We start from the raw sequence: 70468 nt of genomic DNA on the forward strand, positions 1-70468 counted from the left end.
GCCTCTGATTCCCCGCCTCTGATTCCCCGCCTCTGATTCCCTGCCTCTGATTCCCTGCCTCTGATTCCCTGCCTCTGATTCCCTGCCTCTGATTCCGCGCCTCTGATTCCACGCCTCTCTTTCCATAGCTCTGATTCCCCGCCTCTAATTCCCTGCCTCTGATACCCTGCCTCTCTTTGCCTTCCTCAATTTCGGTGCCTCTTCTCTGCATCTAGTTTCCCACATCTCATTTGCCCCCTCTGATAACCCGCCTCTGATTCCATGCCTCTGATTCCCTTCCTCTGATACGCCGCCTCTGATTCCCTGCCTCAGATTCCCTGCCTCAGATTCCCTGCCTCAGATTCCCTGCCTCTGATTCCTCGCCTCTGATTCCCCGCCTCTTATTCCCCGCCTCTGATTCCCCGCATCTGATTCCCCGCATCTGATTCCCTGCCTCAGATTCCCCGGGTCTGATTCCCTGCATTAGATTCCCTGCCTCAGATTCCCTGCCTCTGATTCCCCGCCTCTGATTCCCTGCCTCTGATTCCCCGCCTCTGATTCCTGCCTCAGATTCCCTGCCTCAGATTCCCTGCCTCAGATTCCCTGCCTCTGATTCCCTGCCTTTGATTCCACGCCTCTTATTCCCCGCCTCTGATTCCCAGCCTCTGATTCCCCGCCTCTGATTCCCTGCCTCTGTTTCCCCGCCTCTGATTCCCCGCCTCTGATTCCCCGCCTCAGATTCCCCGCCTCAGATTCCCCGCCTCAGATTCCCCACCTCAGATTCCCCGCCTCAGATTCCCCGCCTCAGATTCCCCGCCTCAGATTCCCCGCCTCAGATTCCCCACCTCAGATTCCCCGCCTCAGATTCTCTGCCTCTGATTGCCTGCCTCTGATTCCCTGCCTCTGATTCCCTGCCTCTGATTCTCTGCCTCTGATTCCCTGCCTCTGATTCCCTGCCTCTGATTCCCTGCCTCTGTTTCCCCGCCTCTGATTCCCCACGTCTGATTCCCCACCTCTGATTCCCCGCCTCTGATTCCCTGCCTCAGATTCCCTGCCTCAGATTCCTTGCCTCAGATTCCCTGCCTCTGTTTCCCCGCCTCTGATTCCCCACGTCTGATTCCCCGCCTCAGATTCACCGGCTCTGATTCCCTGCCTGTGATTCCATGCCTCAGATTCCCCGCCTCAGATTCCCTGCCTCAGATTCCCCGCCTCAGATTCCCCGCCTCAGATTCCCCGCCTCAGATTCCCCGCCTCAGATTCCCCGCCTCAGATTCCCCGCCTCAGATTCCCCGCCTCAGATTCCCCGCCTCAGATTCCCTGCCTCAGTTTCCCTGCCTCAGATTCCCTGCCTCAGATTCCCTTCATCTGATTCCATTCATCTGATTCCCTGCCTCTGATTCCCTGCCTCTGATTCCCCACCTCTGATTCCCCGCCTCAGATTCCCTGGCTCTGATTCTCTGGCTCAGATTCCCTGGCTCTGATTCCCTGCCTCTGATTCCCTGCATCTGATTCCAGGCCTCTTATTCCCCACCTCTGATTCCCCGCCTCTGATTGCCTGCCACTGATTGCCCACCTCTGATTCCCCACCTCTGATTCCCCGCCTCTGATTCCCCACCTCTGTCTGTATGCCTCTCTTTCGCCTCCGCTTTTTCCCCTCCACTCTTTCCGCGCCTCTCTTTCCCTCCCTCAATTTCAACAACTCTGTTTGATCTGTTCTGTGTACCTCATTTTCAACACACAAATTCCAACCACTATGTTTCTCCCATCTCTTTCCACGCCTCTATTTATCCGCCTATGTTTACCCGCCTCTGTTTACCCACCTGTTTCACCACCTCTGATTCCCCGCCTCTGATTCCCCACCTTTCATTCCCCGCCTCTCTTTCCCTGCCTCTATTTCCGCACCTCTTTCTCTGCCTCTCTTTCCCCACATCACTTTTCCTCCAGCTGATTCCCCGCCTCTGATTCCCCGCCTCTGATTCCCTGCCTCTGATTCCCCGCCTCTGATTCTCTGCCTCAGATTCCCTGCCTCAGATTCCCTGCCTCAGATTAGCTGCCTCTGATTCCCTGACTCTGATTCCCCGCCTCTTATTCCCTGCCTCTGATTCCCCGCCTCTGATTCCCCGCCTCTGATTCCCTGCCTCTGTTTCCCCACCTCTGATTCCCCTCCTCTGATTCCCTGCCTCAGATTCCCTGCCTCTGATTCCCTGCCTCTGATTCCGCGCATCTGATTCCACGCCTCTCTTTCCGTATCTCTGATTCCCCGCCTCTAATTCCCTGCCTCTGATACCCTGCCTCTCTTTGCCTTCCTCAATTTCGGTGCCTCTTTCTCTGCATCTAGTTTCCCACATCTCATTTGCCCCCTCTGATAACCCGACTCTGATTCCATGCCTCTGATTCCCTGCCTCTGATTCCCCGCCTCTGATTCCCTGCCTCAGATTCCCTGCCTCAGATTCCCTGCCTCAGATTCCCTGCCTCTGATTCCCCGCCTCTGAATCCCCGCCTCTTATTCCCCGCCTCTGATTCCCCGCCTCTGATTCCCCGCATCTGATTCCCTGCCTCAGATTCCCCGGGCCTGATTCCCTGCATTAGATTCCCTGCCTCAGATTCCCTGCCTCTGATTCCCCGCCTCTGATTCACTGCCTCTGATTTCCCGCCTCTGATTCCTGCCTCAGATTCCCTGCCTCAGATTCCCTGCCTCAGATTCCCTGCCTCTGATTCCCTGCCTTTGATTCCCCGCCTCTTATTCCCCGCCTCTGATTCCCAGCCTCTGATTCCCCGCCTCTGATTCCCTGCCTCTGTTTCCCCGCCTCTGATTCCATGCCTCTGATTCCCCGCCTCACATTCCCCACCTCAGATTCCCTGCCTCAGATTCCCCGCCTGAGATTGCCCGCCTGAGATTCCCCGCCTCAGATTCCCCGCCTCAGATTCCCCGCCTCAGATTCCCCGCCTCAGATTCCCCGCCTCAGATTCCCCGCCTCAGATTCCCCGCCTCAGATTCCCCGCCTCAGATTCCCCGCCTCAGATTCTCCGCCTCTGATTCCCCGCCTCTGAATCCCCGCCTCTTATTCCCCGCCTCTGATTCCCCGCCTCTGATTCCCCGCATCTGATTCCCTGCCTCAGATTCCCCGGGCCTGATTCCCTGCATTAGATTCCCTGCCTCAGATTCCCTGCCTCTGATTCCCCGCCTCTGATTCCCTGCCTCTGATATCCCGCCTCTGATTCCTGCCTCAGATTCCCTGCCTCAGATTCCCTGCCTCAGATTCCCTGCCTCTGATTCCCTGCCTCTGATTCCCTGCCTCTGATTCCCTGCCTCTGATTCCATGCCTCTGATTCCCTGCCTCTGATTCCGCGCCTCTGATTCCACGCCTCTCTTTCCGTATCTCTGATTCCCTGCCTCTGATTCCCTGCCTCTGATACCCTGCCTCTCTTTGCCTGCCTCTATTTCGGTGCCTCTTTCTCTGCATCTAGTTTCCCACATCTCATTTGCCCCTTCTGATAACCCGCCTCTGATTCCATGCCTCTGACTCCCCGCCTCTGATTCCCCGCCTCTGATTCCCCGCCTCTGATTCCCCGCCTCTGATTCCCTGCCTCAGATTCCCTGCCTCAGATTCCCTGCCTCAGATTCCCTGCATCTGATTCCCCGCCTCTGATTCCCCGCCTCTTATTCCACGCCTCTGATTCCCCGCCTCTGATTCCCTGCCTCTGATTCCCTGCCTCTGCTTCCCCGCCTCTGATTCCCCTCCTCTGATTCCCCGCCTCAGATTCCCCGGCTCTGATTCCCTGCCTGAGATTCCCTGCCTCAGATTCCCTGTCTATGATTCCCTGCCTCTGAGTCCCCGCGTCAGATTCCCCGGCTCTGATTCCCTGCCTGAGATTCCCTGCCTCAGATTCCCCGCCTCAGATTCCCTGCCTCAGATTCCCCGCCTCATATTCCCTGCCTCAGATACCCTGCCTCCCTTTGACTGCCTCTATTTCCGTGCCTCTTTCTCTGCATCTAGTTTCCCACATCTCTTTTCCTCCCGCCTGTTTCCCCGCCTCTGATTGCCCACCTTTCATTCCCCGCCTCTCTTTCCCTGCCTTTATTTCCGCACCTCTTTCTCTGCCTCTCTTTCCCCACATCTCTTTTCCTCCCGCTGATTCCCCGCCTCTGATTCCCCGCCTCTGATTCCCTTCCTCTGATTCCCCGCCTCTGATTCCCTGCCTCAGATTCCCTGCCTCAGATTCCCTGCCTCTGATTCCCCGACTCTGATTCCCCGCCTCTTATTCCCCGCCTCTGATTCCCCGCCTCTGATTCCCCGCCTCTGATTCCCTGCCTCTGTTTCCCCACCTCTGATTCCCCGCCTCTGATTCCCCGCCTCAGATTCCCCGGCTCTGAATCCCCGCCTCAGATTCCCTGCCTCAGATTCACCGCCTCAGATTCCCCGCCTCAGATTCCCCGCCTCAGATTCCCCTCCTCAGATTCCCCACCTCAGATTCCCTGCCTCAGATTCCCCGGCTCTGATTCCCCGCCTCTGATTCCCCGCCTCTGATTCCCTGCCTCTGTTTCCCCACCTCTGATTCCCCGCCTCTGATTCCCCGCCTCAGATTCCCCGGCTCTGATTCCCCGCCTCAGATTCCCTGCCTCAGATTCACCGCCTCAGATTCCCCGCCTCAGATTCCCCGCCTCAGATTCCCCTCCTCAGATTCCCCACCTCAGATTCCCCGCCTCAGATTCCCCGGCTCTGATTCCCCGCCTCAGATTCCCTGCCTCAGATTCACCGCCTCAGATTCCCCGCCTCAGATTCCCCGCCTCAGATTCCCCTCCTCAGATTCCCCACCTCAGATTCCCTGCCTCAGATTCCCCGCCTCAGTTTCCCCGCCTCAGATTCCCCGCCTCAGATTCCCCGCCTCGGATTCCCCGCCTCAGATTCCCCGCCTCAGATTCCCCGCCTCTGATTCCCCGCCTCTGATTCCCCGCCTCTGATTCCCTGCCTCTGATTCCCTGCCTCTGATTCCCTGCCTCTGATTCCCTGCCTCTGATTCCCTGCCTCTGATTCCGCGCCTCTGATTCCACGCCTCTCTTTCCGTATCTTTGATTCTCCACCTCTAATTCCCTGCCTCTGATACCCTGCCTCTCTTTGCCTTCCTCAATTTCGGTGCCTCTTTGTCTGCATCTAGTTTCCCACATCTCATTTGCCCCCTCTGATAACCCGCCTCTGATTCCATGCCTCTGATTCCCTGCCTCTGATTCCCCGCCTCTGATTCCCTGCCTCAGATTCCCTGCCTCAGATTCCCTGCCTCAGATTCCCTGACTCTGATTCCCCGCCTCTGAATCCCCGCCTCTTATTCCCCGCCTCTGATTCCCCGCCTCTGATTCCCCGCATCTGATTCCCTGCCTCAGATTCCCCGGGTCTGATTCCCTGCATTAGATTCCCTGCCTCAGATTCCCTGCCTCTGATTCCCCGCCTCTGATTCCCTGCCTCTGATTCCCCGCCTCTGATTCCTGCCTCAGATTCCCTGCCTCAGATTCCCTGCCTCAGATTCCCTGCCTCTGATTCCCTGCCTTTGATTCCACGCCTCTTATTCCCCGCCTCTGATTCCCAGCCTCTGATTCCCCGCCTCTGATTCCCTGCCTCTGTTTCCCCGCCTCTGATTCCCCGCCTCTGATTCCCCGCCTCAGATTCCCCGCCACAGATTCCCCGCCTCAGATTCCCCGCCTCAGATTCCCCGCCTCAGATTCCCCGCCTCAGATTCCCCGCCTCAGATTCCCCGCCTCAGATTCCCCGCCTCAGATTCCCCGCCTCAGATTCTCTGCCTCTGATTGCCTGCCTCTGATTCCCTGCCTCTGATTCCCTGCCTCTGATTCCCTGCCTCTGATTCCCTGCCTCTGATTCCCTGCCTCTGATTCCGCACCTCTGATTCCACGCCTCTCTTTCCGTATCTCTGATTCCCCGCCTCTGATTCCCTGCCTCTGATACCCTGCCTCTCTTTGCCTGCCTCTATTTCGGTGCCTCTTTCTCTGCATCTAGTTTCCCACATCTCATTTGCCCCCTCTGATAACCCGCCTCTGATTCCATGCCTCTGATTCCCCGCCTCTGATTCCCCACCTCTGATTCCCCGCCTCTGATTCCCTGCCTCAGATTCCCTGCCTCAGATTCCTTGCCTCAGATTCCCTGCCTCTGTTTCCCCGCCTCTGATTCCCCACGTCTGATTCCCCGCCTCAGATTCCCCGGCTCTGATTCCCTGCCTGAGATTCCATGCCTCAGATTCCCCGCCTCAGATTCCCTGCCTCAGATTCCCCGCCTCAGATTCCCCGCCTCAGATTCCCCGCCTCTGATTCCCCACCTCTGTCTGTATGCCTCTCTTTCGCCTCCGCTTTTTCCCCTCCACTCTTTCCGCGCCTCTCTTTCCCTCCCTCAATTTCAACAACTCTGTTTGATCTGTTCTGTGTACCTCATTTTCAACACACAAATTCCAACCACTATGTTTCTCCCATCTCTTTCCACGCCTCTATTTATCCGCCTATGTTTACCCGCCTCTGTTTACCCACCTGTTTCACCGCCTCTGATTCCCCGCCTCTGATTCCCCACCTTTCATTCCCCGCCTCTCTTTCCCTGCCTCTATTTCCGCACCTCTTTCTCTGCCTCTCTTTCCCCACATCACTTTTCCTCCAGCTGATTCCCCGCCTCTGATTCCCCGCCTCTGATTCCCTGCCTCTGATTCCCCGCCTCTGATTCTCTGCCTCAGATTCCCTGCCTCAGATTCCCTGCCTCAGATTAGCTGCCTCTGATTCCCTGACTCTGATTCCCCGCCTCTTATTCCCTGCCTCTGATTCCCCGCCTCTGATTCCCCGCCTCTGATTCCCTGCCTCTGTTTCCCCACCTCTGATTCCCCTCCTCTGATTCCCTGCCTCAGATTCCCTGCCTCTGATTCCCTGCCTCTGATTCCGCGCATCTGATTCCACGCCTCTCTTTCCGTATCTCTGATTCCCCGCCTCTAATTCCCTGCCTCTGATACCCTGCCTCTCTTTGCCTTCCTCAATTTCGGTGCCTCTTTCTCTGCATCTAGTTTCCCACATCTCATTTGCCCCCTCTGATAACCCGACTCTGATTCCATGCCTCTGATTCCCTGCCTCTGATTCCCCGCCTCTGATTCCCTGCCTCAGATTCCCTGCCTCAGATTCCCTGCCTCAGATTCCCTGCCTCTGATTCCCCGCCTCTGAATCCCCGCCTCTTATTCCCCGCCTCTGATTCCCCGCCTCTGATTCCCCGCATCTGATTCCCTGCCTCAGATTCCCCGGGCCTGATTCCCTGCATTAGATTCCCTGCCTCAGATTCCCTGCCTCTGATTCCCCGCCTCTGATTCACTGCCTCTGATTTCCCGCCTCTGATTCCTGCCTCAGATTCCCTGCCTCAGATTCCCTGCCTCAGATTCCCTGCCTCTGATTCCCTGCCTTTGATTCCCCGCCTCTTATTCCCCGCCTCTGATTCCCAGCCTCTGATTCCCCGCCTCTGATTCCCTGCCTCTGTTTCCCCGCCTCTGATTCCATGCCTCTGATTCCCCGCCTCACATTCCCCGCCTCAGATTCCCTGCCTCAGATTCCCCGCCTGAGATTGCCCGCCTGAGATTCCCCGCCTCAGATTCCCCGCCTCAGATTCCCCGCCTCAGATTCCCCGCCTCAGATTCCCCGCCTCAGATTCCCCGCCTCAGATTCCCCGCCTCAGATTCCCCGCCTCAGATTCCCCGCCTCAGATTCCCCGCCTCAGATTCTCCGCCTCTGATTCCCCGCCTCTGAATCCCCGCCTCTTATTCCCCGCCTCTGATTCCCCGCCTCTGATTCCCCGCATCTGATTCCCTGCCTCAGATTCCCCGGGCCTGATTCCCTGCATTAGATTCCCTGCCTCAGATTCCCTGCCTCTGATTCCCCGCCTCTGATTCCCTGCCTCTGATATCCCGCCTCTGATTCCTGCCTCAGATTCCCTGCCTCAGATTCCCTGCCTCAGATTCCCTGCCTCTGATTCCCTGCCTCTGATTCCCTGCCTCTGATTCCCTGCCTCTGATTCCATGCCTCTGATTCCCTGCCTCTGATTCCGCGCCTCTGATTCCACGCCTCTCTTTCCGTATCTCTGATTCCCTGCCTCTGATTCCCTGCCTCTGATACCCTGCCTCTCTTTGCCTGCCTCTATTTCGGTGCCTCTTTCTCTGCATCTAGTTTCCCACATCTCATTTGCCCCCTCTGATAACCCGCCTCTGATTCCATGCCTCTGACTCCCCGCCTCTGATTCCCCGCCTCTGATTCCCCGCCTCTGATTCCCCGCCTCTGATTCCCTGCCTCAGATTCCCTGCCTCAGATTCCCTGCCTCAGATTCCCTGCATCTGATTCCCCGCCTCTGATTCCCCGCCTCTTATTCCACGCCTCTGATTCCCCGCCTCTGATTCCCTGCCTCTGATTCCCTGCCTCTGCTTCCCCGCCTCTGATTCCCCTCCTCTGATTCCCCGCCTCAGATTCCCCGGCTCTGATTCCCTGCCTGAGATTCCCTGCCTCAGATTCCCTGTCTATGATTCCCTGCCTCTGAGTCCCCGCGTCAGATTCCCCGGCTCTGATTCCCTGCCTGAGATTCCCTGCCTCAGATTCCCCGCCTCAGATTCCCTGCCTCAGATTCCCCGCCTCATATTCCCTGCCTCAGATACCCTGCCTCCCTTTGACTGCCTCTATTTCCGTGCCTCTTTCTCTGCATCTAGTTTCCCACATCTCTTTTCCTCCCGCCTGTTTCCCCGCCTCTGATTGCCCACCTTTCATTCCCCGCCTCTCTTTCCCTGCCTTTATTTCCGCACCTCTTTCTCTGCCTCTCTTTCCCCACATCTCTTTTCCTCCCGCTGATTCCCCGCCTCTGATTCCCCGCCTCTGATTCCCTTCCTCTGATTCCCCGCCTCTGATTCCCTGCCTCAGATTCCCTGCCTCAGATTCCCTGCCTCTGATTCCCCGACTCTGATTCCCCGCCTCTTATTCCCCGCCTCTGATTCCCCGCCTCTGATTCCCCGCCTCTGATTCCCTGCCTCTGTTTCCCCACCTCTGATTCCCCGCCTCTGATTCCCCGCCTCAGATTCCCCGGCTCTGATTCCCCGCCTCAGATTCCCTGCCTCAGATTCACCGCCTCAGATTCCCCGCCTCAGATTCCCCGCCTCAGATTCCCCTCCTCAGATTCCCCACCTCAGATTCCCTGCCTCAGATTCCCCGCCTCAGTTTCCCCGCCTCAGATTCCCCGCCTCAGATTCCCCGCCTCGGATTCCCCGCCTCAGATTCCCCGCCTCAGATTCCCCGCCTCTGATTCCCCGCCTCTGATTCCCCGCCTCTGATTCCCTGCCTCTGATTCCCTGCCTCTGATTCCCTGCCTCTGATTCCCTGCCTCTGATTCCCTGCCTCTGATTCCGCGCCTCTGATTCCACGCCTCTCTTTCCGTATCTTTGATTCTCCACCTCTAATTCCCTGCCTCTGATACACTGCCTCTCTTTGCCTTCCTCAATTTCGGTGCCTCTTTGTCTGCATCTAGTTTCCCACATCTCATTTGCCCCCTCTGATAACCCGCCTCTGATTCCATGCCTCTGATTCCCTGCCTCTGATTCCCCGCCTCTGATTCCCTGCCTCAGATTCCCTGCCTCAGATTCCCTGCCTCAGATTCCCTGACTCTGATTCCCCGCCTCTGAATCCCCGCCTCTTATTCCCCGCCTCTTATTCCCCGCCTCTGATTCCCCGCATCTGATTCCCTGCCTCAGATTCCCCGGGTCTGATTCCCTGCATTAGATTCCCTGCCTCAGATTCCCTGCCTCTGATTCCCCGCCTCTGATTCCCTGCCTCTGATTCCCCGCCTCTGATTCCTGCCTCAGATTCCCTGCCTCAGATTCCCTGCCTCAGATTCCCTGCCTCTGATTCCCTGCCTTTGATTCCACGCCTCTTATTCCCCGCCTCTGATTCCCAGCCTCTGATTCCCCGCCTCTGATTCCCTGCCTCTGTTTCCCCGCCTCTGATTCCCCGCCTCTGATTCCCCGCCTCAGATTCCCCGCCACAGATTCCCCGCCTCAGATTCCCCGCCTCAGATTCCCCGCCTCAGATTCCCCGCCTCAGATTCCCCGCCTCAGATTCCCCGCCTCAGATTCCCCGCCTCAGATTCCCCGCCTCAGATTCTCTGCCTCTGATTGCCTGCCTCTGATTCCCTGCCTCTGATTCCCTGCCTCTGATTCCCTGCCTCTGATTCCCTGCCTCTGATTCCCTGCCTCTGATTCCCTGCCTCTGATTCCGCACCTCTGATTCCACGCCTCTCTTTCCGTATCTCTGATTCCCCGCCTCTGATTCCCTGCCTCTGATACCCTGCCTCTCTTTGCCTGCCTCTATTTCGGTGCCTCTTTCTCTGCATCTAGTTTCCCACATCTCATTTGCCCCCTCTGATAACCCGCCTCTGATTCCATGCCTCTGATTCCCCGCCTCTGATTCCCCACCTCTGATTCCCCGCCTCTGATTCCCTGCCTCAGATTCCCTGCCTCAGATTCCTTGCCTCAGATTCCCTGCCTCTGTTTCCCCGCCTCTGATTCCCCACGTCTGATTCCCCGCCTCAGATTCCCCGGCTCTGATTCCCTGCCTGAGATTCCATGCCTCAGATTCCCCGCCTCAGATTCCCCGCCTCTGATTCCCTGCCTCTGTTTCCCCGCCTCTGATTCCCCGCCTCTGATTCCCCGCCTCAGATTCCCCGCCTCTGATTCCCCGCCTCAGATTCCCCGCCACAGATTCCCCGCCTCAGATTCCCCGCCTCAGATTCCCCGCCTCTGATTCCCAGCCTCTGATTCCCCGCCTCTGATTCCCTGCCTCTGTTTCCCCGCCTCTGATTCCCCACCTCTGATTCCCCGCCTCAGATTCCCCGCCACAGATTCCCCGCCTCAGATTCCCCGCCTCAGATTCCCCGCCTCAGATTCCCCGCCTCAGATTCCCCGCCTCAGATTCCCCGCCTCAGATTCCCCGCCTCAGATTCCCCGCCTCAGATTCTCTGCCTCTGATTGCCTGCCTCTGATTCCCTGCCTCTGATTCCCTGTCTCTGATTCCCTGCCTCTGATTCCCTGCCTCTGATTCCCTGCCTCTGATTCCCTGCCTCTGATTCCGCACCTCTGATTCCACGCCTCTCTTTCCGTATCTCTGATTCCCCGCCTCTGATTCCCTGCCTCTGATACCCTGCCTCTCTTTGCCTGCCTCTATTTCGGTGCCTCTTTCTCTGCATCTAGTTTCCCACATCTCATTTGCCCCCTCTGATAACCCGCCTCTGATTCCATGCCTCTGATTCCCCGCCTCTGATTCCCCACCTCTGATTCCCCGCCTCTGATTCCCTGCCTCAGATTCCCTGCCTCAGATTCCTTGCCTCAGATTCCCTGCCTCTGTTTCCCCGCCTCTGATTCCCCACGTCTGATACCCCGCCTCAGATTCCCCGGCTCTGATTCCCTGCCTGAGATTCCATGCCTCAGATTCCCCGCCTCAGATTCCCTGCCTCAGATTCCCCGCCTCAGATTCCCCGCCTCAGATTCCCCGCCTCAGATTCCCCGCCTCAGATTCCCCGCCTCAGATTCCCCGCCTCAGATTCCCCGCCTCAGATTCCCCGCCTCAGATTCCCCGCCTCAGTTTCCCTGCCTCAGATTCCCTGCCTCAGATTCCCTTCATCTGATTCCCTTCATCTGATTCCCTGCCTCTGATTCCCTGCCTCTGATTCCCCACCTCTGATTCCCCGCCACAGATTCCCTGGCTCTGATTCTCTGGCTCAGATTCCCTGCCTTAGATTCCCTGCCTCTGATTCCCTGCATCTGATTCCAGGCCTCTTATTCCCCACCTCTGATTCCCCGCCTCTGATTGCCTGCCACTGATTGCCCGCCTCTGATTCCCCACCTCTGATTCCCCGCCTCTGATTCCCCACCTCTGTCTGTATGCCTCTCTTTGGCCTCCGCTTTTTCCCCTCCACTCTTTCCGCGCATCTCTTTCCCTCCCTCAATTTCAACAACTCTGTTTGATCTGTTCTGTGTACCTCATTTTCAACACACAAGTTCCAACCACTATGTTTCACCCATCTCTTTCCCCGCCTCTATTTACCCGCCTATGTTTACCCGCCTCTGTTTACCCACCTGTTTCACCGCCTCTGATTCCCCGCCTCTGATTCCCCACCTCTGTCTCTACGCCTCTCCTTCGCCTCCACTCTTTCCCCTCCACTCATTCCGTGCCTGTCTTTCCCTCCCTCAATTTCAACAACACTGTTTGATCTGTTTTGTGTACCTCATTTTAAACACACAAGTTCCAACCACTATGTTTTGCCCGCCTCTTTCCCCGCCTCTATTTATCCACCTATGTTTACCTGCCACTGTTTACCCGCCTGTTTCCCCGCCTCTGATTCCCCACCTTTCATTCCCCGCCTCTCTTTCCCTGCCCCTATTTCCGCACCTCTTTCTCTGCCTCTCTTTCCCCACATCTCTTTTCCTCCAGCTGATTCCCCGCCTCTGATTCCCCGCCTCTGATTCCCTGCCTCTGATTCCCCGCCTCTGATTCCCTGCCTCAGATTCCCTGCCTCAGATTCCCTGCCTCAGATTCCCTGACTCTGATTCCCCGCCTCTGAATCCCCGCCTCTTATTCCCCGCCTCTGATTCCCCGCCTCTGATTCCCCGCATCTGATTCCCTGCCTCAGATTCCCCGGGTCTGATTCCCTGCATTAGATTCCCTGCCTCAGATTCCCTGCCTCTGATTCCCCGCCTCTGATTCCCTGCCTCTGATTCCCCACCTCTGATTCCTGCCTCAGATTCCCTGCCTCAGATTCCCTGCCTCAGATTCCCTGCCTCTGATTCCCTGCCTTTGATTCCCCGCCTCTTATTCCCCGCCTCTGATTCCCAGCCTCTGATTCCCCGCCTCTGATTCCCTGCCTCTGTTTCCCCGCCTCTGATTCCCCGCCTCTGATCCCCACCTCAGATTCCCCGCCTCAGATTCCCCGCCTCAGATTCCCCGCCTCAGATTCCCCGCCTCAGATTCCCCGCCTCAGATTCCCCGCCTCAGAATCCCCGCCTCAGATTCCCCGCCTCAGATTCTCCGCCTCAGATTACCCGCCTCAGATTCCCCGCCTCAGATACCCCGCCTCAGATTCCCCGCCTCAGATTCCCTGCCTCAGATTCCCCGCCTCAGATTCCCTGCCTCTGATTCCCTGCCTCTGATTCCCGGCCTCTGATTCCCTGCCTCTGATTCCCTGCCTCTGATTCCCTGCCTCTGATTCCGCGCCTCTGATTCCACGCCTCTCTTTCCATATCTCTGATTCCCCGCCTCTGATTCCCTGCCTCTGATACCCTGCCTCTGATTCCCTGCCTCTGATTCCCTGCCTCTGATTCCGCGCCTCTGATTCCACGCCTCTCTTTCCGTATCTTTGATTCCCCACCTCTAATTCCCTGCCTCTGATACCCTGCCTCTCTTTGCCTGCCTCTATTTCGGTGCCTCTTTCTCTGCATCTAGTTTCCCACATCTCATTTGCCCCCTCTGACTCCCCGCCTCTGATTCCCCGCCTCTGATTCCCCGCCTCTGATTCCCCGCCTCTGATTCCCTGCCTCAGATTCCCTGCCTCAGATTCCCTGCCTCAGATTCCCTGCATCTGATTCCCCGCCTCTGATTCCCCACCTCTTATTCCCCGCCTCTGATCCCCCGCCTCTGATTCCCTGCCTCTGATTCCCTGCCTCTGTTTCCCCGCCTCTGATTCCCCGCCTCTGATTCCCCGCCTCAGATTCCCCGCCTCTGATTCCCTGCCTGAGATTCCCTGCCTCAGATTCCCTGCCTATGATTCCCTGCCTCTGAGTCCCCGCATCAGATTCCCCGGCTCTGATTCCGTGCCTGAGATTCCCTGCCTCAGATTCCCCGCCTCAGATTCCCTGCCTCAGATTCCCCGCCTCATATTCCCTGCCTCAGATACCCTGCCTCCCTTTGACTGCCTCTATTTCCGTGCCTCTTTCTCTGCATCTAGTTTCCCACATCTCTTTTCCTCCCGCCTGTTTCCCCGCCTCTGATTGCCCACCTTTCATTCCCCGCCTCTCTTTCCCTGCCTTTATTTCCGCACCTCTTTCTCTGCCTCTCTTTCCCCACATCTCTTTTCCTCCCGCTGATTCCCCGCCTCTGATTCCCCGCCTCTGATTCCCTGCCTCTGATTCCCCACCTCTGATTCCCTGCCTCAGATTCCCTGCCTCAGATTCCCTGCCTCAGATTCCCTGCCTCTGATTCCCCGACTCTGATTCCCCGCCTCTTATTCCCCGCCTCTGTTTCCCCGCCTCTGATTCCCCGCCTCTGATTCCCTGCCTCTGTTTCCCGACCTCTGATTCCCCGCCTCTGATTCCCCGCCTCAGATTCCCCGGCTCTGATTCCCTGCCTCCGATTCCCCGCCTCAGATTCCCTGCCTCCGATTCCCCGCCTCAGATTCCCTGCCTCCGATTCCCCGCCTCAGATTCCCCGCCTCAGATTCCCCGCCTCAGATTCCCCGCCTCAGATTCCCCGCCTAAGTTTCCCCGCCTCAGATTCCCCGCCTCAGATTCCCCGCCTCAGATTCCCCGCCTCAGATTCCCCGCCTCAGATTCCCCGCCTCTGATTCCCCGCCTCTGATTCCACGCCTCTCTTTCCGTATCTCTGATTCCCCGCCTCTGATTCCCTGCCTCTGATACCCTGCCTCTCTTTGCCTGCCTCTATTTCGGTGCCTCTTTCTCTGCATCTAGTTTCCCACATCTCATTTGCCCCCTCTGTTAACCCGCCTCTGACTCCATGCCTCTGATTCCCCGCCTCTGATTCCCCACCTCTGATTCCCCGCCTCTGATTCCCTGCCTCAGATTCCCTGCCTCAGATTCCTTGCCTCAGATTCCCTGCCTCTGTTTCCCCGCCTCTGATTCCCCACGTCTGATTCCCCGCCTCAGATTCCCCGGCTCTGATTCCCTGCCTGAGATTCCATTCCTCAGATTCCCCACCTCAGATTCCCTGCCTCAGATTCCCCGCCTCAGATTCTCCGCCTCAGATTCCCCGCCTCAGATTCCCCGCCTCAGATTCCCAGCCTCAGATTCCCCGCCTCAGATTCCCCGCCTCAGATTCCCCGCCTCAGATTCCCCGCCTCAGTTTCCCTGCCTCAGATTCCCTGCCTCAGATTCCCTTCATCTGATTCCCTTCATCTGATTCCCTGCCTCTGATTCCCTACCTCTGATTCCCCGCCACAGATTCCCTGGCTCTGATTCTCTGGCTCAGATTCCCTGCCTTAGATTCCCTGCCTCTGATTCCCTGCATCTGATTCCAGGCCTCTTATTCCCCACCTCTGATTCCCCGCCTCTGATTGCCTGCCACTGATTGCCCGCCTCTGATTCCCCACCTCTGATTCCCCGCCTCTGATTCCCCACCTCTGTCTGTATGCCTCTCTTTGGCCTCCGCTTTTTCCCCTCAACTCTTTCCGCGCATCTCTTTCCCTCCCTCAATTTCAACAACTCTGTTTGATCTGTTCTGTGTACCTCATTTTCAACACACAAGTTCCAACCACTATGTTTCACCCATCTCTTTCCCCGCCTCTATTTACCCGCCTATGTTTACCCGCCTCTGTTTACCCACCTGTTTCACCGCCTCTGATTCCCCGCCTCTGATTCCCCACCTCTGTCTCTACGCCTCTCTTTCGCCTCCACTCTTTCCCCTCCACTCATTCCGTGCCTGTCTTTCCCTCCCTCAATTTCAACAACACTGTTTGATCTGTTTTGTGTACCTCATTTTAAACACACAAGTTCCAACCACTATGTTTTGCCCGCCTCTTTCCCCGCCTCTATTTATCCACCTATGTTTACCTGCCACTGTTTACCCGCCTGTTTCCCCGCCTCTGATTCCCCACCTTTCATTCCCCGCCTCTCTTTCCCTGCCTCTATTTCCGCACCTCTTTCTCTGCCTCTCTTTCCCCACATCTCTTTTCCTCCAGCTGATTCCCCGCCTCTGATTCCCCGCCTCTGATTCCCTGCCTCTGATTCCCCGCCTCTGATTCTCTGCCTCAGATTCCCTGCCTCAGATTCCCTGCCTCAGATTCCCTGCCTCTGATTCCCCGACTCTGATTCCCCGCCTCTTATTCCCCGCCTCTGATTCCCCGCCTCTGATTCCCCGCCTCTGATTCCCTGCCTCTGTTTCCCCACCTCTGATTCCCCGCCTCTGATTCCCCACCTCAGATTCCCTGCCTCTGATTCCCTGCCTCTGATTCCGCGCCTCTGATTCCACGCCTCTCTTTCCGTATCTCTGATTCCCCAACTCTAATTCCCTGCCTCTGATACCCTGCCTCTCTTTGCCTTCCTCAATTTCGGTGCCTCTTTCTCTGCATCTAGTTTCCCACATCTCATTTGCCCCCTCTGATAACCCGCCTCTGATTCCATGCCTCTGATTCCCTGCCTCTGATTCCCCGCCTCTGATTCCCTGCCTCAGATTCCCTGCCTCAGATTCCCTGCCTCAGATTCCCTGACTCTGATTCCCCGCCTCTGAATCCCCGCCTCTTATTCCCCGCCTCTGATTCCCCGCCTCTGATTCCCCGCATCTGATTCCCTGCCTCAGATTCCCCGGGTCTGATTCCCTGCATTAGATTCCCTGCCTCAGATTCCCTGCCTCTGATTCCCCGCCTCTGATTCCCTGCCTCTGATTCCCCACCTCTGATTCCTGCCTCAGATTCCCTGCCTCAGATTCCCTGCCTCAGATTCCCTGCCTCTGATTCCCTGCCTTTGATTCCCCGCCTCTTATTCCCCGCCTCTGATTCCCAGCCTCTGATTCCCCGCCTCTGATTCCCTGCCTCTGTTTCCCCGCCTCTGATTCCCCGCCTCTGATCCCCGCCTCAGATTCCCCGCCTCAGATTCCCCGCCTCAGATTCCCCGCCTCAGATTCCCCGCCTCAGATTCCCCGCCTCAGATTCCCCGCCTCAGATTCCCCGCCTCAGATTCTCCGCCTCAGATTACCCGCCTCAGATTCCCCGCCTCAGATACCCCGCCTCAGATTCCCCGCCTCAGAATCCCTGCCTCAGATTCCCCGCCTCAGATTCCCTGCCTCTGATTCCCTGCCTCTGATTCCCGGCCTCTGATTCCCTGCCTCTGATTCCCTTCCTCTGATTCCCTGCCTCTGATTCCGCGCCTCTGATTCCACGCCTCTCTTTCCGTATCTCTGATTCCCCGCCTCTGATTCCCTGCCTCTGATACCCTGCCTCTGATTCCCTGCCTCTGATTCCCTGCCTCTGATTCCGCGCCTCTGATTCCACACCTCTCTTTCCGTATCTCTGATTCCCCGCCTCTGATTCCCTGCCTCTGATACCCTGCCTCTCTTTGCCTGCCTCTATTTCGGTGCCTCTTTCTCTGCATCTAGTTTCCCACATCTCATTTGCCCCCTCTGACTCCCCGCCTCTGATTCCCCGCCTCTGATTCCCCGCCTCTGATTCCCCACCTCTGATTCCCTGCCTCAGATTCCCTGCCTCAGATTCCCTGCCTCAGATTCCCTGCATCTGATTCCCCGCCTCTGATTCCCCACCTCTTATTCCCCGCCTCTGATTCCCCGCCTCTGATTCCCTGCCTCTGATTCCCTGCCTCTGTTTCCCCGCCTCTGATTCCCCACCTCTGATTCCCCGCCTCATATTCCCCGCCTCTGATTCCGTGCCTGAGATTCCCTGCCTCAGATTCCCTGCCTATGATTCCCTGCCTCTGAGTCCCCGCGTCAGATTCCCCGGCTCTGATTCCCTGCCTGAGATTCCCTGCCTCAGATTCCCTGCCTCAGATTCCCCGCCTCATATTCCCTGCCTCAGATACCCTGCCTACCTTTGACTGCCTCTATTTCCGTGCCTCTTTCTCTGCATCTAGTTTCCCACATCTCTTTTCCTCCCGCCTGTTTCCCCGCCTCTGATTGCCCACCTTTCATTCCCCGCCTCTCTTTCCCTGCCTTTATTTCCGCACCTCTTTCTCTGCCTCTCTTTCCCCACATCTCTTTTCCTCCCGCTGATTCCCCGCCTCTGATTCCCCGCCTCTGTTTCCCTGCCTCTGATTCCCCGCCTCTGATTCCCTGCCTCAGATTCCCTGCCTCAGATTCCCTGCCTCAGATTCCCTGCCTCTGATTCCCCGACTCTGATTCCCCGCCTCTTATTCCCCGCCTCTGTTTCCCCACCTCTGATTCCCCGCCTCTGATTCCCTGCCTCTGTTTCCCGACCTCTGATTCCCCGCCTCTGATTCCCCGCCTCAGATTCCCCGGCTCTGATTCCCTGCCTCCGATTCCCCGCCTCAGATTCCCTGCCTCCGATTCCCCACCTCAGATTCCCTGCCTCCGATTCCCCGCCTCAGATTCCCCGCCTCAGATTCCCCGCCTCAGATTGCCCGCCTCAGATTCCCCGCCTAAGTTTCCCCGCCTCAGATTCCCCGCCTCAGCTTCCCCGCCTCAGATTCCCCGCCTCAGATTCCCCGCCTCAGATTCCCCGCCTCTGATTCCCCGCCTCTAATTCCCTGCCTCTGATTCCCTGCCTCTGATTCCCTGCCTCTGATTCCCTGCCTCTGATTCCCTGTCTCTGATTCCCTGCCTCTGATTCCGCGCCTCTGATTCCACGCCTCTCTTTCCATAGCTCTGATTCCCCGCCTCTAATTCCCTGCCTCTGATACCCTGCCTCTCTTTGCCTTCCTCAATTTCGGTGCCTCTTCTCTGCATCTAGTTTCCCACATCTCATTTGCCCCCTCTGATACGCCGCCTCTGATTCCCCGCCTCTTATTCCCCGCCTCTGATTCCCAGCCTCTGATTCCCCGCCTCTGATTCCCTGCCTCTGTTTCCCCGCCTCTGATTCCCCGCCTCTGATCCCCGCCTCAGATTCCCCGCCTCAGATTCCCCGCCTCAGATTCCCCGCCTCAGATTCCCCGCCTCAGATTCCCCGCCTCAGATTCCCCGCCTCAGATTCCCCGCCTCAGATTCCCCGCCTCAGATTCCCCGCCTCAGATTCTCCGCCTCAGATTACCCACCTCAGATTCCCCGCCTCAGATACCCCGCCTCAGATTCCCCGCCTCAGATTCCCTGCCTCAGATTCCCCGCCTCAGATTCCCTGCCTCTGATTCCCTGCCTCTGATTCCCGGCCTCTGATTCCCTGCCTCTGATTCCCTGCCTCTGATTCCCTGCCTCTGATTCCGCGCCTCTGATTCCACGCCTCTCTTTCCGTATCTCTGATTCCCCGCATCTGATTCCCTGCCTCTGATACCCTGCCTCTGATTCCCTGCCTCTGATTCCCTGCCTCTGATTCCGCGCCTCTGATTCCACACCTCTCTTTCCGTATCTCTGATTCCCCGCCTCTGATTCCCTGCCTCTGATACCCTGCCTCTCTTTGCCTGCCTCTATTTCGGTGCCTCTTTCTCTGCATCTAGTTTCCCACATCTCATTTGCCCCCTCTGACTCCCCGCCTCTGATTCCCTGCCTCTGTCTCCCCGCCTCTGATTCCCCGCCTCTGATTCCCCGCCTCAGATTCCCCGCCTCTGATTCCCTGCCTGAGATTCCCTGCCTCAGATTCCCTGCCTCAGATTCCCTGCCTCAGATTCCCCGCCTCATATTCCCTGCCTCAGATACCCTGCCTCCCTTTGACTGCCTCTATTTCCGTGCCTCTTTCTCTGCATCTAGTTTCCCACATCTCTTTTCCTCCCGCCTGTTTCCCCGCCTCTGATTGCCCACCTTTCATTCCCCGCCTCTCTTTCTCTGCCTTTATTTCCGCACCTCTTTCTCTGCCTCTCTTTCCCCACATCTCTTTTCCTCCCGCTGATTCCCCGCCTCTGATTCCCCGCCTCTGATTCCCTGCCTCTGATTCCCCGCCTCTGATTCCCTGCCTCAGATTCCCTGCCTCAGATTCCCTGCCTCAGATTCCCTGCCTCTGATTCCCCGACTCTGATTCCCCGCCTCTTATTCCCCGCCTCTGTTTCCCCGCCTCTGATTCCCCGCCTCTGATTCCCTGCCTCTGTTTCCCGACCTCTGATTCCCCGGCTCTGATTCCCTGCCTCCGATTCCCCGCCTCAGATTCCCTGCCTCCGATTCCCCGCCTCAGATTCCCTGCCTCCGATTCCCCGCCTCAGATTCCCCGCCTCAGATTCCCCGCCTCAGATTGCCCGCCTCAGATTCCCCGCCTAAGTTTCCCCACCTCAGATTCCCCGCCTCAGATTCCCCGCCTCAGATTCCCCGCCTCAGATTCCCCGCCTCAGATTCCCCGCCTCTGATTCCCCGCCTCTGATTCCCCGCCTCTGATTCCCTGCCTCTGATTCCCTGCCTCTGATTCCCTGCCTCTGATTCCCTGCCTCCGATTCCGCGCCTCTGATTCCACGCCTCTCTTTCCATAGCTCTGATTCCCCGCCTCTAATTCCCTGCCTCTGATACCCTGCCTCTCTTTGCCTTCCTCAATTTCGGTGCCTCTTCTCTGCATCTAGTTTCCCACATCTCATTTGCCCCCTCTGATAACCCGCCTCTGATTCCCTGCCTCAGATTCCCTGCCTCAGATTCCCTGCCTCAGATTCCCTGCCTCTGATTCCTCGCCTCTGATTCCCCGCCTCTTATTCCCCGCCTCTGATTCCCCGCATCTGATTCCCCGCATCTGATTCCCTGCCTCAGATTCCCCGGGTCTGATTCCCTGCATTAGATTCCCTGCCTCAGATTCCCTGCCTCTGACTCCCCGCCTCTGATTCCTGCCTCAGATTCCCTGCCTCAGATTCCCTGCCTCAGATTCCCTGCCTCTGATTCCCTGCCTTTGATTCCACGCCTCTTATTCCCCGCCTCTGATTCCCAGCCTCTGAGTCCCCGCGTCAGATTCCCCGGGTCTGATTCCCTGCATTAGATTCCCTGCCTCAGATTCCCTGCCTCTGATTCCCCGCCTCTGATTCCCTGCCTGAGATTCCCTGCCTCTGATTCCCTGCCTCAGATTCCCCGCCTCATATTCCCTGCCTCAGATACCCTGCCTCCCTTTGACTGCCTCTATTTCCGTGCCTCTTTCTCTGCATCTAGTTTCCCACATCTCTTTTCCTCCCGCCTGTTTCCCCGCCTCTGATTGCCCACCTTTCATTCCCCGCCTCTCTTTCCCTGCCTTTATTTCCGCACCTCTTTCTCTGCCTCTCTTTCCCCACATCTCTTTTCCTCCCGCTGATTCCCCGCCTCTGATTCCCCGCCTCTGATTCCCTGCCTCTGATTCCCCGCCTCTGATTCCCTGCCTCAGATTCCCTGCCTCAGATTCCCTGCCTCAGATTCCCTGCCTCTGATTCCCCGACTCTGATTCCCCGCCTCTTATTCCCCGCCTCTGTTTCCCCGCCTCAGATTGCCCGCCTCAGATTCCCCGCCTAAGTTTCCCCGCCTCAGATTCCCCGCCTCAGATTCCCCGCCTCAGATTCCCCGCCTCAGATTCCCCGCCTCAGATTCCCCGCCTCTGATTCCCCGCCTCTGATTCCCTGCCTCTGATTCCCTGCCTCTGATTCCCTGCCTCTGATTCCCCGCCTCTAATTCCCCGCCTCTGATTCCCTGCCTCTGATTCCCTGCCTCTGATTCCCTGCCTCTGATTCCCTGCCTCTGATTCCGCGCCTCTGATTCCACGCCTCTCTTTCCATAGCTCTGATTCCCCGCCTCTAATTCCCTGCCTCTGATACCCTGCCTCTCTTTGCCTTCCTCAATTTCGGTGCCTCTTCTCTGCATCTAGTTTCCCACATCTCATTTGCCCCCTCTGATAACCCGCCTCTGATTCCATGCCTCTGATTCCCTTCCTCTGATACGCCGCCTCTGATTCCCTGCCTCAGATTCCCTGCCTCAGATTCCCTGCCTCAGATTCCCTGCCTCTGATTCCTCGCCTCTGATTCCCCGCCTCTTATTCCCCGCCTCTGATTCCCCGCATCTGATTCCCCGCATCTGATTCCCTGCCTCAGATTCCCCGGGTCTGATTCCCTGCATTAGATTCCCTGCCTCAGATTCCCTGCCTCTGATTCCCCGCCTCTGATTCCCTGCCTCTGATTCCCCGCCTCTGATTCCTGCCTCAGATTCCCTGCCTCAGATTCCCTGCCTCAGATTCCCTGCCTCTGATTCCCTGCCTTTGATTCCACGCCTCTTATTCCCCGCCTCTGATTCCCAGCCTCTGATTCCCCGCCTCTGATTCCCTGCCTCTGTTTCCCCGCCTCTGATTCCCCGCCTCTGATTCCCCGCCTCAGATTCCCCGCCTCAGATTCCCCGCCTCAGATTCCCCGCCTCAGATTCCCCGCCTCAGATTCCCCGCCTCAGATTCCCCGCCTCAGATTCCCCGCCTCAGATTCCCCGCCTCAGATTCCCCGCCTCAGATTCTCTGCCTCTGATTGCCTGCCTCTGATTCCCTGCCTCTGATTCCCTGCCTCTGATTCTCTGCCTCTGATTCCCTGCCTCTGATTCCCTGCCTCTGATTCCCTGCCTCTGATTCGGTGCCTCTGATTCCACGCCTCTCTTTCCGTATCTCTGATTCCCCGCCTCTGATTCCCTGCCTCTGATACCCTGCCTCTCTTTGCCTGCCTCTATTTCGGTGCCTCTTTCTCTGCATCTAGTTTCCCACATCTCATTTGCCCCCTCTGATAACCCGCCTCTGATTCCATGCCTCTGATTCCCCGCCTCTGATTCCCCACCTCTGATTCCCCGCCTCTGATTCCCTGCCTCAGATTCCCTGCCTCAGATTCCTTGCCTCAGATTCCCTGCCTCTGTTTCCCCGCCTCTGATTCCCCACGTCTGATTCCCCGCCTCAGAATCCCCGGCTCTGATTCCCTGCCTGAGATTCCATGCCTCAGATTCCCCGCCTCAGATTCCCTGCGTCAGATTCCCCGCCTCAGATTCCCCGCCTCAGATTCCCCGCCTCAGATTCCCCGCCTCAGATTCCCCGCCTCAGATTCCCCGCCTCAGATTCCCCGCCTCAGATTCCCCGCCTCAGTTTCCCTGCCTCAGATTCCCTGCCTCAGATTCCCTTCATCTGATTCCCTTCATCTGATTCCCTGCCTCTGATTCCCTGCCTCTGATTCCCCACCTCCGATACCCCGCCTCAGATTCCCTGGCTCTGATTCTCTGGCTCAGATTCCCTGCCTTAGATTCCCTGCCTCTGATTCCTTGCATCTGATTCCAGGCCTCTTATTCCCCACCTCTGATTCCCCGCCTCTGATTGCCTGCCACTGATTGCCCGCCTCTGATTCCCCACCTCTGATTCCCCGCCTCTGATTCCCCACCTCTGTCTGTATGCCTCTTTTTCGCCTCCGCTTTTTCCCCTCCACTCTTTCTGCGCCTCTCTTTCCCTCCCTCAATTTCAACAACTCTGTTTGATCTGTTCTGTGTACCTCATTTTCAACACACAAGTTCCAACCACTATGTTTCACCCATCTCTTTCCCCGCCTCTATTTATCCGCCTATGTTTACCCGCCTCTGTTTACCCACCTGTTTCACCGCCTCTGATTCCCCGCCTCTGATTCCCCACCTCTGTCTCTACGCCTCTCTTTCGCCTCCACTCTTTCCCCTCCACTCATTCCGTGCCTGTCTTTCCCTCCCTCAATTTCAACAACACTGTTTGATCTGTTTTGTGTACCTCATTTTAAACACACAAGTTCCAACCACTATGTTTTGCCCGCCTCTTTCCCCGCCTCTATTTATCCACCTATGTTTACCTGCCACTGTTTACCCGCCTGTTTCCCCGCCTCTGATTCCCCACCTTTCATTCCCCGCCTCTCTTTCCCTGCCTCTATTTCCGCACCTCTTTCTCTGCCTCTCTTTCCCCACATCTCTTTTCCTCCAGCTGATTCCCCGCCTCTGATTCCCCGCCTCTGATTCCCTGCCTCTGATTCCCCGCCTCTGATTCTCTGCCTCAGATTCCCTGCCTCAGATTCCCTGCCTCAGATTCCCTGCCTCTGATTCCCCGACTCTGATTCCCCGCCTCTTATTCCCCGCCTCTGATTCCCCGCCTCTGATTCCCCACCTCTGATTCCCTGCCTCTGTTTCCCCTCCTCTGATTCCCCGCCTCAGATTCCCTGCCTCTGATTCCCTGCCTCTGATTCCGCGCCTCTGATTCCACGCCTCTCTTTCCGTATCTCTGATTCCCCGCCTCAATTTCCCTGCCTCTGATACCCTGCCTCTCTTTGCCTTCCTCAATTTCGGTGCCTCTTTCTCTGCATCTAGTTTCCCACATCTCATTTGCCCCCTCTGATATCCCGCCTCTGATTCCATGCCTCTGATTCCCTGCCTCTGATTCCCCGCCTCTGATTCCCTGCCTCAGATTCCCTGCCTCAGATTCCCTGCCTGAGATTCCCTGACTCTGACTCCCCGCCTCTGAATCCCTGCCTCTTATTCCCCGCCTCTGAATCCCCGCCTCTGATTCCCCGCATCTGATTCCCTGCCTCAGATTCCCCGGGTCTGATTCCCTGCATTGGATTCCCTGCCTCAGATTCCCTGCCTCTGATTCCCCGCCTCTGATTCCCTGCCTCTGATTCCCCGCCTCTGATCCCTGCCTCAGATTCCCTGCCTCAGATTCCCTGCCTCAGATTCCCTGCCTCTGATTCCCTGCCTTTGATTCCCCGCCTCTTATTCCCCGCCTCTGATTCCCAGCCTCTGATTCCCCGCCTCTGATTCCCTGCCTCTGTTTCCCCGCCTCTGATTCCCCGCCTCTGATTCCCTGCCTCAGATTCCCCGCCTCAGATTCCCCGCCTCAGATTCCCCGCCTCAGATTCCCCGCCTCAGATTCCCCGCCTCAGATTCCCCGCCTCAGATTCCCCGCCTCAGATTCCCCGCCTCAGATTCCCCGCCTCAGATTCCCCGCCTCAGATTATCCGCCTCAGATTCCCCGCCTCAGATTTCCAGCCTCAGATTCCCCGCCTCAGATTCCCCACCTCAGATTCCCTGCCTCAGATTCCCCGCCTCAGATTCCCTGCCTCTGATTCCCTGCCTCTGATTCCCTGCCTCTGATTCCCTGCCTCTGATTCCCTGCCTCTGATTCCCTGCCTCTGATTCCGTGCCTCTGATTCCACGCCTTTCTTTCCGTATCTCTGATTCCCCGCCTCAATTTCCCTGCCTCTGATACCCTGCCTCTCTTTGCCTTCCTCAATTTCGGTGCCTCTTTCTCTGCATCTAGTTTCCCACATCTCATTTGCCCCCTCTGATATCCCGCCTCTGATTCCATGCCTCTGATTCCCTGCCTCTGATTCCCCGCCTCTGATTCCCTGCCTCAGATTCCCTGCCTCAGATTCCCTGCCTGAGATTACCTGACTCTGATTCCCCGCCTCTGAATCCCTGCCTCTTATTCCCCGCCTCTGAATCCCCGCCTCTGATTCCCCGCATCTGATTCCCTGCCTCAGATTCCCCGGGTCTGATTCCCTGCATTGGATTCCCTGCCTCAGATTCCCTGCCTCTGATTCCCCGCCTCTGATTCCCTGCCTCTGATTCCCCGCCTCTGATCCCTGCCTCAGATTCCCTGCCTCAGATTCCCTGCCTCAGATTCCCTGCCTCTGATTCCCTGCCTTTGATTCCCCGCCTCTTATTCCCCGCCTCTGATTCCCAGCCTCTGATTCCCCGCCTCTGATTCCCTGCCTCTGTTTCCCCGCCTCTGATTCCCCGCCTCTGATTCCCTGCCTCAGATTCCCCGCCTCAGATTCCCCGCCTCAGATTCCCCGCCTCAGATTCCCCGCCTCAGATTCCCCGCCTCAGATTCCCCGCCTCAGATTCCCCGCCTCAGATTCCCCGCCTCAGATTCCCCGCCTCAGATTCCCCGCCTCAGATTATCCGCCTCAGATTCCCCGCCTCAGATTTCCAGCCTCAGATTCCCCGCCTCAGATTCCCCACCTCAGATTCCCTTCCTCAGATTCCCCGCCTCAGATTCCCTGCCTCTGATTCCCTGCCTCTGATTCCCTGCCTCTGATTCCCTGCCTCTGATTCCCTGCCTCTGATTCCCTGCCTCTGATTCCGTGCCTCTGATTCCACGCCTTTCTTTCCGTATCTCTGATTCCCCGCCTCTGATTCCCTGCCTCTGATACCCTGCCTCTATTTCGGTGCCTCTTTCTCTGCATCTAGTTTCCCACATCTCATTTGCCCCCTCTGATAACCCGCCTCTGATTCCATGCCTCTGACTCCCCGCCTCTGATTCCCCACCTCTGATTCCCCGCCTCTGATTACCCGCCTCAGATTCCCCGCCTCAGATTCCCCGCCTCAGATTCCCCGCCTCAGATTCCCCGCCTCAGATTCCCCGCCTCAGATTCCCCGCCTCTGATTCCCCGCCTCTGATTCCCCGCCTCTGATTCCCTGCCTCTGATTCCCTGCCTCTGATTCCCTGCCTCTGATTCCCTGCCTCTGATTCCCTCCCTCTGATTCCGCACCTCTGATTCCACGCCTCTCTTTCCGTATCTCTGATTCCCCGCCGCTAATTCCCTGCCTCTGATACCCTGCCTCTCTTTGCCTTCCTCAATTTCGGTGCCTCTTTCTCTGCATCTAGTTTCCCACATCTCATTTGCCCCCTCTGATAACCCGCCTCTGATTCCATGCCTCTGATTCCCTGCCTCTGATTCCCCGCCTCTGATTCCCTGCCTCAGATTCCCTGCCTCAGATTCCCTGCCTCAGATTCCTTGCCTCAGATTCCCTGCCTCTGTTTCCCCGCCTGTGATTCCCCACGTCTGATTCCCCGCCTCAGAATCCCCGCCTCAGAATCCCCGGCTCTGATTCCCTGCCTGAGATTCCCCGCCTCAGATTCCCCGCCTCAGATTCCCCGCCTCTGATTCCCCGCCTCTTATTCCCCGCCTCTGATTCCCCGCATCTGATTCCCCGCATCTGATTCCCTGCCTCAGATTCCCCGGGTCTGATTCCCTGCATTAGATTCCCTGCCTCAGATTCCCTGCCTCTGATTCCCCGCCTCTGATTCCCTGCCTCTGATTCCCCGCCTCTGATTCCTGCCTCAGATTCCCTGCCTCAGATTCCCTGCCTCAGATTCCCTGCCTCTGATTCCTCGCCTCTGATTCCCCGCCTCTTATTCCCCGCCTCTGATTCCCCGCATCTGATTCCCCGCATCTGATTCCCTGCCTCAGATTCCCCGGGTCTGATTCCCTGCATTAGATTCCCTGCCTCAGATTCCCTGCCTCTGATTCCCCGCCTCTGATTCCCTGCCTCTGATTCCCTGCCTCTGATTCCTGCCTCAGATTCCCTGCCTCAGATTCCCTGCCTCAGATTCCCTGCCTCTGATTCCCTGCCTTTGATACCACGCCTCTTATTCCCCGCCTCTGATTCCCAGCCTCTGATTCCCCGCCTCTGATTCCCTGCCTCTGTTTCCCCGCCTCAGATTCCCCGCCTCAGATTCCCCGCCTCAGATTCCCCGCCTCAGATTCCCCGCCTCAGATTCCCCGCCTCAGATTCCCCGCCTCAGATTCCCCGCCTCAGATTCCCCGCCTCAGATTCCCCGCCTCAGATTCCCCGCCTCAGATTCTCTGCCTCTGATTGCCTGCCTCTGATTCCCTGCCTCTGATTCCCTGCCTCTGATTCCCTGCCTCTGATTCCCTGCCTCCGATTCCCCGCCTCAGATTCCCTGCCTCCGATTCCCCGCCTCAGATTCCCCGCCTCAGATTCCCCGCCTCAGATTGCCCGCTTAGATTCCCCGCCTAAGTTTCCCCGCCTCAGATTCCCCGCCTCAGATTCCCCGCCTCAGATTCCCCGCCTCAGATTCCCCGCCTCAGATTCCCCGCCTCTGATTCCCCGCCTCTGATTCCCTGCCTCTGATTCCCTGCCTCTGATTCCCTGCCTCTGATTCCCTGCCTCTGATTCCGCGCCTCTGATTCCACGCCTCTCTTTCCATAGCTCTGATTCCCCGCCTCTAATTCCCTGCCTCTGATACCCTGCCTCTCTTTGCCTTCCTCAATTTCGGTGCCTCTTCTCTGCATCTAGTTTCCCACATCTCATTTGCCCCCTCTGATAACCCGCCTCTGATTCCATGCCTCTGATTCCCTTCCTCTGATACGCCGCCTCTGATTCCCTGCCTCAGATTCCCTGCCTCAGATTCCCTGCCTCAGATTCCCTGCCTCTGATTCCTCGCCTCTGATTCCCCGCCTCTTATTCCCCGCCTCTGATTCCCCGCATCTGATTCCCCGCATCTGATTCCCTGCCTCAGATTCCCCGGGTCTGATTCCCTGCATTAGATTCCCTGCCTCAGATTCCCTGCCTCTGATTCCCCGCCTCTGATTCCCTGCCTCTGATTCCCCGCCTCTGATTCCTGCCTCAGATTCCATGCCTCAGATTCCCTGCCTCAGATTCCCTGCCTCTGATTCCCTGCCTTTGATTCCACGCCTCTTATTCCCCGCCTCTGATTCCCAGCCTCTGATTCCCCGCCTCTGATTCCCTGCCTCTGTTTCCCCGCCTCTGATTCCCCGCCTCAGATTCCCCGCCTCAGATTCCCCGCCTCAGATTCCCCGCCTCAGATTCCCCGCCTCAGATTCCCCGCCTCAGATTCCCCGCCTCAGATTCCCCGCCTCAGATTCTCTGCCTCTGATTGCCTGCCTCTGATTCCCTGCCTCTGATTCCCTGCCTCTGATTCCCTGCCTCTGATTCCCTGCCTCTGATTCCCTGCCTCTGATTCCCTGCCTCTGATTCGGCGCCTCTGATTCCACGCCTCTCTTTCCGTATCTCTGATTCCCCGCCTCTGATTCCCTGCCTCTGATACCCTGCCTCTCTTTGCCTGCCTCTATTTCGGTGCCTCTTTCTCTGCATCTAGTTTCCCACATCTCATTTGCCCCCTCTGATAACCCGCCTCTGATTCCATGCCTCTGATTCCCCGCCTCTGATTCCCCACCTCTGATTCCCCGCCTCTGATTCCCTGCCTCAGATTCCCTGCCTCAGATTCCTTGCCTCAGATTCCCTGCCTCTGTTTCCCCGCCTCTGATTCCCCACGTCTGATTCCCCGCCTCAGAATCCCCGGCTCTGATTCCCTGCCTGAGATTCCATGCCTCAGATTCCCCGCCTCAGATTCCCTGCCTCAGATTCCCCGCCTCAGATTCCCCGCCTCAGATTCCCCGCCTCAGGTTCCCCGCCTCAGATTCCCCGCCTCAGATTCCCCGCCTCAGATTCCCCGCCTCAGATTCCCCGCCTCAGTTTCCCTGCCTCAGATTCCCTGCCTCAGATTCCCTTCATCTGATTCCCTTCATCTGATTCCCCGCCTCAGATTCCCTGGCTCTGATTCTCTGGCTCAGATTCCCTGCCTTAGATTCCCTGCCTCTGATTCCCTGCATCTGATTCCAGGCCTCTTATTCCCCACCTCTGATTCCCCGCCTCTGATTGCCTGCCACTGATTGCCCGCCTCTGATTCCCCACCTCTGATTCCCCGCCTCTGATTCCCCACCTCTGTCTGTATGCCTCTTTTTCGCCTCCGCTTTTTCCCCTCCACTCTTTCTGCGCCTCTCTTTCCCTCCCTCAATTTCAACAACTCTGTTTGATCTGTTCTGTGTACCTCATTTTCAACACACAAGTTCCAACCACTATGTTCCACCCATCTCTTTCCCCGCCTCTATTTATCCGCCTATGTTTACCCGCCTCTGTTTACCCACCTGTTTCACCGCCTCTGATTCCCCGCCTCTGATTCCCCACCTCTGTCTCTACGCCTCTCTTTCGCCTCCACTCTTTCCCCTCCACTCATTCCGTGCCTGTCTTTCCCTCCCTCAATTTCAACAACACTGTTTGATCTGTTTTGTGTACCTCATTTTAAACACACAAGTTCCAACCACTATGTTTTGCCCGCCTCTTTCCCCGCCTCTATTTATCCACCTATGTTTACCTGCCACTGTTTACCCGCCTGTTTCCCCGCCTCTGATTCCCCACCTTTCATTCCCCGCCTCTCTTTCCCTGCCTCTATTTCCGCACCTCTTTCTCTGCCTCTCTTTCCCCACATCTCTTTTCCTCCAGCTGATTCCCCGCCTCTGATTCCCCGCCTCTGATTCCCTGCCTCTGATTCCCCGCCTCTGATTCTCTGCCTCAGATTCCCTGCCTCAGATTCCCTGCCTCAGATTCCCTGCCTCTGATTCCCCGACTCTGATTCCCCGCCTCTTATTCCCCGCCTCTGATTCCCCGCCTCTGATTCCCCACCTCTGATTCCCTGCCTCTGTTTCCCCTCCTCTGATTCCCCGCCTCTGATTCCCCGCCTCAGATTCCCTGCCTCTGACTCCCTGCCTCTGATTCCGCGCCTCTGATTCCACGCCTCTCTTTCCGTATCTCTGATTCCCCGCCTCTAATTCCCTGCCTCTGATACCCTGCCTCTCTTTGCCTTCCTCAATTTCGGTGCCTCTTTCTCTGCATCTAGTTTCCCACATCTCATTTGCCCCCTCTGATATCCCGCCTCTGATTCCATGCCTCTGATTCCCTGCCTCTGATTCCCCGCCTCTGATTCCCTGCCTCAGATTCCCTGCCTCAGATTCCCTGCCTGAGATTCCCTGACTCTGATTCCCCGCCTCTGAATCCCTGCCTCTTGTTCCCCGCCTCTGAATCCCCGCCTCTGATTCCCCGCATCTGATTCCCTGCCTCAGATTCCCCGGGTCTGATTCCCTGCATTGGATTCCCTGCCTCAGATTCCCTGCCTCTGATTCCCCGCCTCTGATTCCCTGCCTCTGATTCCCCGCCTCTGATCCCTGCCTCAGATTCCCCGCCTCAGATTTCCAGCCTCAGATTCCCCGCCTCAGATTCCCCACCTCAGATTCCCTGCCTCAGATTCCCCGCCTCAGATTCCCCGCCTCTGATTCCGTGCCTCTGATTCCACGCCTTTCTTTCCGTATCTCTGATTCCCCGCCTCTGATTTCCTGCCTCTGATTCCCTGCCTCTGATTCCCTGCCTCTGATTCCGTGCCTCTGATTCCACGCCTTTCTTTCCGTATCTCTGATTCCCCGCCTCTGATTCCCTGCCTCTGATACCCTGCCTCTATTTCGGTGCCTCTTTCTCTGCATCTAGTTTCCCACATCTCATTTGCCCCCTCTGATAACCCGCCTCTGATTCCATGCCTCTGACTCCCCGCCTCTGATTCCCCACCTCTGATTCCCCGCCTCTGATTACCCGCCTCAGATTCCCCGCCTCAGATTCCCCGCCTCAGATTCCCCGCCTCAGATTCCCCGCCTCAGATTCCCCGCCTCAGATTCCCCGCCTCTGATTCCCCGCCTCTGATTCCCCGCCTCTGATTCCCTGCCTCTGATTCCCTGCCTCTGATTCCCTGCCTCTGATTCCCTGCCTCTGATTCCCTCCCTCTGATTCCGCGCCTCTGATTCCACACCTCTCTTTCCGTATCTCTGATTCCCCGCCTCTAATTCCCTGCCTCTGATACCCTGCCTCTCTTTGCCTTCCTCAATTTCGGTGCCTCTTTCTCTGCATCTAGTTTCCCACATCTCATTTGCCCCCTCTGATAACCCGCCTCTGATTCCATGCCTCTGATTCCCTGCCTCTGATTCCCCGCCTCTGATTCCCTGCCTCAGATTCCCTGCCTCAGATTCCCTGCCTCAGATTCCTTGCCTCAGATTCCCTGCCTCTGTTTCCCCGCCTCTGATTCCCCACGTCTGATTCCCCGCCTCAGAATCCCCGGCTCTGATACCCTGCCTGAGATTCCATGCCTCAGATTCCCCGCCTCAGATTCCCCGCCTCAGATTCCCCGCCTCTGATTCCCCGCCTCTTATTCCCCGCCTCTGATTCCCCGCATCTGATTCCCCGCATCTGATTCCCTGCCTCAGATTCCCCGGGTCTGATTCCCTGCATTAGATTCCCTGCCTCAGATTCCCTGCCTCTGATTCCCCGCCTCTGATTCCCTGCCTCTGATTCCCCGCCTCTGATTCCTGCCTCAGATTCCCTGCCTCAGATTCCCTGCCTCAGATTCCCTGCCTCTGATTCCTCGCCTCTGATTCCCCGCCTCTTATTCCCCGCCTCTGATTCCCCGCATCTGATTCCCCGCATCTGATTCCCTGCCTCAGATTCCCCGGGTCTGATTCCCTGCATTAGATTCCCTGCCTCAGATTCCCTGCCTCTGATTCCCCGCCTCTGATTCCCTGCCTCTGATTCCCCGCTTCTGATTCCTGCCTCAGATTCCCTGCCTCAGATTCCCTGCCTCAGATTCCCTGCCTCTGATTCCCTGCCTCTGTTTCCCCGCCTCTGATTCCCCGCCTCTGATTCCCCGCCTCAGATACCCCGCCTCAGATTCCCCGCCTCAGATTCCCCGCCTCAGATTCCCCGCCTCAGATTCCCCGCCTCAGATTCCCCGCCTCAGATTCCCCGCCTCAGATTCCCCGCCTCAGATTCCCCGCCTCAGATTCTCTGCCTCTGATTGCCTGCCTCTGATTCCCTGCCTCTGATTCCCTGCCTCTGATTCCCTGCCTCTGATTCCCTACCTCTGATTCCCTGCCTCTGATTCCCTGCCTCTGATTCGGCACCTCTGATTCCACGCCTCTCTTTCCGTATCTCTGATTCCCCGCCTCTGATTCCCTGCCTCTGATACCCTGCCTCTCTTTGCCTGCCTCTATTTCGGTGCCTCTTTCTCTGCATCTAGTTTCCCACATCTCATTTGCCCCCTCTGATAACCCGCCTCTGATTCCATGCCTCTGATTCCCCGCCTCTGATTCCCCACCTCTGATTCCCCGCCTCTGATTCCCTGCCTCAGATTCCCTGCCTCAGATTCCTTGCTTCAGATTCCCTGCCTCTGTTTCCCCGCCTCTGATTCCCCACGTCTGATTCCCCGCCTCAGAATCCCCGGCTCTGATTCCCTGCCTGAGATTCCATGCCTCAGATTCCCCGCCTCAGATTCCCTGCCTCAGATTCCCCGCCTCAGATTCCCCGCCTCAGATTCCCCGCCTCAGATTCCCCGCCTCAGATGCCCCGCCTCAGATTTCCCGCCTCAGATTCCCCGCCTCAGATTCCCCGCCTCAGATTCCCCGCCTCAGTTTCCCTGCCTCAGATTCCCTGCCTCAGATTCCCTTCATCTGATTCCCTTCATCTGATTCCCTGCCTCTGATTCCCTGCCTCTGATTCCCCACCTCTGATTCCCCGCCTCAGATTCCCTGGCTCTGATTCTCTGGCTCAGATTCCCTGCCTTAGATTCCCTGCCTCTGATTCCCTGCATCTGATTCCAGGCCTCTTATTCCCCACCTCTGATTCCCCGCCTCTGATTGCCTGCCACTGATTGCCCGCCTCTGATTCCCCACCTCTGATTCCCCGCCTCTGATTCCCCACCTCTGTCTGTATGCCTCTTTTTCGCCTCCGCTTTTTCCCCTCCACTCTTTCTGCGCCTCTCTTTCCCTCCCTCAATTTCAACAACTCTGTTTGATCTGTTCTGTGTACCTCATTTTCAACACACAAGTTCCAACCACTATGTTTCACCCATCTCTTTCCCCGCCTCTATTTATCCGCCTATGTTTACCCGCCTCTGTTTACCCACCTGTTTCACCGCCTCTGATTCCCCGCCTCTGATTCCCCACCTCTGTCTCTACGCCTCTCTTTCGCCTCCACTCTTTCCCCTCCACTCATTCCGTGCCTGTCTTTCCCTCCCTCAATTTCAACAACACTGTTTGATCTGTTTTGTGTACCTCATTTTAAACACACAAGTTCCAACCACTATGTTTTGCCCGCCTCTTTCCCCACCTCTATTTATCCACCTATGTTTACCTGCCACTGTTTACCCGCCTGTTTTCCCGCCTCTGATTCCCCACCTTTCATTCCCCGCCTCTCTTTCCCTGCCTCTATTTCTGCACCTCTTTCTCTGCCTCTCTTTCCCCACATCTCTTTTCCTCCAGCTGATTCCCCGCCTCTGATTCCCCGCCTCTGATTCCCTGCCTCTGATTCCCCGCCTCTGATTCTCTGCCTCAGATTCCCTGCCTCAGATTCCCTGCCTCAGATTCCCTGCCTCTGATTCCCCGACTCTGATTCCCCGCCTCTTATTCCCCGCCTCTGATTCCCCGCCTCTGATTCCCCGCCTCTGATTCCCTGCCTCTGTTTCCCCTCCTCTGATTCCCCGCCTCTGATTCCCCGCCTCAGATTCCCTGCCTCTGATTCCCTGCCTCTGATTCCGCGCCTCTGATTCCACGCCTCTCTTTCCGTATCTCTGATTCCCCGCCTCAATTTCCCTGCCTCTGATACCCTGCCTCTCTTTGCCTTCCTCAATTTCGGTGCCTCTTTCTCTGCATCTAGTTTCCCACATCTCATTTGCCCCCTCTGATAACCCGCCTCTGATTCCATGCCTCTGATTCCCTGCCTCTGATTCCCCGCCTCTGATTCCCTGCCTCAGATTCCCCGCCTCAGATTTCCAGCCTCAGATTCCCCGCCTCAGATTCCCCACCTCAGATTCCCTGCCTCAGATTCCCCGCCTCAGATTCCCTGCCTCTGATTCCCTGCCTCTGATTCCCTGCCTCTGATTCCCTGCCTCTATTTCAGTGCCTCTTTCTCTGCATCTAGTTTCCCACATCTCATTTGCCCCCTCTGATAACCCGCCTCTGATTCCATGCCTCTGACTCCCCGCCTCTGATTCCCCACCTCTGATTCCCCGCCTCTGATTACCCGCCTCAGATTCCCCGCCTCAGATTCCCCGCCTCAGATTCCCCGCCTCAGATTCCCCGCCTCAGATTCCCCGCCTCAGATTCCCCGCCTCTGATTCCCCGCCTCTGATTCCCCGCCTCTGATTCCCTGCCTCTGATTCCCTGCCTCTGATTCCCTGCCTCTGATTCCCCGCCTCTGATTCCCCGCCTCTGATTCCCTGCCTCAGATTCCTTGCCTCAGATTCCCTGCCTCTGTTTCCCCGCCTCTGATTCCCCACGTCTGATTCCCCGCCTCAGAATCCCCGGCTCTGATTCCCTGCCTGAGATTCCATGCCTCAGATTCCCCGCCTCAGATTCCCCGCCTCAGATTCCCCGCCTCTGATTCCCCGCCTCTTATTCCCCGCCTCTGATTCCCCGCATCTGATTCCCCGCATCTGATTCCCTGCCTCAGATTCCCCGGGTCTGATTCCCTGCATTAGATTCCCTGCCTCAGATTCCCTGCCTCTGATTCCCCGCCTCTGATTCCCCGCATCTGATTCCCCGCATCTGATTCCCTGCCTCAGATTCCCCGGGTCTGATTCCCTGCATTAGATTCCCTGCCTCAGATTCCCTGCCGCTGATTCCCCGCCTCTGATTCCCTGCCTCTGATTCCCCGCCTCTGATTCCTGCCTCAGATTCCCTGCCTCAGATTCCCTGCCTCAGATTCCCTGCCTCTGATTCCCTGCCTTTGATTCCACGCCTCTTATTCCCCGCCTCTGATTCCCAGTCTCTGATTCCCCGCCTCTGATTCCCTGCCTCTGTTTCCCCGCCTCTGATTCCCCGCCTCTGATTCCCCGCCTCAGATTCCCCGCCTCAGATTCCCCGCCTCAGATTCCCCGCCTCAGATTCCCCGCCTCAGATTCCCCGCCTCAGATTCCCCGCCTCAGATTCCCCGCCTCAGATTCCCCGCCTCAGATTCCCCGCCTCAGATTCTCTGCCTCTGATTGCCTGCCTCTGATTCCCTGCCTCTGATTCCCTGCCTCTGATTCCCTGCCTCTGATTCCCTGCCTCTGATTCCCTGCCTCTGATTCCCTGCCTCTGATTCGGCGCCTCAGATTCCACGCCTCTCTTTCCGTATCTCTGATTCCCCGCCTCTGATTCCCTGCCTCTGATACCCTGCCTCTCTTTGCCTGCCTCTATTTCGGTGCCTCTTTCTCTGCATCTAGTTTCCCACATCTCATTTGCCCCCTCTGATAACCCGCCTCTGATTCCATGCCTCTGATTCCCCGCCTCTGATTCCCCACCTCTGATTCCCCGCCTCTGATTCCCTGCCTCAGATTCCCTGCCTCAGATTCCTTGCCTCAGATTCCCTGCCTCTGTTTCCCCGCCTCTGATTCCCCACGTCTGATTCCCCGCCTCAGAATCCCCGGCTCTGATTCCCTGCCTGAGATTCCATGCCTCAGATTCCCCGCCTCAGATTGCCTGCCTCAGATTCCCCGCCTCAGATTCCCCGCCTCAGATTCCCCGCCTCAGATTCCCCGCCTCAGATTCCACGCCTCAGATTCCCCGCCTCAGATTCCCCGCCTCAGATTCCCCACCTCAGATTCCCCGCCTCAGTTTCCCTGCCTCAGATTCCCTGCCTCAGATTCCCTTCATCTGATTCCCTTCATCTGATTCCCTGCCTCTGATTCCCTGCCTCTGATTCCCCACCTCTGATTCCCCGCCTCAGATTCCCTGGCTCTGATTCTCTGGCTCAGATTCCCTGCCTTAGATTCCCTGCCTCTGATTCCCTGCATCTGATTCCAGGCCTCTTATTCCCCACCTCTGATTCCCCGCCTCTGATTGCCTGCCACTGATTGCCCGCCTCTGATTCCCCACCTCTGATTCCCCGCCTCTGATTCCCCACCTCTGTCTGTATGCCTCTTTTTCGCCTCCGCTTTTTCCCCTCCACTCTTTCTGCGCCTCTCTTTCCCTCCCTCAATTTCAACAACTCTGTTTGATCTGTTCTGTGTACCTCATTTTCAACACACAAGTTCCAACCACTATGTTTCACCCATCTCTTTCCCCGCCTCTATTTATCCGCCTATGTTTACCCGCCTCTGTTTACCCACCTGTTTCACCGCCTCTGATTCCCCGCCTCTGATTCCCCACCTCTGTATCTACGCCTCTCTTTCGCCTCCACTCTTTCCCCTCCACTCATTCCGTGCCTGTCTTTCCCTCCCTCAATTTCAACAACACTGTTTGATCTGTTTTGTGTACCTCATTTTAAACACACAAGTTCCAACCACTATGTTTTGCCCGCCTCTTTCCCCGCCTCTATTTATCCACCTATGTTTACCTGCCACTGTTTACCCGCCTGTTTCCCCGCCTCTGATTCCCCACCTTTCATTCCCCGCCTCTCTTTCCCTGCCTCTATTTCCGCACCTCTTTCTCTGCCTCTCTTTCCCCACATCTCTTTTCCTCCAGCTGATTCCCCGCCTCTGATTCCCCGCCTCTGATTCCCTGCCTCTGATTCCCCGCCTCTGATTCTCTGCCTCAGATTCCCTGCCTCAGATTCCCTGCCTCAGATTCCCTGCCTCTGATTCCCCGACTCTGATTCCCCGCCTCTTATTCCCCGCCTCTGATTCCCCGCCTCTGATTCCCCGCCTCTGATTCCCTGCCTCTGTTTCCCCTCCTCTGATTCCCCGCCTCTGATTCCCCGCCTCAGATTCCCTGCCTCTGATTCCCTGCCTCTGATTCCGCGCCTCTGATTCCACGCCTCTCTTTCCGTATCTCTGATTCCCCGCCTCAATTTCCCTGCCTCTGATACCCTGCCTCTCTTTGCCTTCCTCAATTTCGGTGCCTCTTTCTCTGCATCTAGTTTCCCACATCTCATTTGCCCCCTCTGATAACCCGCCTCTGATTCCATGCCTCTGATTCCCTGCCTCTGATTCCCCGCCTCTGATTCCCTGCCTCAGATTCCCTGCCTGAGATTCCCTGCCTCTGATTCCCCGCCTCTGAATCCCTGCCTCTTATTCCCCGCCTCTGAATCCCTGCCTCTGATTCCCCGCATCTGATTCCCTGCCTCAGATTCCCCGGGTCTGTTTCCCTGCATTGGATTCCCTGCCTCAGATTCCCTGCCTCTGATTCCCCGCCTCTGATTCCCTGCCTCTGATTCCCCGCCTCTGATCCCTGCCTCAGATTCCCTGCCTCAGATTCCCTGCCTCAGATTCCCTGCCTCTGATTCCCTGCCTTTGATTCCCCGCCTCTTATTCCCCGCCTCTGATTCCCAGCCTCTGATTCCCCGCCTCTGATTCCCTGCCTCTGTTTCCCCGCCTCTGATTCCCCGCCTCTGATTCCCCGCCTCAGATTCCCCGCCTCAGATTCCCCGCCTCAGATTCCCCGCCTCAGATTCCCCGCCTCAGATTCCCCGCCTCAGATTCCCCGCCTCAGATTCCCCGCCTCAGATTCCCCGCCTCAGATTCCCCGCCTCAGATTCCCCGCCTCAGATTATCCGCCTCAGATTCCCTGCCTCAGATTTCCAGCCTCAGATTCCCCGACTCAGATTCCCCGCCTCAGATTCCCTGCCTCAGATTCCCCGCCTCAGATTCCCTGCCTCTGATTCCCTGCCTCTGATTCCCTGCCTCTGATTCCCTGCCTCTGATTCCCTGCCTCTGATTCCCTGCCTCTGATTCCGCGCCTCTGATTCCACGCCTTTCTTTCCGTATCTCTGATTCCCCGCCTCTGATTCCCTGCCTCTGATACCCTGCCTCTATTTCGGTGCCTCTTTCTCTGCATCTAGTTTCCCACATCTCATTTGCCCCCTCTGATAACCCGCCTCTGATTCCATGCCTCTGACTCCCCGCCTCTGATTCCCCGCCTCTGATTCCCCGCCTCTGATTACCCGCCTCAGATTCCCCGCCTCAGATTCCCCGCCTCAGATTCCCCGCCTCAGATTCCCCGCCTCAGATTCCCCGCCTCAGATTCCCCGCCTCTGATTCCCCGCCTCTGATTCCCTGCCTCTGATTCCCTGCCTCTGATTCCCTCCCTCTGATTCCGCGCCTCTGATTCCACGCCTCTCTTTCCGTATCTCTGATTCCCCGCCTCTAATTCCCTGCCTCTGATACCCTGCCTCAGATTCCATGCCTCAGATTCCTTGCCTCAGATTCCCTGCCTCTGCTTCCCCGCCTCTGATTCCCTACGTCTGATTCCCCGCCTCAGAATCCCCGGCTCTGATTCCCTGCCTGAGATTCCATGCCTCAGATTCCCCGCCTCAGATTCCCCGCCTCAGATTCCCCGCCTCAGATTCCCCGCCTCAGATTCCCCACCTCAGATTCCCTGCCTCAGATTCCCCGCCTCAGATTCTCCGCCTCAGATTCCCCGCCTCAGATTCCCCGCCTCAGTTTCCCTGCCTCAGATTCCCTGCCTCAGATTCCCTTCATCTGATTCCCTTCATCTGATTCCCTGCCTCTGATTCCCTGCCTCTGATTCCCCACCTCTGATTCCCCGCCTCAGATTCCCTGGCTCTGATTCTCTGGCTCAGATTCCCTGCCTTAGATTCCCTGCCTCTGATTCCCTGCATCTGATTCCAGGCCTCTTATTCCCCACCTCTGATTCCCCGCCTCTGATTGCCTGACACTGATTGCCCGCCTCTGATTCCCCACCTCTGATTCCCTGCCTCTGATTCCATGACTCTGATTCCGCGCCTCTGATTCCACGCCTCTTTTTCCGTATCTCTGATTCCCCGCCTCTAATTCCCTGCCTCTGATACCCTGCCTCTCTTTGCCTTCCTCAATTTCGGTGCCTCTTTCTCTGCATCTAGTTTCCCACATCTCATTTGCCCCCTCTGATAACCCGCCTCTGATTCCATGCCTCTGATTCCCTGCCTCTGATTCCCCGCCTCTGATTCCCTGCCTCAGATTCCCTGCCTCAGATTCCCTGCCTGAGATTCCCTGCCTCTGATTCCCCGCCTCTGAATCCCTGCCTCTTATTCCCCGCCTCTGAATCCCCGCCTCTGATTCCCCGCATCTGATTCCCTGCCTCAGATTCCCCGGGTCTGATTCCCTGCATTGGATTCCCTGCCTCAGATTCCTCGCCTCTGTTTCCCCGCCTCTGATTCCCCGCCTCTGATTCCCCATATCTGACTCCCCGCCTCTGATTCCCCAACTCTGATACCCCGCCTCTGATTCCACATCTCTGATTCCCAGTCCTCTTATTCCCGGCATCTGATTCCCGGCCACTGATTCCCAGCCTCTGATTCCCTGCCACTGATTCCCTGCCCCTGATTCCCCACCTCTGATTCCCCATATCTGATTCCCCGCCTCTGTTTCCCCGCCCCTATTTGGTCGCCTCTGATACCCCGGCTCTGATTCCCCATCTCTAATTCACTGCCTCTGATTCGCCTCCTCTGATTCCCCATATCTGATTCCCCGCGTCTGATTCCCCGCCTCTGATTCCCCGCCTCTGATTCCCCACCTCTGATTCCCCGCCTCTGATTCCCTGCCTCAGATTCCCTGCCTCAGATTCCTTGCCTCAGATTCCCTGCCTCTGATTCCCCACCTCTGATTCCCCGCCTCTGATTCCCCGCCTCAGAATCCCCGGCTCTGATTCCCTGCCTGAGATTCCATGCCTCAGATTCCCCGCCTCAGATTCCCTGCCTCAGATTCCCCGCCTCAGATTCCCCGCCTCAGATTCCCCGCCTCAGATTCCCCGCCTCAGATGCCCCGCCTCAGATTCCCCGCCTCAGATTCCCCGCCTCAGATTCCCCGCCTCAGATTCCCCGCCTCAGTTTCCCTGCCTCAGATTCCCTGCCTCAGATTCCCTTCATCTGATTCCCTTCATCTGATTCCCTGCCTCTGATTCCCTGCCTCTGATTCCCCACCTCTGATTCCCCGCCTCAGATTCCCTGGCTCTGATTCTCTGGCTCAGATTCCCTGCCTTAGATTCCCTGCCTTTGATTCCCTGCATCTGATTCCAGGCCTCTTATTCCCAACCTCTGATTCCCCGCCTCTGATTGCCTGCCACTGATTGCCCGCCTCTGATTCCCCACCTCTGATTCCCCGCCTCTGATTCCCCACCTCTGTCTGTATGCCTCTTTTTCGCCTCCGCTTTTTCCCCTCCACTCTTTCTGCGCCTCTCTTTCCCTCCCTCAATTTCAACAACTCTGTTTGATCTGTTCTGTGTACCTCATTTTCAACACACAAGTTCCAACCACTATGTTTCACCCATCTCTTTCCCCGCCTCTATTTATCCGCCTATGTTTACCCGCCTCTGTTTACCCACCTGTTTCACCGCCTCTGATTCCCCGCCTCTGATTCCCCACCTCTGTCTCTACGCCTCTCTTTCGCCTCCACTCTTTCCCCTCCACTCATTCCGTGCCTGTCTTTCCCTCCCTCAATTTCAACAACACTGTTTGATGTGTTTTGTGTACCTCATTTTAAACACACAAGTTCCAACCACTATGTTTTGCCCGCCTCTTTCCCCACCTCTATTTATCCACCTATGTTTACCTGCCACTGTTTACCCGCCTGTTTTCCCGCCTCTGATTCCCCACCTTTCATTCCCCGCCTCTCTTTCCCTGCCTCTATTTCCGCACCTCTTTCTCTGCCTCTCTTTCCCCACATCTCTTTCCCTCCAGCTGATTCCCCGCCTCTGATTCCCCGCCTCTGATTCCCTGCCTCTGATTCCCCGCCTCTGATTCTCTGCCTCAGATTCCCTGCCTCAGATTCCCTGCCTCAGATTCCCTGCCTCTGATTCCCCGACTCTGATTCCCCGCCTCTTATTCCCCGCCTCTGATTCCCCGCCTCTGATTCCCCGCCTCTGATTCCCTGCCTCTGTTTCCCCTCCTCTGATTCCCCGCCTCTGATTCCCCGCCTCAGATTCCCTGCCTCTGATTCCCTGCCTCTGATTCCCCGCCTCTGATTCCCCGCCTCAATTTCCCTGCCTCTGATACCCTGCCTCTCTTTGCCTTCCTCAATTTCGGTGCCTCTTTCTCTGCATCTAGTTTCCCACATCTCATTTGCCCCCTCTGATAACCCGCCTCTGATTCCATGCCTCTGATTCCCTGCCTCTGATTCCCCGCCTCTGATTCCCTGCCTCAGATTCCCCGCCTCAGATTTCCAGCCTCAGATTCCCCGCCTCAGATTCCCCACCTCAGATTCCCTGCCTCAGATTCCCCGCCTCAGATTCCCTGCCTCTGATTCCCTGCCTCTGATTCCCTGCCTCTGATTCCCTGCCTCTGATTCCCTGCCTCTGATTCCCTGCCTCTGATTCCGTGCCTCTGATTCCACGCCTTTCTTTCCGTATCTCTGATTCCCTGCCTCTGATACCCTGCCTCTATTTCGGTGCCTCTTTCTCTGCATCTAGTTTCCCACATCTCATTTGCCCCCTCTGATAACCCGCCTCTGATTCCATGCCTCTGACTCCCCGCCTCTGATTCCCCACCTCTGATTCCCCGCCTCTGATTACCCGCCTCAGATTCCCCGCCCCTATTTGGTCGCCTCTGATACCCCGGCTCTGATTCCCCATCTCTAATTCACTGCCTCTGATTCGCCTCCTCTGATTCCCCATATCTGATTCCCCGCCTCTGATTCCCCGCCTCTGATTCCCCGCCTCTGATTCCCCACCTCTGATTCCCCGCCTCTGATTCCCTGCCTCAGATTCCCTGCCTCAGATTCCTTGCCTCAGATTCCCTGCCTCTGTTTCCCCGCCTCTGATTCCCCACGTCTGATTCCCCGCCTCAGAATCCCCGGCTCTGATTCCCCGCCTCAGTTTCCCCACCTCTGATTCCCCGCCTCAGATTCCCTGGCTCTGATTCTCTGGCTCAGATTCCCTGCCTTAGATTCCCTGCCTTTGATTCCCTGCATCTGATTCCCCGCCTCTGATTGCCTGCCACTGATTGCCCGCCTCTGATTCCCCACCTCTGATTCCCCGCCTCTGATTCCCCACCTCTGTCTGTATGCCTCTTTTTCGCCTCCGCTTTTTCCCCTCCACTCTTTCTGCGCCTCTCTTTCCCTCCCTCAATTTCAACAACTCTGTTTGATCTGTTCTGTGTACCTCATTTTCAACACACAAGTTCCAACCACTATGTTTCACCCATCTCTTTCCCCGCCTCTATTTATCCGCCTATGTTTACCCGCCTCTGTTTACCCACCTGTTTCACCGCCTCTGATTCCCCGCCTCTGATTCCCCACCTCTGTCTCTACGCCTCTCTTTCGCCTCCACTCTTTCCCCTCCACTCATTCCGTGCCTGTCTTTCCCTCCCTCAATTTCAACAACACTGTTTGATCTGTTTTGTGTACCTCATTTTAAACACACAAGTTCCAACCACTATGTTTTGCCCGCCTCTTTCCCCACCTATATTTATCCACCTATGTTTACCTGCCACTGTTTACCCGCCTGTTTTCCCGCCTCTGATTCCCCACCTTTCATTCCCCGCCTCTCTTTCCCTGCCTCTATTTCCGCACCTCTTTCTCTGCCTCTCTTTCCCCACATCTCTTTTCCTCCAGCTGATTCCCCGCCTCTGATTCCCCGCCTCTGATTCCCTGCCTCTGATTCCCCGCCTCTGATTCTCTGCCTCAGATTCCCTGCCTCAGATTCCCTGCCTCAGATTCCCTGCCTCTGATTCCCCGACTCTGATTCCCCGCCTCTTATTCCCCGCCTCTGATTCCCCGCCTCTGATTCCCCGCCTCTGATTCCCTGCCTCTGTTTCCCCTCCTCTGATTCCCCGCCTCTGATTCCCCGCCTCAGATTCCCTGCCTCTGATTCCCTGCCTCTGATTCCGCGCCTCTGATTCCACGCCTCTCTTTCCGTATCTCTGATTCCCCGCCTCAATTTCCCTGCCTCTGATACCCTGCCTCTATTTGCCTTCCTCAATTTCGGTGCCTCTTTCTCTGCATCTAGTTTCCCACATCTCATTTGCCCCCTCTGATAACCCGCCTCTGATTCCATGCCTCTGATTCCCTGCCTCTGATTCCCCGCCTCTGATTCCCTGCCTCAGATTCCCCGCCTCAGATTTCCAGCCTCAGATTCCCCGCCTCAGATTCCCCACCTCAGATTCCCTGCCTCAGATTCCCCGCCTCAGATTCCCTGCCTCTGATTCCCTGCCTCTGATTCCCTGCCTCTGATTCCCTGCCTCTGATTCCCTGCCTCTGATTCCCTGCCTCTGATTCCCTGCCTCTGATTCCCTGCCTCTGATTCCGTGCCTCTGATTCCACGCCTTTCTTTCCGTATCTCTGATTCCCTGCCTCTGATACCCTGCCTCTATTTCGGTGCCTCTTTCTCTGCATCTAGTTTCCCACATCTCATTTGCCCCCTCTGATAACCCGCCTCTGATTCCATGCCTCTGACTCCCCGCCTCTGATTCCCCACCTCTGATTCCCCGCCTCTGATTACCCGCCTCAGATTCCCCGCCTCAGATTCCCCGCCTCAGATTCCCCGCCTCAGATTCCCCGCCTCAGATTCCCCGCCTCAGATTCCCCGCCTCTGATTCCCCGCCTCTGATTCCCCGCCTCTGATTCCCTGCCTCTGATTCCCTGCCTCTGATTCCCTGCCTCTGATTCCCTGCCTCTGATTCCCTCCCTCTGATTCCGCGCCTCTGATTCCACGCCTCTCTTTCCGTATCTCTGATTCCCCGCCTCTAATTCCCTGCCTCTGATACCCTGCCTCTCTTTGCCTTCCTCAATTTCGGTGCCTCTTTCTCTGCATCTAGTTTCCCACATCTCATTTGCCCCCTCTGATAACCCGCCTCTGATTCCATGCCTCTGATTCCCTGCCTCTGATTCCCCGCCTCTGATTCCCTGCCTCAGATTCCCTGCCTCAGATTCCCTGCCTCAGATTCCTTGCCTCAGATTCCCTGCCTCTGTTTCCCCGCCTCTGATTCCCCACGTCTGATTCCCCGCCTCAGAATCCCCGGCTCTGATTCCCTGCCTGAGATTCCATGCCTCAGATTCCCCGCCTCAGATTCCCCGCCTCAGATTCCCCGCCTCTGATTCCCCGCCTCTTATTCCCCACCTCTGATTCCCCGCATCTGATTCCCCGCATCTGATTCCCTGCCTCAGATTCCCCGGGTCTGATTCCCTGCATTAGATTCCCTGCCTCAGATTCCCTGCCTCTGATTCCCCGCCTCTGATTCCCTGCCTCTGATTCCCCGCCTCTGATTCCTGCCTCAGATTCCCTGCCTCAGATTCCCTGCCTCAGATTCCCTGCCTCTGATTCCTCGCCTCTGATTCCCCGCCTCTTATTCCCCACCTCTGATTCCCCGCATCTGATTCCCCGCATCTGATTCCCTGCCTCAGATTCCCCGGGTCTGATTCCCTGCATTAGATTCCCTGCCTCAGATTCCCTGCCTCTGATTCCCCGCCTCTGATTCCCTGCCTCTGATTCCCCGCCTCTGATTCCTGCCTCAGATTCCCTGCCTCAGATTCCCTGCCTCAGATTCCCTGCCTCTGATTCCCTGCCTTTGATTCCACGCCTCTTATTCCCCGCCTCTGATTCCCAGCCTCTGATTCCCCGCCTCTGATTCCCTGCCTCTGTTTCCCCGCCTCTGATTCCCCGCCTCTGATTCCCCGCCTCAGATTCCCCGCCTCAGATTCCCCGCCTCAGATTCCCCGCCTCAGATTCCCCGCCTCAGATTCCCCGCCTCAGATTCCCCGCCTCAGATTCCCCGCCTCAGATTCCCCGCCTCAGATTCCCCGCCTCAGATTCTCTGCCTCTGATTGCCTGCCTCTGATTGCCTGCCTCTGATTCCCTGCCTCTGATTCCCTGCCTCTGATTCCCTGCCTCTGATTCCCTGCCTCTGATTCCCTGCCTCTGATTCGGCGCCTCTGATTCCACGCCTCTCTTTCCGTATCTCTGATTCCCCGCCTCTGATTCCCTGCCTCTGATACCCTGCCTCTCTTTGCCTGCCTCTATTTCGGTGCCTCTTTCTCTGCATCTAGTTTCCCACATCTCATTTGCCCCCTCTGATAACCCGCCTCTGATTCCATTCCTCTGTTTCCCCGCCTCTGATTCCCCACCTCTGATTCCCCGCCTCTGATTCCCTGCCTCAGATTCCCTGCCTCAGATTCCTTGCCTCAGATTCCCTGCCTCTGTTTCCCCGCCTCTGATTCCCCACGTCTGATTCCCCGCCTCAGAATCCCCGGCTCTGATTCCCTGCCTGAGATTCCATGCCTCAGATTCCCCGCCTCAGATTCCCCGCCTCAGATTCCCCGCCTCAGATTCCCCGCCTCAGATTCCCCGCCTCAGATTCCCCGCCTCAGATTCCCCGCCTCAGATTCCCCGCCTCAGATTCCCCGCCTCAGATTCCTCGCCTCAGATTCCCCGCCTCAGTTTCCCTGCCTCAGATTCCCTGCCTCAGATTCCCTTCATCTGATTCCCTTCATCTGATTCCCTGCCTCTGATTCCCTGCCTCTGATTCCCCACCTCTGATTCCCCGCCTCAGATTCCCTGGCTCTGATTCTCTGGCTCAGATTCCCTGCCTTAGATTCCCTGCCTCTGATTCCCTGCATCTGATTCCAGGCCTCTTATTCCCCACCTCTGATTCCCCGCCTCTGATTGCCTGCCACTGATTGCCCGCCTCTGATTCCCCACCTCTGATTCCCCGCCTCTGATTCCCCACCTCTGTCTGTATGCCTCTTTTTCGCCTCCGCCTTTTCCCCTCCACTCTTTCTGCGCCTCTCTTTCCCTCCCTCAATTTCAACAACTCTGTTTGATCTGTTCTGTGTACCTCATTTTCAACACACAAGTTCCAACCACTATGTTTCACCCATCTCTTTCCCCGCCTCTATTTATCCGCCTATGTTTACCCGCCTCTGTTTACCCACCTGTTTCACCGCCTCTGATTCCCCGCCTCTGATTCCCCACCTCTGTCTCTACGCCTCTCTTTCGCCTCCACTCTTTCCCCTCCACTCATTCCGTGCCTGTCTTTCCCTCCCTCAATTTCAACAACACTGTTTGATCTGTTTTGTGTACCTCATTTTAAACACACAAGTTCCAACCACTATGTTTTGCCCGCCTCTTTCCCCGCCTCTATTTATCCACCTATGTTTACCTGCCACTGTTTACCCACCTGTTTCCCCGCCTCTGATTCCCCACCTTTCATTCCCCGCCTCTCTTTCCCTGCCTCTATTTCCGCACCTCTTTCTCTGCCTCTCTTTCCCCACATCTCTTTTCCTCCAGCTGATTCCCCGCCTCTGATTCCCCGCCTCTGATTCCCTGCCTCTGATTCCCCGCCTCTGATTCTCTGCCTCAGATTCCCTGCCTCAGATTCCCTGCCTCAGATTCCCTGCCTCTGATTCCCCGACTCTGATTCCCCGCCTCTTATTCCCCGCCTCTGATTCCCCGCCTCTGATTCCCCGCCTCTGATTCCCTGCCTCTGTTTCCCCTCCTCTGATTCCCCGCCTCTGATTCCCCGCCTCAGATTCCCTGCCTCTGATTCCCTGCCTCTGATTCCCTGCCTCTGATTCCCCGCCTCTTATTCCCCGCCTCTGAATCCCCGCCTCTGATTCCCCGCCTCTGATTCCCCGCATCTGATTCCCTGCCTCAGATTCCCCGGGTCTGATTGCCTGCATTAGATTCCCTGCCTCAGATTCCCTGCTTCTGATTCCCCGCCTCTGATTCCCTGCCTCTGATTCCCCACCTCTGATTCCTGCCTCAGATTCCCTGCCTCAGATTCCCCGCCTCAGATTCCCTGCCTCAGATTCCCCGCCTCAGATTCCCCGCCTCAGATTCCCCGCCTCAGATTCCCCGCCTCTGATTCCCCGCCTCTGATTCCCTGCCTCTGATTCCCTGCCTCTGATTCCCTGCCTCTGATTCCCTGCCTCTGATTCCCTGCCTCTGATTCCGCGCCTCTGATTCCACGCCTTTCTTTCCGTATCTCTGATTCCCCGCCTCTAATTCCCTGCCTCTGATACCCTGCCTCTCTTTGCCTTCCTCAATTTCGGTGCCTCTTTCTCTGCATCTAGTTTCCCACATCTCATTTGCCCCCTCTGATAACCCGCCTCTGATTCCATGCCTCTGATTCCCTGCCTCTGATTCCCCGCCTCTGATTCCCTGCCTCAGATTCCCTGCCTCAGATTCCCTGCCTCAGATTCCCTGCCTCTGATTCCCCGCCTCTGATTCCCCGCCTCTTATTCCCCGCCTCTGATTCCCCGCCTCTGATTCCCCGCATCTGATTCCCTGCCTCAGATTCCCTGCCTCTGATTCCCCGCCTCTGATTCCCCGCCTCTTATTCCCCGCCTCTGATTCCCCGCCTCTGATTCCCCGCCTCTGATTCCCTGCCTCTGATTCCCCGCCTCAGATTCCCTGCCTCAGATTCCCTGCCTCAGATTCCCTGCCTCTGATTCCCTGCCTTTGATTCCCCGCCTCTTATTCCCCGCCTCTGATTCCCCGCCTCTGATTCCCCGCCTCTGATTCCCTGCCTCTGTTTCCCCGCCTCTGATTCCCCGCCTCTGATTCCCCGCCTCAGAATCCCCGCCTCAGATTCCCCGCCTCAGATTCCCCGCCTCAGATTCCCCTCCTCAGATTCCCCGCCTCAGATTCCCCGCCTCAGATTCCCCGCCTCAGATTCCCCGCCTCAGATTCCCCGCCTCAGATTCCCCGCCTCAGATTCCCCGCCTCAGATTCCCCGCCTCAGATTCCCCGCCTCAGATTCCCCGCCTCAGATTCCCCGCCTCTGATTCCCTGCCTCTGATTCCCTGCCTCTGATTCCCTGCCTCAGATTCCCTGCCTCTGATTCCCTGCCTCTGATTCCCTGCCTCTGATACCCTGCCTCTCTTTGCATGCCTCTATTTCGGTGACTCTTTCTCTGCATCTAGTTTCCCACATCTCATTTGCCCCCTCTGATAACCCGCCTCTGATTCCATGCCTCTGATTCCCCGCCTCTGATTCCCCGCCTCAGATTCCCCGCCTCAGATTCCCCGCCTCAGATTCCCCGCCTCAGATTCCCCACCTCAGATTCCCCGCCTCAGATTCCCCGCCTCAGATTCCCCGCCTCAGATTCCCCACCTCAGATTCCCTGCCTCTGATTCCCCACCTCTGATTCCCTGCCTCTGATTCCCTGCCTCTGATTCCCTGCCTCTGATTCCCTGCATCTGATTCCCTGCCTCTGATTCCCTGCCTCTGATTCCGCGCCTCTGATTCCACGCCTTTCTTTCCGTATCTCTGATTCCCCGCCTCTAATTCCCTGCCTCTGATACCCTGCCTCTCTTTGCCTTCCTCAATTTCCGTGCCTCTTTCTCTGCATCTAGTTTCCCACATCTCATTTGCCCCCTCTGATAACCCGCCTCTGATTCCATGCCTCTGATTCCCTGCCTCTGATTCCCCGCCTCTGATTCCCTGCCTCAGATTCCCTGCCTCAGATTCCCTGCCTCAGATTCCCTGCCTCTGATTCCCCGCCTCTGATTCCCTGCCTCTTATTCCCCGCCTCTGATTCCCCGCCTCTGATTCCCCGCATCTGATTCCCTGCCTCAGATTCCCCGGGTCTGATTCCCTACATTAGATTCCCTTCCTCAGATTCCCTGCTTCTGATTCCCCGCCTCTGATTCCCTGCCTCTGATTCCCCGCCTCAGATTCCCTGCCTCAGATTCCCTGCCTCAGATTCCCTGCCTCTGATTCCCTGCCTTTGATTCCCCGCCTCTTATTCCCCGCCTCTGATTCCCAGCCTCTGATTCCCCGCCTCTGATTCCCTGCCTCTGTTTCCCCGCCTCTGATTCCCCGCCTCTGATTCCCCGCCTCAGATTCCCCGCCTCAGATTCCCCGCCTCAGATTCCCCGCCTCAGATTCCCCGCCTCTGATTCCCCGCCTCTGATTCCATGCCTCTGATTCCCTGCCTCTGATTCCCCGCCTCTGATTCCCTGCCTCAGATTCCCTGCCTCAGATTCCCTGCCTCAGATTCCCTGCCTCTGATTCCCCGCCTCTGATTCCCCGCCTCTTATTCCCCGCCTCTGAATCCCCGCCTCTGATTCCCCGCCTCTGATTCCCCGCATCTGATTCCCTGCCTCAGATTCCCCGGGTCTGATTGCCTGCATTAGATTCCCTGCCTCAGATTCCCTGCTTCTGATTCCCCGCCTCTGATTCCCTGCCTCTGATTCCCCGCCTCTGATTCCTGCCTCAGATTCCCTGCCTCAGGTTCCCCGCCTCAGATTCCCTGCCTCCGATTCCCCGCCTCAGATTCCCCGCCTCAGATTCCCTGCCTCCGATTCCCCGCCTCAGATTCCCCGCCTCAGATTCCCCGCCTCAGATTCCCCGCCTCAGATTCCCCGCCTCAGATTCCCCGCCTCAGATTCCCCGCCTCAGATTCCCCGCCTCAGATTCCCCGCCTCAGATTCCCTGCCTCTGATTCCCCGCCTCTGATTCCCTGCCTCTGATTCCCTGCCTCTGATTCCCTGCCTCTGATTCCCTGCCTCTGATTCCCTGCCTCCGATTCCCTCCCTCTGATTCCGCGCCTCTGATTCCACGCCTTTCTTTACGTATCTCTGATTCCCCGCCTCTAATTCCCCGCCTCTGATTCCCCGCCTAAGATTCCCCGGCTCTGATTCCCTGCCTGAGATTCCCCGTCTCAGATTCCCCACCTCAGATTCCCCACCTCAGATTCCCCGCCTCAGATTCCCCGCCTCATATTCCCCGCCTCAGATTCCCCGCCTCAGATTCCCCGCCTCAGATTCCCCGCCTCAGATTCCCTGCCTCAGATTCCCTGCCTCTGATTGCCTGCCTCTGATTCCCTGCCTCTGATTCCCTGCCTCTGATTCCCTGCCTCTGATTCCCTGCCTCTGATTCCCTGCCTCTGATTCCCTGCCTCTAAATCCCTGCCTCTGATTCCCTGCCTCTGATTCCGCGCCTCTGATTCCCCGCCTCTCTTTCCGTGTCTCTGATTCCCCGCCTCAGATTCCCTGCCTCAGATACCCTGCCTCTCTTTGCCTGCCTCTATTTCCGTGCCTCTTTCTCTGCATCTAGATTCCCACATCTGATTTGCCCCCTCTGATTACCCGCCTCTGATTCCATGCCTCTGATTCCACGCCTCTGATTCCCCGCCTCTGATTCCCCGCCTCTGATTCCCTGCCTCAGATTCCCTGCCTCAGATTCCTTTCCTCAGATTCCCTGCCTGTTTCCCTGCCTCTGATTCCCTGCCTCTGATTCCCTGCCTCTGATTCCCTGCCTCTGATTCCCTGCCTCTGATTCCCTGCCACTGATACCCCGCCTCCGATTCCACACCAATGTTTCACCGCCTCTGTTTCTCTGCCTCTTATTTCCCGGCTCAGATTCACCGGCTCTGATTCCGCGCCTCTGATTCCACGCTTCTCTTTCCGTGTCTCTGATAGCCCGCCTCTGATTCCCCGCCACTGATTCCCCACCTTTCATTCCCTGCCTCTCTTTCCCTGCCTCTATTTCCGCGCCTCTTTCTCTGCCTCTCTTTCTCCACATCTCTTTTCCTCCCACTGATTCCCCGCCTCTGATTCCCCGCCTCTGATTCCCTGCCTCTGATTCCCCGCCTCTGATTCCCTGCCTCAGATTCCCTGCCTCAGATTCCCTGCCTCAAAATCCCGGCCTCTGATTCCCCGCCTCTGATTCCCCGCCACTTATTCCCCGCCTCTGATTCCCCGCCTCTGATTCCCCGCCTCTGATTCCCTGCCTCAGATTCCCCGGCTCTGATTCCCTGCATCAGATTCCCTGCCTCAGATTCCCTGCCTCTGATTCCCCGCCTCTGATTCCCTGCCTCTGATTCCCCGCCTCTGATTCCCTGCCTCAGATTCCCTGCCTCAGATTCCCTGCCTCAGATTCCCTGCCTCTGATTCCCCGCCTTTGATTCCCCGCCTCTTATTCCCCGCCTCTGATTCCAAGCCTCTGATTCCCCGCCTATGATTCCGTGCCTCTGTTTCCCCGCCTCTGAATCCCCGCCTCTGATTCCCCGCCTCAGATTCCCCGGCTCTGATTCCCTGCCTGAGATTCCCTGCCTCAGATACCCCGCCTCAGATTCCGCACCTCAGATTCCCCGCCTCAGATACCCCGCCTCAGAATCCCCTCCTCAGATTCCCCGCCTCAGATTCCCCGCATCAGATTCCCCGCCTCAGATTACCCGCCTCAGATTCCCCGCCTCAGATTCCCCGCCTCAGATTCCCCGCCTCAGATTCCCCGCCTCAGATTCCCCGCCTCAGATTCCCCGCCTCTGATTCCCTGCCTCTGATTCCCTGCCTCTGATTCCCTGCCTCTGATTCCCTGCCTCTGATTCCCTGCCTCTGATTCCCTGCCTCTGATTCCCTGCCTCTAAATCCTTTCCTCTGATTCCCTGCCTCTGATTCCCTGCCTCTGATTCCGCGCCTCTGATTCCCCGCCTCTCTTTCCGTGTCTCTGATTCCCTGCCTCAGATACCCTGCCTCTCTTTGCCTGCCTCTATTTCCGTGCCTCTTTCTCTGCATCTAGTTTCCCACATCTCATTTGCCCCCTCTGATTACCCGCCTCTGATTCCATGCCTCTGATCTCCCGCCTCTGATTCCCCGCCTCTGATTCCCCGCCTCTGATTCCCCGCCTCTGATTTCCTGCCTCAGATTCCCTGCCTCAGATTCCTTTCCTCAGATTCCCTGCCTCTGTTTCCCCGCCTCTGATTCCCCACATCTGATTCCCCACCTCAGATTCCCCGGCTCTGATTCCCTGCCTGAGATTCCATGCCTCAGATTCCCCGCCACAGATTCCCTGCCTCAGATTCCCCGCCTCAGATTCCCCGCCTCAGATGCCCCGCCTCAGATTCCCCGCCTCAGATTCCCCGCCTCAGATTCCCCGCCTCAGTTTCTCCGCCTCAGATTCCCCGCCTCAGATTCCCTGCCTCAGATTCCCTGCCTCAGATTCCCTGCCTCAGCTTCCCTTCATCTGATTCCCTTCATCTGATTCCCTGCCTCTGATTCCCTGCCTCTGATTCCCTGCCTCTGATTCCCCGCCTCTGATTCCCCGCCTCAGATTCCCTGCCTCAGATTCCCTGCCTCAGATTCCCTGCCTCAGATTTCCTGCCTCAGATTCTCTGCCTCTGATTGCCTGCCTCTGATTCCCTGCCTCTGATTCCCTGCCTCTGATTCTCTCCCTCTGATTCCGCACCTCTGATTCCACGCTTCTCTTTCCGTGTCTCTGATAGCCCGCCTCTGATTCCCCGCCTCTGATTCCCCACCTTTCATTCCCCGCCTCTCTTTCCCTGCCTCTATTTCCGCGCCTCTTTCTCTGACTCTCTTTCCCCACATCTCGTTTCCTCCCGCTGATTCCCCGCCTCTGATTCCCCGCCTCTGATTCCCTGCCTCTGATTCCAGGCCTCTTATTCCCCGCCTCTGATTCCCCACCTCTGATTGCCTGCCACTGATTGCCCGCCTCTGATTCCCCGCCTCTGTTTCCCCGCCTCTGATTCCCCACCTCTGTCTGTATGCCTCTCTTTCGCCTCCGCTTTTTCCCCTACACTCTTTCCGCGCCTCTCTTTCCCTCCCTCAATTTCATCAACTCTGTTTGATCTGTTCTGTGTACCTCATTTTCAACACACAAGTTCCAACCACTATGTTTCACCCATCACTTTCCCCGCCTCTATTTTTCCGCCTATGTTTACCCGCCTCTGTTTACCCACCTGTTTCACCGCCTCTGATTCCCCGGCTCTGATTCCCCACCTCTGTCTCGACGTCTCTCTTTCGCCTCCACTCTTTCCACTCCACTCTTTCCGTGCCTGTCTTTCCCTCCCTCAATTTCAACAACACTGTTTGATCTGTTTTGTGTACCTGATTTTAAACACACAAGTTCCAACCACTATGTTTTGCCCGCCTCTTTCCCCGCCGCTATTTATCCACCTATGTTTACCTGCCTCTGTTTACCCGCCTGTTTCCCCACCTCTGATTCCCCACCTTTCATTCCCCGCCTTTCTTTCCCTGCCTCTATTTCCGCGCCTCTTTCTCTGCCTCTCTTTCCCCACAACGCTTTTCCTCCCGCTGATTCCCCGCCTCTGATTCCCCGCCTCTGATTCCCTGCCTCTGATTCCCCGCCTCTGATTCCCTGCCTCAGATTCCCTGCCTCAGATTCACTGCCTCTGATTCCCCGCCTCTGATTCCCCGCCTCTTATTCCCCGCCTCTGATTCCCCGCCTCTGATTCCCCGTGTCTGATTCCCTGCCTCAGATTCCCCGGCTCTGATTCCCTGCATCAGATTCCCTGCCTCAGATTCCCTGCCTCTGATTCCCCGCCTCTGATTCCCTGTCTCTGATTCCCCGCCTCTGATTCCTGCCTCAGATTCCCTGCCTCAGATTCCCTGCCTCAGATTTCCTGCTTCTGATGCCCCGCCTTTGATTCCCTGCCTCTTATTCCCAGCCTCTGATTCCCCGCATCTGATTCCCCGCCCCTGATTCCCTGCCTCTGATTCCCTGCCTCTGATTCCCTGCCTCTGATTCCCTGCCTCTTATTCCCTGCCTCTGATTCCTTGCCGCTGATACCCCGCCTCCGATTCCACACCAATGTTTCACCGCCTCTGTTTCTCTGCCTCTTATTTCCCGGCTCAGATTCGCCGGCTCTGATTCCGCGCCTCTGATTCCACGCTTCTCTTTCCGTGTCTCTGATAGCCCGCCTCTGATTCCCCGCCTCTGATTCCCCACCTTTCATTCCCCGCCTTTCTTTCCCTGCCTCTATTTCCGCGCCTCTTTCTCTGCCTCTCTTTCTCCACATCTCTTTTCCTCCCACTGATTCCCCGCCTCTGATTCCCCGCCTCTGATTCCCTGCCTCTGATTCCCCACCTCTGATTCCCTGCCTCAGATTCCCTGCCTCAGATTCCCTGCCTCAGATTCCCGGCCTCTGATTCCCCGCCTCTGATTCCCCGCCACTTATTCCCCGCCTCTGATTCCCCGCCTCTGATTCCCCGCCTCTGATTCCCTGCCTCAGATTCCCCGGCTCTGATTCCCTGCATCAGATTCCCTGCCTCAGATTCCCTGCCTCTGATTCCCCGCCTCTGATTCCCTGCCTCTGATTCCCTGCCTCAGATTCCCTGCCTCAGATTCCCTGCCTCAGATTCCCTGCCTCAGATTCCCTGCCTCTGATTCCCCGCCTCTTATTCCCCGCCTCTGATTCGCCGCCTCTGATTCCCCGCCTCTGATTCCCTGCCTCTGTTTCCCTGCCTCTGAATCCCCGCCTCTGATTCCCCGCCTCAGATTCCCCGGCTCTGATTCCCTGCCTGAGATTCCCTGCCTCAGATACCCCGCCTCAGATTCCCTGCCTCTGATTCCCCACCTCTGATTCCCTGCCTCAGATTCCCTGCCTCAGATTCCCTGCCTCAGATTCCCGGCCTCTGATTCCCCGCCTCTGATTCCCCGCCACTTATTCCCCGCCTCTGATTCCCCGCCTCTGATTCCCCGCCTCTGATTCCCTGCCTCAGATTCCCCGGCTCTGATTCCCTGCATCAGATTCCCTGCCTCAGATTCCCTGCCTCTTATTCCCCGCCTCTGATTCCCCACCTCTGATTGCCTGCCACTGATTGCCCGCCTCTGATTCCCCGCCTCTGTTTCCCCGCCTCTGATTCCCCACCTCTGTCTGTATGCCTCTCTTTCGCCTCCGCTTTTTCCCCTACACTCTTTCCGCGCCTCTCTTTCCCTCCCTCAATTTCATCAACTCTGTTTGATCTGTTCTGTGTACCTCATTTTCAACACACAAGTTCCAACCACTATGTTTCACCCATCACTTTCCCCGCCTCTATTTTTCCGCCTATGTTTACCCGCCTCTGTTTACCCACCTGTTTCACCGCCTCTGATTCCCCGGCTCTGATTCCCCACCTCTGTCTCGACGTCTCTCTTTCGCCTCCACTCTTTCCACTCCACTCTTTCCGTGCCTGTCTTTCCCTCCCTCAATTTCAACAACACTGTTTGATCTGTTTTGTGTACCTGATTTTAAACACACAAGTTCCAACCACTATGTTTTGCCCGCCTCTTTCCCCGCCGCTATTTATCCACCTATGTTTACCTGCCTCTGTTTACCCGCCTGTTTCCCCACCTCTGATTCCCCACCTTTCATTCCCCGCCTTTCTTTCCCTGCCTCTATTTCCGCGCCTCTTTCTCTGCCTCTCTTTCCCCACAACGCTTTTCCTCCCGCTGATTCCCCGCCTCTGATTCCCTGCCTCAGATTCCCTGCCTCAGATTCACTGCCTCTGATTCCCCGCCTCTGATTCCCCGCCTCTTATTCCCCGCCTCTGATTCCCCGCCTCTGATTCCCCGTGTCTGATTCCCTGCCTCAGATTCCCCGGCTCTGATTCCCTGCATCAGATTCCCTGCCTCAGATTCCCTGCCTCTGATTCCCCGCCTCTGATTCCCTGTCTCTGATTCCCCGCCTCTGATTCCTGCCTCAGATTCCCTGCCTCAGATTCCCTGCCTCAGATTTCCTGCTTCTGATGCCCCGCCTTTGATTCCCTGCCTCTTATTCCCAGCCTCTGATTCCCCGCATCTGATTCCCCGCCCCTGATTCCCTGCCTCTGATTCCCTGCCTCTGATTCCCTGCCTCTGATTCCCTGCCTCTTATTCCCTGCCTCTGATTCCTTGCCGCTGATACCCCGCCTCCGATTCCACACCAATGTTTCACCGCCTCTGTTTCTCTGCCTCTTATTTCCCGGCTCAGATTCGCCGGCTCTGATTCCGCGCCTCTGATTCCACGCTTCTCTTTCCGTGTCTCTGATAGCCCGCCTCTGATTCCCCGCCTCTGATTCCCCACCTTTCATTCCCCGCCTTTCTTTCCCTGCCTCTATTTCCGCGCCTCTTTCTCTGCCTCTCTTTCTCCACATCTCTTTTCCTCCCACTGATTCCCCGCCTCTGATTCCCCGCCTCTGATTCCATGCCTCTGATTCCCCACCTCTGATTCCCTGCCTCAGATTCCCTGCCTCAGATTCCCTGCCTCAGATTCCCGGCCTCTGATTCCCCGCCTCTGATTCCCCGCCACTTATTCCCCGCCTCTGATTCCCCGCCTCTGATTCCCCGCCTCTGATTCCCTGCCTCAGATTCCCCGGCTCTGATTCCCTGCATCAGATTCCCTGCCTCAGATTCCCTGCCTCTGATTCCCCGCCTCTGATTCCCTGCCTCTGATTCCCTGCCTCAGATTCCCTGCCTCAGATTCCCTGCCTCAGATTCCCTGCCTCAGATTCCCTGCCTCTGATTCCCCGCCTCTTATTCCCCGCCTCTGATTCGCCGCCTCTGATTCCCCGCCTCTGATTCCCTGCCTCTGTTTCCCTGCCTCTGAATCCCCGCCTCTGATTCCCCGCCTCAGATTCCCCGGCTCTGATTCCCTGCCTGAGATTCCCTGCCTCAGATACCCCGCCTCAGATTCCCCGCCTCAGATACCCCGCCTAAGAATCCCCGCCTCAGATTCCCCGCCTCAGATTCCCCGCCTCAGATTCCCCGCCTCAGATTCCCCGCCTCAGATTCCCCGCCTCAGATTCCCCGCCTCAGATTCCCTGCCTCAGATTCCCCGCCTCAGATTCCCTGCCTCAGATTCCCTGCCTCTGATTGCCTGCCTCTGATTCCCTGCCTCTGATTCCCTGCCTCTGATTCCCTGCCTCTGATTCCCTGCCTCTGATTCCCTGCCTCTGATTCCCTGCCTCTGATTCCCTGCCTCTAAATCCCTGCCTATGATTCCCTGCCTCTGATTCCCTGCCTCTGATTCCGCGCCTCTGATTCCCTGCCTCTGATTGCCTGCCTCTGACTCCCTGCCTCAGCTTCCCTTCATCTGATTCCCTTCATCTAATTCCCTGCCTCTGATTCCCTGCCTCTGATTCCCTGCCTCTGATTCCCCGCCTCTGATTCCCCGCCTCAGATTCCCTGCCTCAGATTCCCTGCCTCAGATTCCCTGCCTCAGATTTCCTGCCTCAGATTCCCTGCCTCTGATTGCCTGCCTCTGACTCCCTGCCTCTGATTCCCTGCCTCTGATTCCCTGCCTCTTATTCCCTGCCTCAGATTTCCTGCCTCTGATTGCCTGCCTCTGACTCCCTGCCTCTGATTCCGCACCTCTGATTCCACGCCTCTCTTTCCTTGTCTCTGATACCACGCCTCAGATTCCCCGCCTCAGATACCCCGTCTCAGATTCCCCACCTCAGATTCCCCACCTCAGATTCCCCGCCTCAGATTCCCCGCCTCATATTCCCCGCCTCAGATTCCCCGCCTCAGATTCCCCGCCTCAGATTCCCCGCCTCAGATTCCCCGCCTCAGATTCCCTGCCTCTGATTGCCTGCCTCTGATTCCCTGCCTCTGATTCCCTGCCTCTGATTCCCTGCCTCTGATTCCCTGCCTCTGATTCCCTGCCTCTGATTCCCTGCCTCTAAATCCCTGCCTCTGATTCCCTGCCTCTGATTCCGCGCCTCTGATTCCCCGCCTCTCTTTCCGTGTCTCTGATTCCCCGCCTCAGATTCCCTGCCTCAGATACCCTGCCTCTCTTTGCCTGCCTCTATTTCCGTGCCTCTTTCTCTGCATCTAGATTCCCACATCTGATTTGCCCCCTCTGATTACCCGCCTCTGATTCCATGCCTCTGATTCCCCGCCTCTGATTCCCCGCCTCTGATTCCCCGCCTCTGATTCCCCGCCTCTGATTCCCTGCCTCTGATTCCCTGCCTCTGATTCCCTGCCTCTGATTCCCTGCCTCTTATTCCCTGCCTCTGATTCCCTGCCACTGATACCCCGCCTCCGATTCCACACCAATGTTTCACCGCCTCTGTTTCTCTGCCTCTTATTTCCCGGCTCAGATTCGCCGGCTCTGATTCCGCGCCTCTGATTCCACGCTTCTCTTTCCGTGTCTCTGATAGCCCGCCTCTGATTCCCCGCCACTGATTCCCCACCTTTCATTCCCTGCCTCTCTTTCCCTGCCTCTATTTCCGCGCCTCTTTCTCTGCCTCTCTTTCTCCACATCTCTTTTCCTCCCACTGATTCCCCGCCTCTGATTCCCCGCCTCTGATTCCCTGCCTCTGATTCCCCGCCTCTGATTCCCTGCCTCAGATTCCCTGCCTCAGATTCCCTGCCTCAAAATCCCGGCCTCTGATTCCCCGCCTCTGATTCCCCGCCACTTATTCCCCGCCTCTGATTCCCCGCCTCTGATTCCCCGCCTCTGATTCCCTGCCTCAGATTCACCGGCTCTGATTCCCTGCATCAGATTCCCTGCCTCAGATTCCCTGCCTCTGATTCCCCGCCTCTGATTCCCTGCCTCTGATTCCCCGCCTCTGATTCCCTGCCTCAGATTCCCTGCCTCAGATTCCCTGCCTCAGATTCCCTGCCTCTGATTCCCCGCCTTTGATTCCCCGCCTCTTATTCCCCGCCTCTGATTCCAAGCCTCTGATTCCCTGCCTCTGATTCCGTGCCTCTGTTTCCCCGCCTCTGAATCCCCGCCTCTGATTCCCCGCCTCAGATTCCCCGGCTCTGATTCCCTGCCTGAGATTCCCTGCCTCAGATACCCCGCCTCAGATTCCGCACCTCAGATTCCCCGCCTCAGATACCCCGCCTCAGAATCCCCTCCTCAGATTCCCCGCCTCAGATTCCCCACCTCAGATTCCCCGCCTCAGATTCCCCGCCTCAGATTCCCCGCCTCAGATTCCCCGCCTCAGATTCCCCGCCTCAGATTCCCCGCCTCAGATTCCCCGCCTCAGATTCCCCGCCTCTGATTCCCTGCCTCTGATTCCCTGCCTCTGATTCCCTGCCTCTGATTCCCTGCCTCTGATTCCCTGCCTCTGATTCCCTGCCTCTGATTCCCTGCCTCTAAATCCTTGCCTCTGATTCCCTGCCTCTGATTCCCTGCCTCTGATTCCGCGCCTCTGATTCCCCGCCTCTCTTTCCGTGTCTCTGATTCCCTGCCTCAGATACCCTGCCTCTCTTTGCCTGCCTCTATTTCCGTGCCTCTTTCTCTGCATCTAGTTTCCCACATCTCATTTGCCCCCTCTGATTACCCGCCTCTGATTCCATGCCTCTGATTTCCCGCCTCTGATTCCCCGCCTCTGATTCCCCGCCTCTGATTCCCTGCCTCAGATTCCCTGCCTCAGATTCCTTTCCTCAGATTCCCTGCCTCTGTTTCCCCGCCTCTGATTCCCCACATCTGATTCCCCACCTCAGATTCCCCGGCTCTGATTCCCTGCCTGAGATTCCATGCCTCAGATTCCCCGCCACAGATTCCCTGCCTCAGATTCCCCGCCTCAGATTCCCCGCCTCAGATGCCCCGCCTCAGATTCCCCGCCTCAGATTCCCCGCCTCAGATTCCCCGCCTCAGTTTCTCCGCCTCAGATTCCCCGCCTCAGATTCCCTGCCTCAGATTCCCTGCCTCAGATTCCCTGCCTCAGCTTCCCTTCATCTGATTCCCTTCATCTGATTCCCTGCCTCTGATTCCCTGCCTCTGATTCCCTGCCTCTGATTCCCCGCCTCTGATTCCCCGCCTCAGATTCCCTGCCTCAGATTCCCTGCCTCAGATTCCCGGCCTCAGATTCCCTGCCTCAGATTTCCTGCCTCAGATTCTCTGCCTCAGATTCCCTGCCTCAGATTCCCTGCCTCTGATTCTCTCCCTCTGATTCCGCACCTCTGATTCCACGCCTCTCTTTCCTTGTCTCTGATTCCACGCCTCTGATTCCCTGCCTCTGATTCCCTGCCTCTGATACCCTGCCTCTCTTTGCCTGCCTCTATTTCCGTGCCTCTTTCTCTGCATCTAGTTTCCCACATCTCATTTGCCCCCTCTGATAACCCGCCTCTGATTCCATGCCTCTGATTCACTGCCTCAGATTCTGTGCCTCAGATTCTGTGCCTCAGATTTACCGCCTCAGATTCCCCGCCTCAGATTCCCTGCCTCAGATTCCCTGCCTCAGATTCCCTGCCTCAGATTCCCTGCCTCAGAATCCCTGTCTCCGATTCCCCGCCTCTGATTCCCCGCCTCTGATTCCCTGCCACTGATACCCCGCCTCCGATTCCACACCAATGTTTCACAGCCTCTGTTTCTCTGCCTCTTATTTCCCGGCTCAGATTCGCCGGCTCTGATTCCGCGCCTCTGATTCCACGCTTCTCTTTCCGTGTCTCTGATAGCCCGCCTCTGATTCCCCGCCTCTGATTCCCCACCTTTCATTCCCCGCCTCTCTTTCCCTGCCTCTATTTCCGCGCCTCTTTCTCTGACTCTCTTTCCCCACATCTCGTTTCCTCCCGCTGATTCCCCGCCTCTGATTCCCCGCCTCTGATTCCCTGCCTCTGATTCCAGGCCTCTTATTCCCCGCCTCTGATTCCCCACCTCTGATTGCCTGCCACTGATTGCCCGCCTCTGATTCCCCGCCTCTGTTTCCCCGCCTCTGATTCCCCACCTCTGTCTGTATGCCTCTCTTTCGCCTCCGCTTTTTCCCCTACACTCTTTCCGCGCCTCTCTTTCCCTCCCTGAATTTCAACAACTCTGTTTGATCTGTTCTGTGTACCTCATTTTCAACACACAAGTTCCAACCACTATGTTTCACCCATCACTTTCCCCGCCTCTATTTTTCCGCCTATGTTTACCCGCCTCTGTTTACCCACCTGTTTCACCGCCTCTGATTCCCCGCCTCTGATTCCCCACCTCTGTCTCGACGCCTCTCTTTCGCCTCCACTCTTTCCACTCCACTCTTTCCGTGCCTGTCTTTCCCTCCCTCAATTTCAACAACACTGTTTGATCTGTTTTGTGTACCTGATTTTAAACACACAAGTTCCAACCACTATGTTTTGCCCGCCTCTTTCCCCGCCGCTATTTATCCACCTATGTTTACCTGCCTCTGTTTACCCGCCTGTTTCCCCACCTCTGATTCCCCACCTTTCATTCCCCGCATCTCTTTCCCTGCCTCTATTTCCGCGCCTCTTTCTCTGCCTCTCTTTCCCCACAACGCTTTTCCTCCTGCTGATTCCCCGCCTCTGATTCCCCGCCTCTGATTCCCTGCCTCTGATTCCCCGCCTCTGATTCCCTGCCTCAGATTCCCTGCCTCAGATTCCCTGCCTCTGATTCCCTGCCTCTGATTCCCTGCCTCTGATTCCCTGCCTCTGATTCCCTGCCTCTGATTCCGCACCTCTGATTCCACGCCTCTCTTTCCTTGTCTCTGATTCCACGCCTCTGATTCCCTGCCTCTGATACCCTGCCTCTCTTTGCCTTCCTCTATTTCCGTGCCTCTTTCTCTGCATCTAGTTTCCCACATCTCATTTGCCCCCTCTGATAACCCGCCTCTGATTCCATGCCTCTGATTCACTGCCTCAGATTCTGTGCCTCAGATTCCCCGACTCAGATTTACCGACTCAGATTCCCCGCCTCAGATTCCCTGCCTCAGATTCCCTGCCTCAGATTCCCTGCCTCAGATTCCCTGCCTCAGATTCCCTGTCTCCGATTCCCCGCCTCTGATTCCCCGCCTCTGATTCCCTGCCACTAATACCCCGCCTCCGATTCCACACCAATGTTTCACAGCCTCTGATTCTCTGCCTCTTATTTCCCGGCTCAGATTCGCCGGCTCTGATTCCGCGCCTCTGATACCACGCTTCTCTTTCAGTGTCTCTGATAGCCCGCCTCTGATTCCCCGCCTCTGATTCCCCACCTTTCATTCCCCGCCTCTCTTTCCCTGCCTCTATTTCCGCGCATCTTTCTCTGCCTCTCTTTCCCCACATCTCTTTTCCTCCCGCAGATTCCCCGCCTCTGATTCCCCGCCTCTGATTCCCTGCCTCTGATTCCCCGCCTCTGATTCCCTGCCTCAGATTCCCTGCCTCAGATTCCCTGCCTCAGATTCCAGGCCTCTGATTCCCCGCCTCTGATTCCCCGCCTCTTATTTCCCGCCTCTGATTCCCCGCCTCTGAATCCCCGCCTCTGATTCCCTGCCTCAGATTCCCCGGCTCTGATTCCCTGCATCAGATTCCCTGCCTCAGATTCCCTGCCTCTGATTCCCCGCCTCTGATTCCCTGCCTCTGATTCCCCGCCTCTGATTCCCCGCCTCAGATTCCCCGGCTCTGATTCCCTGCCTGAGAAACTCTGCCTCAGATACCACGCCTCAGATTCCCCGCCTCAGATTCCCCGTCTCAGATTCCCCACCTCAGATTCCCCGCCTCAGATTCCCCGCCTCAGATTCCCCGCCTCAGATTCCCCGCCTCAGATTCCCCGCCTCAGATTCCCCGCCTCAGATTCCCCGCCTCAGATTCCCTGCCTCAGATTCCCTGCCTCTGATTGCCTGCCTCTGATTCCCTGCCTCTGATTCCCTGCCTCTGATTCCCTGCCTCTGATTCCCTGCCTCTGATTCCCTGCCTCTGATTCCCTGCCTCTGATTCCCTGCCTCTAAATCCCTGCCTCTGATTCCCTGCCTCTGATTCCGCGCCTCTGATTCCCCGCCTCTCTTTCCGTGTCTCTGATTCCCCGCCTCAGATTCCCTGCCTCAGATACCCTGCCTCTCTTTGCCTGCCTCTATTTCCATGCCTCATTCTCTGCATCTAGTTTCCCACATCTCATTTTCCCCCTCTGATAACCCGCCTCTGATTCCATGCCTCTGATTCACTGCCTCAGATTCTGTGCCTCAGATTCCCCGACTCAGATTTACCGCCTCAGATTCCCCGCCTCAGATTCCCTGCCTCAGATGTCCTTCCTCAGATTCCCTGCCTCAGATTCCCTGCCTCTGATTGCCTGCCTCTGATTCCCTGCCTCTGATTCCCTGCTTCTGATTCCCTGCCTCTGATTCCCTGCCTCCGATTCCCTGCCTCTGATTCCCTGCCTCTGATTCCCTGCCTCTAAATCCCTGCCTCTGATTCCCTGCCTCTGATTCCTCGCCTCTGATTCCCCGCCTCTCTTTCCGTCTCTCTGATTCCCCGCCTCAGATTCCCTGCCTCAGATACCCTGCCTCTCTTTGCCTGCCTCTATTTCCGTGCCTCTTTCTCTGCATCTAGATTCCCACATCTGATTTGCCCCCTCTGATTACCCGCCTCTGATTCCATGCCTCTGATTCCCCGCCTCTGATTCCCTGCCTCAGATTCCATGCCTCAGATTCCTTTCCTCAGAATCCCTGCCTCTGTTTCCCCGCCTCTGATTCCCCACGTCTGATTCCCCACCTCAGATTCCACGCCTCTGATTCCCTGCCTGAGATTCCATGCCTCAGATTCCCCACCTCAGATTCCCTGCCTCAGATTCCCCGCCTCAGATTCCACGCCTCAGATTCCCCGCCTCAGATTCCCCGCCTCAGATTCCCCTCCTCAGTTTCTCCGCCTCAGATTCCCCGCCTCAGATTCCCTGCCTCTGATTCCCTGCCTCAGATTCCCTGCCTCAGCTTCCCTTCATCAGATTCCCTGCCTCTGATTCCCTGCCTCTGACTCCCTGCCTCTGATTCCCTGCCTCTGATTTCCTGCCTCTGATTCCCTGCCTCTGATTCCCTGCCTCTGATTCCGCACCTCTGATTCCACGCCTCTCTTTCCTTGTCTCTGATTCCACGCCTCTGATTCCCAGCCTCCTGATACCCTGCCTCTCTTTGCCTGCCTCTATTTCCGTGCCTCATTCTCTGCATCTAGTTTCCCACATCTCATTTTCCCCCTCTGATAACCCGCCTCTGATTCCATGCCTCTGATTCACTGCCTCAGATTCTGTGCCTCAGATTCCCCGACTCAGATTTACCGCCTCAGATTCCCCGCCTCAGATTCCCTGCCTCAGATTCCCTTCCTCAGATTCCCTGCCTCAGATTCCCTGCCTCAGATTCCCTGTCTCCGATTCCCCGCCTCTGATTCCCCGCCTCTGATTCCCCGCCTCTGATTCCCAGCCTCTGATTCCACGCCTCTGATTCCCCGCCTCTGATTCCAGGCCTCTTATTCCCCGCCTCTGATTCCCCACCTCTGATTGCCTGCCACTGATTGCCCGCCTCTGATTCCCCGCCTCTGTTTCCCCGCCTCTGATTCCCCACCTCTGTCTGTATGCCTCTCTTTCGCCTCCGCTTTTTCCCCTACACTCTTTCCGCGCCTCTCTTTCCCTCCCTCAATTTCAACAACTCTGTTTGATCTGTTCTGTGTACCTCATTTTCAACACACAAATTCCAACCACTATGTTTTGCCCGCCTCTTTCCCCGCCGCTATTTATCCACCTATGTTTACCTGCCTCTGTTTACACGCCTGTTTCCCCACCTCTGATTACCCACCTTTCATTCCCCGCCTCTCTTTCCCTGCCTCTATTTCCGCGCCTCTTTCTCTGCCTCTCTTTCCCCACAACGCTTTTCCTCCCGCTGATTCCCCGCCTCTGATTCCCCGCCTCTGATTCCCTGCCTCTGATTCCCCGCCTCTGATTCCCTGCCTCAGATTCCCTGCCTCAGATTCCCTGCCTCAGATTCCCTGCCTCAGATTCCCTGCCTCTGATTCCCCGCCTCTGATTCCCCGCCTCTTATTCCCCGCCTCTGATTCCCCGCCTCTGATTCCCCATGTCTGATTCCCTGCCTCAGATTCCCCGGCTCTGATTCCCTGCATCAGATTCCCTGCCTCAGATTCCCTGCCTCTGATTCCCCGCCTCTGATTCCCTGCCTCTGATTCCCCGCCTCTGATTCCTGCCTCAGATTCCCTGCCTCAGATTCCCTGCCTCAGATTTCCTGCTTCTGATTCCCCGCCTTTGATTCCCTGCCTCTTATTCCCCACCTCTGATTCCCCGCATCTGATTCCCCGCCTCTGATTCCCTGCCTCTGATTCCCTGCCTCTGATTCCCTGCCTCTGATTCCCTGCCTCTTATTCCCTGCCTCTGATTCCCTGCCACTGATACCCCGCCTCCGATTCCACACCAATGTTTCACTGCCTCTGTTTCTCTGCCTCTTATTTCCCGGCTCAGATTCGCCGGCTCTGATTCCGCGCCTCTGATTCCACGCTTCTCTTTCCGTGTCTCTGATAGCCCGCCTCTGATTCCCCGCCTCTGCTTCCCCACCTTTCATTCCCCGCCTCTCTTTCCCTGCCTCTATTTCCGCGCCTCTATTTCCGCGCCTCTTTCTCTGCCTCTCTTTCTCCACATCTTTTTTCCTCCCACTGATTCCTCGCCTCTGATTCCCCGCCTCTGATTCCCTGCCTCTGATTCCCCGCCTCTGATTCCCCGCCTCTGATTCCCTGCCTCTGATTCCCCGCCTCTGATTCCCTGCCTCTGATTCCTCGCCTCTGATTCCCCGCCTCTCTTTCCGTCTCTCTGATTCCCCGCCTCAGATTCCCTGCCTCAGATACCCTGCCTCTCTTTGCCTGCCTCTATTTCCGTGCCTCTTTCTCTGCATCTAGATTCCCACATCTGATTTGCCCCCTCTGATTACCCGCCTCTGATTCCATGCCTCTGATTCCCCGCCTCTGATTCCCTGCCTCAGATTCCATGCCTCAGATTCCTTTCCTCAGAATCCCTGCCTCTGATTCCCCGCCTCTGATTCCCCACGTCTGATTCCCCACCTCAGATTCCACGCCTCTGATTCCCTGCCTGAGATTCCATGCCTCAGATTCCCCACCTCAGATTCCCTGCCTCAGATTCCCCGCCTCAGATTCCACGCCTCAGATTCCCCGCCTCAGATTCCCCGCCTCAGATTCCCCTCCTCAGTTTCTCCGCCTCAGATTCCCCGCCTCAGATTCCCTGCCTCAGATTCCCTGCCTCAGATTCCCTGCCTCAGCTTCCCTTCATCAGATTCCCTGCCTCTGATTGCCTGCCTCTGATTCCCAGCCTCTGACTCCCTGCCTCTGATTCCCAGCCTCTGATTTCCTGCCTCTGATTCCCTGCCTCTGATTCCCTGCCTCTGATTCCGCACCTCTGATTCCACACCTCTCTTTCCTTGTCTCTGATTCCACGCCTCTGATTCCCAGCCTCCTGATACCCTGCCTCTCTTTGCCTGCCTCTATTTCCGTGCCTCATTCTCTGCATCTAGTTTCCCACATCTCATTTTCCCCCTCTGATAACCCGCCTCTGATTCCATGCCTCTGATTCACTGCCTCAGATTCTGTGCCTCAGATTCCCCGACTCAGATTTACCGCCTCAGATTCCCCGCCTCAGATTCCCTGCCTCAGATTCCCTTCCTCAGATTCCCTGCCTCAGATTCCCTGCCTCAGATTCCCTGTCTCCGATTCCCCGCCTCTGATTCCCCGCCTCTGATTCCCCGCCTCTGATTCCCAGCCTCTGAATCCCCGCCTCTGAATCCCCGCCTCTGATTCCCCGCTTCTGTTTCCCCGCCTCTGATTCCCCGCCACTGATTCCCCGCCTCTGATTCCACGCCTCTGATTCCCCGCCTCTTATTCCAGGCCTCTTATTCCCCGCCTCTGTTTCCCCACCTCTGATTGCCTGCCACTGATTGCCCGCCTCTGATTCCCCGCCTCTGTTTCCCCGCCTCTGATTCCTCACCTCTGTCTGTATGCCTCTCTTTCGCCTCCGCTTTTTCCCCTACACTCTTTCCGCGCCTCTCTTTCCCTCCCTCAATTTCAACAACTCTGTTTGATCTGTTCTGTGTACCTCATTTTCAACACACAAATTCCAACCACTATGTTTTGCCCGCCTCTCTTTCCCTGCCTCTATTTCCGCGCCTCTTTCTCTGCCTCTCTTTCCCCACAACGCTTTTCCTCCCGCTGATTCCCCGCCTCTGATTCCCCGCCTCTGATTCCCTGCCTCTGATTCCCCGCCTCTGATTCCCTGCCTCAGATTCCCTGCCTCAGATTCCCTGCCTCAGATTCCCTGCCTCAGATTCCCTGCCTCTGATTCCCCGCCTCTGATTCCCCGCCTCTTATTCCCCGCCTCTGATTCCCCGCCTCTGATTCCCCATGTCTGATTCCCTGCCTCAGATTCCCCGGCTCTGATTCCCTGCATCAGATTCCCTGCCTCAGATTCCCTGCCTCTGATTCCCCGCCTCTGATTCCCTGCCTCTGATTCCCCGCCTCTGATTCCTGCCTCAGATTCCCTGCCTCAGATTCCCTGCCTCAGATTTCCTGCTTATGATTCCCCGCCTTTGATTCCCTGCCTCTTATTCCCCACCTCTGATTCCCCGCATCTGATTCCCCGCCTCTGATTCCCTGCCTCTGATTCCCTGCCTCTGATTCCCTGCCTCTGATTCCCTGCCTCTTATTCCCTGCCTCTGATTCCCTGCCACTGATACCCCGCCTCCGATTCCACACCAATGTTTCACCGCCTCTGTTTCTCTGCCTCTTATTTCCCGGCTCAGATTCGCCGGCTCTGATTCCGCGCCTCTGATTCCACGCTTCTCTTTCCGTGTCTCTGATAGCCCGCCTCTGATTCCCCGCCTCTGATTCCCCACCTTTCATTCCCCGCCTCTCTTTCCCTGCCTCTATTTCCGCGCCTCTTTCTCTGCCTCTCTTTCTCCACATCTTTTTTCCTCCCACTGATTCCCCGCCTCTGATTCCCCGCCTCTGATTCCCTGCCTCTGATTCCCCGCCTCTGATTCCCTGCCTCAGATTCCCCGGCTCTGATTCCCTGCATCAGATTCCCTGCCTCTGATTCCCTGCCTGAGATTCCCTGCCTCAGATTCCCTGCCTCAGATTCCCTGCCTCAGAATCCCGGCCTCTGATTCCCCGCCTCTGATTCCCCGCCATTTATTCCCCGCCTCTGATTCCCCGCCTCTGATTCCCCGCCTCTGATTCCCTGCCTCAGATTCCCCGGCTCTGATTCCCTGCATCAGATTCCCTGCCTCAGATTCCCTGCCTCTGATTCCCCGCCTCTGATTCCCTGCCTCAGATTCCCTGCCTCTGATTCCCTGCCTTTGATTCCCCGCCTCTTATTCCCCGCCTCTTATTCCCCGCCTCTGATTCCCCGCCTCTGATTCCCCGCCTCTGATTCCGTGCCTCTGTTTCCCCGCCTCTGAATCCCCGCCTCTGATTCCCCGCCTCAGATTCCCCGGCTCTGATTCCCTGCCTGAGATTCCCTGCCTCAGATACCCCGCCTCAGATTCCGCGCCTCAGATTCCCCGCCTCAGATACCCCGCCTCAGAATCCCCGCCTCAGATTCCCCGCCTCAGATTCCCCGCCTCAGATTCCCCGCCTCAGATTCCCCGCCTCAGATTCCCCGCCTCAGATTCCCTGCCTCAGATTCCCTGCCTCAGATTCCTTTCCTCAGATAACCTGCCTCTGTTTCCCCGCCTCTGATTCCCCATATCTGATTCCCCACCTCAGATTCCCCGGCTCTGATTCCCTGCCTGAGATTCCATGCCTCAGATTCCCCGCCACAGATTCCCTGCCTCAGATTCCCCGCCTCAGATTCCCCGCCTCAGATGCCCCGCCTCAGATTCCCCGCCTCAGATTCCCCGCCTCAGATTCCCCGCCTCAGTTTCTCCGCCTCAGATTCCCCGCCTCAGATTCCCTGCCTCAGATTCCCTGCCTCAGATTCCCTGCCTCAGCTTCCCTTCATCTGATTCCCTTCATCTGATTCCCTGCCTCTGATTCCCTGCCTCTGATTCCCTGCCTCTGATTCCCCGCCTCTGATTCCCCGCCTCAGATTCCCTGCCTCAGATTCCCTGCCTCAGATTCCCTGCCTCAGATTTCCTGCCTCAGATTCTCTGCCTCAGATTCCCTGCCTCAGATTCCCTGCCTCTGATTCTCTCCCTCTGATTCCGCACCTCTGATTCCACGCCTCTCTTTCCTTGTCTCTGATTCCACGCCTCTGATTCCCTGCCTCTGATTCCCTGCCTCTGATACCCTGCCTCTCTTTGCCTGCCTCTATTTCCGTGCCTCTTTCTCTGCATCTAGTTTCCCACATCTCATTTGCCCCCTCTGATAACCCGCCTCTGATTCCATGCCTCTGATTCACTGCCTCAGATTCTGTGCCTCAGATTCCCTGACACAGATTTACCGCCTCAGATTCCCCGCCTCAGATTCCCTGCCTCAGATTCCCTGCCTCAGATTCCCTGCCTCAGATTCCCTGCCTCAGAATCCCTGTCTCCGATTCCCCGCCTCTGATTCCCCGCCTCTGATTCCCTGCCACTGATACCCCGCCTCCGATTCCACACCAATGTTTCACAGCCTCTGTTTCTCTGCCTCTTATTTCCCGGCTCAGATTCGCCGGCTCTGATTCCGCGCCTCTGATTCCACGCTTCTCTTTCCGTGTCTCTGATAGCCCGCCTCTGATTCCCCGCCTCTGATTCCCCACCTTTCATTCCCCGCCTCTCTTTCCCTGCCTCTATTTCCGCGCCTCTTTCTCTGACTCTCTTTCCCCACATCTCGTTTCCTCCCGCTGATTCCCCGCCTCTGATTCCCCGCCTCTGATTCCCTGCCTCTGATTCCAGGCCTCTTATTCCCCGCCTCTGATTCCCCACCTCTGATTGCCTGCCACTGATTGCCCGCCTCTGATTCCCCGCCTCTGTTTCCCCGCCTCTGATTCCCCACCTCTGTCTGTATGCCTCTCTTTCGCCTCCGCTTTTTCCCCTACACTCTTTCCGCGCCTCTCTTTCCCTCCCTGAATTTCAACAACTCTGTTTGATCTGTTCTGTGTACCTCATTTTCAACACACAAGTTCCAACCACTATGTTTCACCCATCACTTTCCCCGCCTCTATTTTTCCGCCTATGTTTACCCGCCTCTGTTTACCCACCTGTTTCACCGCCTCTGATTCCCCGCCTCTGATTCCCCACCTCTGTCTCGACGCCTCTCTTTCGCCTCCACTCTTTCCACTCCACTCTTTCCGTGCCTGTCTTTCCCTCCCTCAATTTCAACAACACTGTTTGATCTGTTTTGTGTACCTGATTTTAAACACACAAGTTCCAACCACTATGTTTTGCCCGCCTCTTTCCCCGCCGCTATTTATCCACCTATGTTTACCTGCCTCTGTTTACCCGCCTGTTTCCCCACCTCTGATTCCCCACCTTTCATTCCCCGCCTCTCTTTCCCTGCCTCTATTTCCGCGCCTCTTTCTCTGCCTCTCTTTCCCCACAACGCTTTTCCTCCTGCTGATTCCCCGCCTCTGATTCCCCATATCTGATTCCCCACCTCAGATTCCCCGGCTCTGATTCCCTGCCTGAGATTCCATGCCTCAGATTCCCCGCCACAGATTCCCTGCCTCAGATTCCCCGCCTCAGATTCCCCGCCTCAGATGCCCCGCCTCAGATTCCCCGCCTCAGATTCCCCGCCTCAGATTCCC

Source organism: Narcine bancroftii, chromosome 13, assembly GCF_036971445.1.
Source record: "Narcine bancroftii isolate sNarBan1 chromosome 13, sNarBan1.hap1, whole genome shotgun sequence".
In the NCBI taxonomy this organism is placed as follows: Eukaryota; Metazoa; Chordata; class Chondrichthyes; order Torpediniformes; family Narcinidae; genus Narcine; species Narcine bancroftii.